The sequence below is a fragment of the Lemur catta genome, chromosome X (genome assembly GCF_020740605.2).
Source record: "Lemur catta isolate mLemCat1 chromosome X, mLemCat1.pri, whole genome shotgun sequence".
Lineage (NCBI taxonomy): Eukaryota > Metazoa > Chordata > Mammalia > Primates > Lemuridae > Lemur > Lemur catta.
The window spans coordinates 60621277-60682224 of record NC_059155.1 but is presented as its reverse complement, the minus strand read 5'-3'; the positions used below and the strand labels follow the sequence as shown (position 1 = coordinate 60682224).

The 60948-nt window shown below is 39.3% G+C and overlaps 2 protein-coding genes, 1 long non-coding RNA gene and 1 pseudogene across 4 annotated transcripts in view; all 4 read right to left on the bottom strand.

The window, feature by feature from the left end:
* Positions 1–1569: 1569 nt before the first annotated feature.
* LOC123628266 (zinc finger protein 674-like) lies at positions 1570–38445 on the bottom strand. The gene is made up of 4 exons (XM_045537886.1): positions 38074–38445; positions 30115–30241; positions 29697–29792; positions 1570–2255 (listed from the first exon to the last, which is right to left on the bottom strand). Exons 1-4 carry the CDS (start codon positions 38086–38088, stop codon positions 1570–1572), a joined length of 924 nt encoding a protein of 307 aa, XP_045393842.1. The 5' UTR covers positions 38089–38445.
* Positions 7055–7547, bottom strand: LOC123628670 (annotated as a pseudogene). The gene has a single exon (XR_006731720.1). The product of XR_006731720.1 is annotated as a 2-iminobutanoate/2-iminopropanoate deaminase-like (transcript).
* Positions 38446–39587: 1142 nt separating the features above from the next.
* Positions 39588–42838, bottom strand: LOC123628671. Its single transcript, XR_006731721.1, has 3 exons — positions 42799–42838; positions 39903–40013; positions 39588–39800 (listed from the first exon to the last, which is right to left on the bottom strand). It is a non-coding gene; the product is annotated as an uncharacterized LOC123628671 (long non-coding RNA).
* A 14458-nt stretch (positions 42839–57296) lies between these two features.
* The window catches only part of LOC123628669 (bone morphogenetic protein 15-like), a 6690-nt gene continuing 3038 nt past the window's right edge, over positions 57297–60948 (bottom strand). Inside the window, exons 2-3 of the mRNA XM_045538555.1 lie at positions 59790–60159; positions 57297–58291 (exon numbers count right to left, since the gene is read on the bottom strand). Coding sequence (XP_045394511.1) covers positions 57408–58291; positions 59790–60114 — 1209 coding nt within the window. The 5' untranslated portion in view covers positions 60115–60159 and the 3' untranslated portion in view covers positions 57297–57407. The remainder of the gene's footprint in view (positions 58292–59789; positions 60160–60948) is intronic.

The following is a 60948-nucleotide window of genomic DNA, read 5'->3' as shown; positions in this document are numbered from 1 at the left end:
AAAAAATGCCACTTCTTTCCAAAGGCTTTCCAGTATTTGCTATATTCATGGTTTTGACCCTGCATAAATTCTTTAATGTACAATGTATTAAAACTCATGGGCACTGGGAACAGTGGCTCACACCAGTAATCCCAGCATTCTGGGAGGCCAAGGTGGTAGGATCACTTGGGGCCATGAGTTTGAGACCAGCCTGGACAACATAGCAAGACCCTGCCTCTACAAAAAATAAAAAAAAAATTAGCCAGGCATAGTGGTAGATGTCCAGTCCCAGCTATTCATACTGTGCAGGCTGAGGAGGGAGGGTTGCTTGAGCCCAGGAGTTTGAGGCTACAATGAGCTATGATCATACCACTGCATTCCAGCCTGGGTGAAAGAGTGAGACCTTATTTCAAAAAAATGTATATAAAAATAAAAACTCATGGGTAAAGAATTTATCACATTTTTTGCATGCTTTGAATATTACAACTTTTGAGTTTTAAATCTAATGAAGGCTAAGTGATATCTGACGGCTTTCTGATGTATATTAAATTTACATGATTACTGTCAATGAATTCTTTGATGCATTGTATAACAATGCACACAATGCCACTTATCCATTGGGAATATGTTCCAAGATCACCAGTGGATGTCTGAAACTGTACATAGTACTGAATCTGACTGCTGTCAGTTGGGACTCGTTTCTATCCATGTCTTCCACCCACAAATTTAATGCCTTTTCCAGTTTAAGCAATTCTCATGTGCTGTAGCCATAACTTTTGCAGTTTGAGGTGTGACAGCAAAACAAGCACAAAATTGCTTTTTCCTTCTTTACAATTTCATGGATACACGATTCATTCTTACCATAGATCTTAGTAAACTCAGCATACAATTTTTCTTTTAAGTCAAGAACTTTCAATTTCACATTTTCACTTTAAGGAGCACTTTATGGCTTCTCTTTCGAATATCCAAATTGCCAGCATTGCTATTCTTATGCTTTGGGGCCATTATAAATAAGATAATGGTGATTTGAATACAAGCACTGTGATTCCATGACAGTTGGTCTGATAACTGAGATGGCTACTAAGTGACTAACAGGCAGGCAGGGCATACAGCATGGATATGCTGGACAAAGGGATGATTCACATCCCAGGCAGAATAGAGCAAGATGAGGTGAGATTTCATCACACTACTCAGAATGGTATGCAATGTAAACCTTATGAATTATTTTCTGGGATTTTCAATTTAATATTTTTGGATCATGGATAACTTGAAACCATGGAAAGGGAAACTCCAGGTAAGGGAGCACTACTGTATAAATAATGGATATAGACAACCAACTTGAAGGTTTATCATAGGCTGTAGGTTTCATCTCCTAAACTTCTATGATGTTTAATGAGAGATCTCTTCCCACTAAAGGCTTTTCCACAGTCTCTGCATTCATAGGATTTCTCTCCTGTATGAGTTCTGTGATGTACAATGAGATGTGATTTCACACCACAAGATTTTCTACATTTATTGCATTCATAAGGTTTCTCCCCTTTATGAATCCTCTGATGTTTTATGAGCGTTACCTTCCTGATGAAGGCCTTCTCAGTCACAGCATTTATAGGGTCTCTCTCCTATATGAATTCTCTGATGTTTAATGAGAAGTGACTTCTGGATAAAGGTTTTCCCACATTCACTGCACTCATAGGGCTTCTCCCCCGTATGAGTTCTTTGGTGTGCTATGAGGGTTGACTTCTGGCTGAAGGCTTTTGCACATTCACAGCATTCATAAGGCTTCTCTCCAGTGTGAGTTCGCTGATGTACAGCAAGGTTTGCTTTCTGGATAAACACTTTTCCACATTCAGTACATTCATAGAGTTTCTCCCCACTCTGAATTCTCTGACTTTTATCAAGGGCTCGCTTATGGTGGAGGGCTTTTCCTCGTTGATTAGGGTCAAAACTTTTCTCTGCAGGCTGAGCTTTATCAAGATTAGAATGGAGGCATAATTTCCAATATGCCCTATGTCCATCCTCTTTCTTTCTTACATGGCTTCTATTTTGACTAAGAAAGTTTAAATTATGTTTTGAACACCTTCCCCATGAGTAATGTTTAGGGAGTCTTTGTCTTATAGAAACAAAGTCTGTGCTCAGAAAAATGATTTTTCTACATGTTCTACATTCTTGAACACTTTCATCTTTCAGTGTTTCCTTGTCTATGAATGCAGCTTGCCACAGAGGTTTGTCTTGACTTTCCTTGTAGTGATCTGTCTGCTCATCAACTTGCCAGACTTCTAGAAAAAAAATGCAATGAATCATCAAACTTATTGTAAGTCTTTCCACTGTAATATTCTAGGATAACATTAAACCCCAGATGCCCTAGGATAAACTCCTATCAACATGACTTGAGCGGATGTGGATGAACCCTCCCCATGCCCCAAGCTCAAAAATAAGAAAATAAATGTATTAGGTATCAAAAATGGAAAGGGAATTTAAAGTGAGGAGGTAAACAGAAACTGAAGCTTGAGGTGCTGCAGGGAAATAAGACTACAGGGCACAAATGTTCAGGAATTCAGGAAATTCAGAGTATAATTTCTGCTTAAAGCTAGAATTAAAAGGGGCTTCTATGCTTGTTAAGCAGGAACCAGAAAGACTCCTCACTAAGCAAAGAAATTGGCAAGAAGTATGTTATATATAAGAAAACAAAAGCCTATTTCTGTAACTCAGTCCACATGATTACAAGTGTAATACAGAGTCCATACCTGAAAAAGTAACATAAAAATTGGTCCTGTTATTAGTAGGTTCATAGCAGTGGAAAACTTTCAAAAACACACATTCTCATGATTTTATAGCTTAGTATTCACAGGACTTCTATGGAAAACCAACTCTCACTGAGGAGAAATTCATAATAAAAAATTTAAAGCCTTACAAGGAACTAAGTCATCATTAGAATTCACAGATACATTTTAAAATATTCCCATTCTAGAACTGTAGATAACAGAACAATTTGTGCTTTAAAACAAGTATATCACAAATATACAGAGAGATAAGGTAAGAATTAGACTCTGAGGGAAAATTTGAAAAAGGAAATATGAATATAAGAAATATATGGGCATTATTTAAAAATAAAACCTCTAAATAGAGAAATATCACACACATGGTGCTGCATTTTTGATGCTGGGGGAAGAGTATGCTCTGTGTGATCCTTCATGGGAGGAAGACAAGATGAAGAAGGCTGCACATGGATGCCTCCAGTCTATGCTTGTGCTGTCTTCCCTTATAATCTGGTTGTATACACTTATGACATCACTTAAATAAACTACAACTATATGCCAAGTCCCTGAGTTTTTCTAGAGAATCTCTGAATACAGGAGTGGTCTTGGGGACCCCTCACCTAGGCAACATTTGAAGAGACAATGATTCTTTTATAGGATCAAAGAAAGGTGTACATCCTACCACTGAATGTCCAAAGTCCTGAGTAGGATAAATAAAAGCAAATCTGCACCTAAACAAAGTTCAGTGCAACCATAAGACTTCAAAGTCAGAAAGAAAATATTGAAAGCTGCCATGGAGAAATAAAAAAATAATCTCCTGTAAATAAACAATTATATCAACATCAGACTTTATCAGCAAAAAATAAGCCAGAAGATTAAAGAACATCTTCAAAGTCTGAGACAGGCTGTCATCTTAGAACTTTATCCCTTGATAAATTATCATAAAAAATAAAGACATTTTTGGATAAGAAAAAACATAGAATTTGCCAGACACAATATCTGGCTAAGAATAATACTTGGTATTTCAATTATTTGGAAGGATGATGATGAAAGGGGGGAAAGGAAGGGGGCAAGGAAAATCCAGCAATGGCAGAGAAAAAGAGGCAATGAAAAAGCAGGCTATATAGAAAAAATAATAAAAGAAGAAATATAAATATGATAATTTACAATAAATACATATTAACACAATTAATTAAATGCCAGCCACTTTAAACTGTATTTTAAAATTCAGTTCTATGTTTTCAAAAGACAATTAGAGGAAAATGAGAGAAAAATGTTGAAAGTAAAATTATGGGAAAAACTATACCTGGCATTTAATAACCAAAAGAAAATTGGTAAGACAATGCTTATATTATACAAAACAGAATGACCTTGATGCCAAAAGCAAAGAAAGACAGAATATGAGAATATTATAAAGCAATTTCACTTACATAGATGCAAAACTCCTAAATATGTATGGCAAATTGATTCTATTTGTGAAGTACAAAAGGTAATACATTCAGTAATGTTGAAAATATACATACCTTACTACCTATTCCACTTCTAGTTACACCATAGAGAAATTCTGGAAAATTTGAACATGGACAAGAATGGCAAAAAAATATTGGAAACCACCAAATGTCCACAAATAGAAGTATGGATAAATGAACTGTGATACTCATACGTTAGAATGCTATACAGGAATTAAAATGAATGAACTAAATTTAATTTATCCTCATAGATAAAGCTCAGAAGGTAATACTGAATACAGAAAGCAAGTTGCAAAGACCCCTATAGTTTGAGAGCACTAATCTGGTAATTTTACAAAAGGAATTCTATATTGATTACAGATACAAATGTATGTAACAAAAGTATATAAATATGAGTTAGAAAGATACTCACCAAATTCATGGTATTGTTTACCTGAGGAGGAGATAAAGGCAACAGGACTCAGGAAGAGAAAAAAGGTACATCAGCTTTATTCACAAACCTCTATTTCTTTTATTTTAAAAGACCAAAATGATAAAATGCTTTCATTTGCTCACTATGGGAGGGAAGTACAAGGGTGTTTGTTATGATCATGATTTTCTGAACTTTTCTGTAGTTTTAAAAGAAATGCTTTAGAGTTGGACTTCTGGGGTGGTGAAATGAGGACCTCAGTAAATTCTCTCCCCAACAAAAGCAATGAAAATACTGACAAAATTATCAAAATTGGCCATTTCAGTCAGGACTTTGGAAATTAACCAAAGGCAAACAACCAATTAAAAGGCATTTATTCCCCGCACTTTGGGAGGATCACTTGAGGCAAGGAGTTCAAGACCAGCCAGGGCAACACAGTACCCACCCCCATCTCTACAAAAAATAGAAAAAATAGCCAGGCATGGTAGCATGCACCTGTAGTCCCAGCTACTTGAAAGGCTGAGGCAGGAGGATTGTGTGAGGTTGCTCTGAGCTATGATGATGCCACTACACTCTAGCCTGGGCAACAGAGATCCTGTCTCGAAAAACAAAAAAACAAAAATATTTATTCAAGAAAACTAGTAAATCTTTCTAAGAACTGCCAGGTCTGTGGTGGTTGACTCAGCATTATTCTTGCCCTCACCCACCTAATAGCTCCTCAACTCCATGAAAACTGGCAGCCTCATAGCTACCCAAGGGGGCTGGCCTGTTTTGAAGCCTTATCCCCAGAATGCTGTTGCTATTGGACCTAACTTGGAGCTCAGATCCAAGAAAAAAAAACACTTTATAACTCAAATCTACATGAATAAACAATATCAATACAGGTAACATGTAAGAAAGTGTTATAACAGCAGACCTGATCTTTAGAAGGGCCTGTTCACAGGGTAGGCTCCCGGCTAACATCTGGGAACGTGGCTTGTGGAATGTTCCCTATGTTGATATGACTATTTTGCCTGCCTAGGGCACTGAACACCTGCTTTTCTAGGGTTCCGGATACCTGAACACTAGAAGGTGATGATTTTTCTGGCATGATGTGCCTATTTTTAGTGGGTCGATTTGAAATCTCCCATAGACAAAGTGAAAGGGCTTAAAAAAAAGGCTTGCTTGTCCCACTTGAACTTGAAATGCAGCTGTCTAGCCCTGCACTATCTTGGCTTTGCATGAGAAAGGAACAACCATCACTGCAGGGATTTCTCTCCTACCAGGTACCCAGCAGTACTGGTGACAATGATTCCATATCTGGGCATACAGGGAAATGTCAGAACATGTAAGATAAGGGGGTGAGGGAATCTTACAAGTTGACATGGAGAAAACAATTGATACCAAGTACCAAGAATCAGAATATCCTTAGAATTCTCAAAAGAAATACTGAGAATTAGAAGACAATGGAGCAATGACTTCAAAACTCTGAGGGAGAGACATTTCCATCCTAGAACTCTACCCCAAGTCAAATTCTCCATCTATGATGAGTCCAACACTTTTAGACATCTAAAAATCTCAAAAAATATATCTCCCATGGACCTACATGCTTTCTTCTTTTTTTAAGAGGTAGATCTGTATGTATTTACATGGAAAGATCTTCAACATAATTTATGAAGAAAAGTTCCATTGATGTAAACACACAAAACCAAACCAGGTAATCTAGTATGTAATGAATAGAAAGCTATCTGCCAGCTACACACAAAACTCTGTAGTGGTGTGTTCTCTTTGGGGAGGTAAGCAGAATGGAGAATGAGCAAAGGGAACTGTTTTTAATCTACATAAATCTGTGCTGGAATGTATTCTACAAAAAGGAGGTTTTCATGCAGTTGTTGCCTAAAAATGTTAAAAGACTTTGTAAAAATGTACAAAGTCAGCTTTGAGAAATGAAATAGTTGGAAATTTAACTTTACACCCTCTCTCCTTTATTAGGTAATATGTTTTAACATATAAATTAAATAGTTAAAAAAATAAGTGAACCAAATCACACCAAGGGAAATATGCATGTCTATTTTATTTCCATTAGAAAAATATTATCTATATAAAATTTTGGTCCACTTCCTTCTCCTAGACCTCTACCATTCATATTTAAATACTTCAATTTTACTTAACTAAAAGAATCACAAATCTGACATGAGAACTAAATATTTCACATCATTAGTTTGATTAGTTGTGCTTTTGATTATTTCTCAGAAAAAATAACTCATCTTTCCTACCTGTTATTTCCCTTTATTTTTATTTATTTGAGTAACTATGTAATGAGTATCTCTTTCCTACATTCAGTCATTTGGGTATACATAAGTGTAATTTATATACCAGCAACTGGATGCATTATCTAATCTTCAATTCATGTTCAACTACCCCTATTATATGCTATTTCCATAACTTCAGATATTTTAGTCAAGCTTATGCTTTCATCAATTTTAAAAATTAAGAGATTAATTAAGATGTTAAAAATTCCAGACTGAACACTGGCCCCACTTATAGTAATGCTGCTGTGAAAGGTCCTTGGACAGCTACTGCTTCAATTTCAATTCTGCCTCCTTTAGGCAAAGCAGCAACCTGGTGAGCAGCTCTTGCAGGAAAATTATTCTTGAAATACTGTTCGTAGATGTCATTGACAGTATCGAAGTCATTTATGTCAGCCAGCAAAACAGTTGTTTTTACCACATTAGTGAAGTCACAGCCTGCAGCTTTCAGAATTTCACCCATGTTTTTAAGAGCTTGCTTAGCTGCTTCTTCTATTCCTCCTGGCACAAGCTGTCCACTTGATGGGTCCATGCCTACCTGTCCTGAAATGTAAATGGTCCTGTCGACTAATACAGCTTGACTGTAGGGGCCAGTGGCACCCGGGGCTTTCACAGTGCTGATCACTCTTCTGATCAAGGACTACATGCCTAATCCTCCCCTCTTGTGGCCCCTTGGGGAGAACAAGCCACGGCTGCAAACCCGCTCGAGTTTCAGCTGACTGACCACCCCACCACGTCTCTATCCCCCTACATGCTTTCTTAGGAAAATATTTGAAGAATATGCTCCAACGAAATAAAGAAGGTGGCATGGCATAAAGAGAACATAGAACCCAACAATGCAGAAAGTGAAGGGAATCCCTATAATGACAGGGAAGTGTGATGTCAGGATGGCAGCTGTGCAAGAAGGAATGAGGTTAAGCCACTCAGATGGGAGATGGTTAGAGGGCTCCAGACAAACTCGGGGATATGACATGGATGGAACCCTTGATAGCTCTAGAAGTACTCAGAGTCACTCTAGAGTCTAGACAACTGGTGATAAGTACATGGAGAAAGAAGCAAATGAAAGAAACAAAACTATTATTAACCAAATGAGACATGAAGTTTTCAGGAAAGATAATTTAACTGCAGATTACTACGTGGCTCAGCTGTGTATAGCATTTATGCAGTTGGCCCTCTGTATCTACCAGTTTCCCATCTGCGGATTCAATCAACCATGGATGGAAACCTGTAGATACAGAGGGCCAACTATACTATGCCACTTTATATAAGGAACTTGAGCACCTTGAGATTTTGGTATCCACAGGGGTCCTGGAACCAATCCCCTGCAGATGCAGAGGGCCAACTATATTGTAAACAATATCACATTGTCATATTGTAAACAATAGTACTGATGGAAACCAAATTTATGGTATAATCATCTTGGAACTACAGGGGAACAAGAAGTCTGTGTGCACACATGTGCCTTTCAGTGGGTGGCAGGAGCAGTGAGATGATCTCAATCTTAATCTTCCATAGCAAGACACTATAAATAACTTTTGTAAAATGGATGCAAGTTACAAAGAATAGTAATACCAAAAATACCTATATATCCACCACCCATTAAAAACAAATTACAGTTATCTTTGAAGTTCTCCCTGTGTCCATTTCATTTTCATTAAAATAATCACTATGCTGAATTTTATGTTTATCATGCCCTTCACTTTCTGTATAGTTTTACCACATTTATTGTAGTTTTTAAACCTCAGGTATGACCTACTTTAATAAAAATGGGACTCAAAAGAGAATATTACCTTAGGTTGGTAAATCTGAAATCTCAGATGAAATAATTGTCTTAAAAAATAACCAGAACTGCATAGGGGGTGGAACAAGAGGGCCAAACAGAAACTTAGTAGTCGTTCCTCTGCACAAACACCAAATTCAACAACTACTACACAAGGAAGAACCTTGAGAAGAACCAAAAATCAGGTGAGCAATCACAGTACCTGGTTTTGACACTGTATTAAGGAGAGAGGCACCGAAGAGGGCAGAAAAGACAGTCTTGCATTGCCAACGCCACCCCTCCCCCATCCTCCAGCAGTGCTGCACCAGCACGCCAAGTAGAGAGAGGATATGTGTGCTGAGGGAGAAAGAGCGAAGTAATTGTGGGACTTTGCATAGGAACTCAGGGACACACTATCACAAGGGAACACACCACAGGGCAGAATTCTGTCAGCACCCAGGGAGGGAGCATTTGGACCAGCCAGGCAAGAGGAAAATCCTCTGCTCTGAAACCGAAGTTCCAGCTAGCCCCACCACCAACTGATAAAAAGTGGCCAGAGGCCTGGAATAAATTCATAAAGCAGTTAGGCCACAGAGACTGCAGTCCCTGGGCAATTCCTGTGGCTATCCTGGCTCGGAGCCACTGGACTTCGGGTGCATGTGACCCAGTGAGACACCAACAGCTGTGGACAATCCAGTGCCTATGTCACCCTACCCCCAATTCCTGGTAGTGCAGCTCAGGGAGAGGCTTCTCCCACTTGGGGAAAGGAAAGCAAAGAGTCCAGAGGACTTTGTTTTGCAACTTGGTTCCAGCTCAGCCACAGTAAAATAAACTCACAAGCAGACTCCTGAAGCCCCTGATCCCAGGCCTTAGTTCCTGGATGGCATTTCTAGACCCACCCTGGGCCAGAAGGAAACATATTGCCCTGAAGGGAAGTACGCAGTTCTGGCAGGATTCGCCACCTGCTGAGTACAGGGCCCTTGAGCTTTGAATAAACATCAGAGAGGTAGCCAGACAGCAGTCACCACAGGCTTTACATGAGACTGGGCTGGCTTCAGGTGTGACCTGGCACTGGTGACCATGAGGGAGTGCCCATATCATTCCTCACCCAACTCCAGCAGCCCAGCAGAGAGAGCAAGGGAAGAGAGTGAAACTTTGCCTGGTAAGCCAGGGAATTCTCCCATATCTTACCCAAGTCCACCAGGAGTGTGCAAGAGTCAAGGCATTACTGGGCTTGGGGTACCCCCAGTGCTGATACAGTTGTAGTGACCAAAGATGTAGATCACAACACTCAATTCCCTTTGAATATCTGGAAAGCCTTCTCAAGAAGCATGGGTTCAAATAAGCCCAGACTACAAAGAGTAAAATAAATATCTAATTCTTCAATTTCCAGATATCAACGAACATCCACAAGCATCAGCAACATCCAGGAAAACATGACCTCACCAAAGAACTAAATAAGGCACCAGTGACCAATCCCAGAATGATGGAGATATGTGACCTTTTAGACAAAGAGTTCAAAATAGCTGTCCTGAAGAAGCTCAATGAACTTCAAGACAATATAGAGAAGGAATTCAGAAGTCTGTCAGAGAAATTTAACAAACAGATTGAAATAATAATAGAAAAATCAAGCAGAAATTTTGGAGCTAAAAAATTCAACTAACAAACTAAAAAAAAGCATCAGTCTCTCAACAGCAGAACTGATCAAGCAGAAGAAAGAATCAGTGAGCTTGAAGACGGGCTACTTGAAAATATGCAGTCAGAAGAGAAAAAAGAAAATAAGTAGAGAGATTGGGGTTGAAAGTATATTCAAAGAAAAAATAACAGAACTTTCCAAACCTACAGAAAGATATCAATATTCAGGTACAAAAGATCATGGAACACCAAGAAGATTTAACCTAAACAAGGCCACCTCAAAGCATTTAATCATCAAGCTCCCAAAGGTCATGGATAAAGAAAAGGTCCTGAGGGAAGCAAGAAAGAAGAAAAATATATACAGAGGAGCTCCAACACACCTGGAAACAGAGTTCTCACTAGAAACCTTACAGACCAGGAGAGAGTGGCATGAAATATTCAAAGTGCTGAAGGAAAAATCCCTTAATGCTAAAATACTACATCCTGCAAAAATATCATTCAAACGTGAAGGAAAAATAAAGACTTTCCCAGACGAACAAAAGCTGAGGTATTTCATCAACACCAGACCTGGCTGACAAGAAACGGAAAAGGAGTTCTTCAACATGAAAGAAGAGGGTATTAATGAACACTGAGAAATCATCTGAAGGTATAAAACTCACTGGTAACAGTAAGTATACAAATAGAGAATACTCTATTGCCGTAACTGTGGTATATAAACCGATTATACTTTGAGTAGGAACACTAAAAGATAAACCTATCAAAAATAACTGTAAAAACTTTTTGACAGATAGTGTAAAAAGATATAGACAGAAACAACAAAAAGTTAAAAAGCAGTAGGAGGTGGAGCTAAAGTATAGAATTTCTTTTAGATTTTGCTTCACCTGTTTATTTGTTTGGAAGCAGAGTTATCATATGTTTAAAATAATTGATTATAAAATGTTTTTGCAAGCCTCACGGTAAACTCAAATCAAAAAACCAACAACAGATACAGAAAAAAATAAAAAGCAAGAAATTAAAACACACTATCAGAGAAAATCATAACAAAGGAAGACAGGAAGAAAGTAAGAAAGAAATAGAGAACCCAAAAACAACCCGAAATGAAGTAACAACATGGCAGTAGTAAGTCCTTAACTATCAACACTAACAATGAATGTGAATGGACCAAACTCTCCAATCAAAAGACACAGAGTGGCTGAATGGATAAAGAAAATAAGAGCCAACCATACGTTGTCTGCAAGAAACCCACTTCACCTATAAAGACACACATAGACTGAAAATAAAGGGATGGAAAAAAGATATTCCAGTCCAATGGAAACCATAAAAAAGCAGGAGTAGCTATACTTCTATCAAATAAAATAGATTTCGAGACAAAAACTGTGCAAAGAGGCAAAGAAGGTCATTATATAAAGATAAAGGGGTCAATTCAGCAGGAAGATGTTAACAATTTTAAATGTATATGCACCCAACACTGGAACACCCAGTTATATAAAGCAAATATTATCAGAACCAAAGAGAGACACAACCCCAATACAATAATAATTGGAGATGTCAACACTCCACTTTCAGCATTGGCAGATGATCCAGCCAAAAAGCAAAAATGAAACATTGGACTTAATCCGCACTCTAGACCAAATGGACCTCATAGATATTTACTGAATGTTTCATACAACAGCTAAAGAATATACATTCTTCTTCTCAGCTCATGGATCATTCTCAAGGACAGACAATATGTTAAGCCACAAAACAAGTCTTAAAAATTAAAAAAAAAATTGAAATCATACCAGGTATTTTCACTGACAATGGAACAAAACTGAAAGTGAATAACAAGAAGAACACTGGCAAATATACAAACACATGTAAGTTAAACAATATGCTCCTGAATGACCAGTGGGTCAATGAAGAGATTAATGAGGAAATGAAAAAAATTTCCTGAAACAAATGAAAATGAAAACACAACATATCAAAACCTATGGGATACAGTAAAAGCAGTATCAAGAGGAAAGTTTGTGGCAATAAGTGCTTACATCAAAAAAGTAAAACATCTTCAGATAAACAACCTACCAATGCAGCTCAAAGAACTAGAAAAACAAGAGCAAACCAAACCCAAAATTAGTAGAAGAAAAGAAAGAATAAAGATCAGAGCAAAAATAAATGAAACTGAAACCAAAATAATACAAAAGATCAATGGAATCAAAACTTGGTTTTCTGAAAAATGAACAAACTTGACACACCTTTTAGCCAGACTAAGAAAAAAAAGAGAGAAGACCCAAATAAACAAAATCAGACAAGATCGTACACATGCAGGGTGGAATGGCCGCAGACAGAATTAATATTGTTAAAATATCCATACTACCTAAAGTGATCTAGATAATTAATACAATCCCTATCAAAGTACCATCATTGTTCTTTACAGATCTAGAAAAAATAATTCTATGCTTTGTATGGAACCAGACAAGACCTCTTATAGTGAAAGCAATCTTAAGCAAAAAACAAATTGGACCTTCAAGCATGACCATTCCCCAGACGGTGCGCAACGCACTCATCATGTAGGCAATACAACCTGAGCTTTTGTACCCCCATGAAGAGCTGAAATTAAAAAAATAAAAAAAAGAATTCATTTCATAAAAAAAAAAAAACTGGGAGGTATCAGTCTACCAGACTTCAAGCTGTATTACAAGACTATAGTAACAAAAACAGCATGGTACTGGCACAAGAACAGAGATATAGACCTTTGGAACAGGACTAAGAACCCAGTTATGAAACCATCCATATATTGTCATCTAATCTTTGACAAAGCAGACAAAAACATACACTGTAGAAAAGAATCTCTTTTCAATAAATTGTGCTGGGAAAACTGGATAACTACATGTAGAAGATTGAAACTGGATCCCCACCTCTCACCTCATACAAAAATTAACTCACAATGGATAACAGACTTAAACCTAAGGCCTGAAACCTTAAGAATCCTAGAAGAAAATGTAGGGAAGACTCTTAGACATTGGCCTAGGCAAAGAATTTATGAAGAGGACCTCCAAAGCAATCACAGCAGCAACAAAAATAAATAAATGGGACCTGATCACATTAAAAAGCTTCTCTACAGCCAAGGAAACTATCAGTAGAGCGAACAGACAACCTACAGAATGGGAGAAAATATTTGATTTCTATACATCTGATAAAGGGCTGATAACAAGAATCTATCTAGAACTCAAAAAAATCAACAAGAAAAAATCAAACAACCCCATCAAAAAATGGGCAAAGGACATGAACAGAAACTTTTCAAAAGAAGACAGAATAATGGCCAGCAAATATATAAAAAAAAATGCTGAACATCTCTAATCATTAGGGAAACGCAAATCAAAACCACAATAAGATATCACCTAATTCCACCTAATTCCCTTATCAAAAATTTCCAAAACAACAAATGCTGGCGAGGATATGGAGAGATAGGAACACTCTTACAGTGTTGGTGGGACTGCAAATTAGTACAACCCCTGTGGAAAATAATTTGGAGATACCTCAAAGAGCTAAAAATAGAAATACCATTTGATCCAGCAATCCCACTACTAGGCATCTACCCAAAGGAACAAAAGACATTCTATAATAAAGACATCTGCACTCGAATGTTTATGGCAGCACAATTCACTATTGCAAGGATGTGGAAACAACCCAAGTGCCCTTCAATCCATGAGTAGACTAATAAAATATGATTATATGTATATTATGGAATACTACTCAATTACAAAAAACAATGGTGATCTAGCACTTCTTATATTATCCTAGATAGAGCTTGAGCCCATCCTTTGAAGCGAGGTATCACAAGAATGGAACAATAAGCACCACATGTACTCATCCATCAAATTGGTACTAATTGATGAACACTAAGGTGCTCACATGGTAGTAATATTCACTGGGTGTTGGGGGGTGGGGGTGGGTAAACTCACAACTAATGGATGCGCTGTGCATTGTATGGGGGAAGAGCATGCCTCTAGCCCTGGCTTGGGTAAGGCAAAGTCATTACTTAAAACCAAAATGTTTGCATTCCCATAATATCCTGAAATAAAAAAAAATCAGAGATGAAAAAGGAGACATTACAACTAATACTGCAGAAATCCAAGTGATTATTAGAGACTATAATGAGCAACTATATACCAATAAATTGGAAAACCTAGAATAAATGGACAAATTCCTAGACACATACAACCTACCAAGATTGAACCAGGAAGAAGTCCAAAACCTGAATAAACCAACAACAAGTAACAAGACAGAAGTAAGAGAAAGTCTCCCAACAAAGAAAAGCCCAGAACCCAATGGCTTCACTGGTGAATTCTACCAAGCAAGCATTCAACGAACAACTAATACCAATCCTACTTAAACTATTCCAAAAAATCAAGGAGGAGGGAATACTCCCAAACTCATTCTAGGAGGCCTGTATCACCCTATTACCAAAACCAGACAAAAACATAATAAAAAGAGAAAACTATAGGCCAATATCTCTGATAATCATAGATGTAAAAATCATCAACAAATACTAGCAAACCAAATTCAACAACACATTAAAAAGATTATTGATCATGATCAAGTGGGATTCATTCCAGGAATGTGAGGATGGTTCAACATATGCAAATAAATCAATGTGATATATCAACAGAATGAAGGACAAAAATCATATGATCATTTTAATTGATGCTGAAAAAGCATTCAATAAAATTCAACATTTCTTCATGCTAAAAAACTCTTTAAAAAGTGGGTATAGAAAAAACTTACCTCAACATGATAAAAGCCATATATGACAGACCCAAGGCTAGTTAGTATCATACGGAATGGGGGAAAACTGAAAGCCTTCCCTCTAAGATCTGGAGGAACACAAGGATGCCCACTTTCTCCAGTTATTCAACATAGTACTGGAAGTTCTAGCTAGAGCAATCAGACAAGAGAAAGAAATAAAGTGCATCCAAATTGGAAAGGAAGAAGTCAAATTATCATTATTTGCAGATGATATGATCTTATATCTACAGAAAACTAAAGGCTCCACATAAAACTACTAGAACTGATGAACAAATTCAGAAAAGTTGCAGGATACATAATCAACATACAAAAATCAGGGACATTTCTATATGCCAACAGTAAATCTGAAAAAGAAAAGAAACTGAGAAAGTAATCCCATTTATAATGGCAACAAATAAAATATCTAGGAATAAACTTAACCAAAGAAGTGAAAGATCTTTATAACAAAAACTATAAAACATTGAGGAAGGAAATTGAAGAGGACAAAAAAAAGTAAAAAGATATTCCATGCTCATGGATTAGAAAAATCAATATTGTTAAAATTTCCATACTACCCAGGGCAATTAATAGATTCAACATAATGTCCATCAAAATACAAATAACATTCTTCACAGAAACAGAAAAAATAATCCTAAAATTTATATGGAACCACAAAAAATCCAGAATAGCCAAAGCCATCCTGAGCAAAAAGAACAAAACTGGAAGAATCACATTACTTGACTTCAAATTATACTACACAGCTGTAGTAACCAAAACAGCATGATACTGGCATAAAAACAGACACATAGACCAATTGAACAGAACAGAGAACCCAGAAACAAATCCACATATCTATAGTGGATTTATCTTCAGCAAAGGTGCCAAGAACATACAGTGGGGAATGGACAGTCTCATCAATAAGTGGTGCTGGGAAAACTAGATATTCACATGCAGAAGAAGGAAAGTAGACCCTTATCTCTTGCCATATGTAAAAATCAAATCAAAATGAATTAAATACTTAAATTGAAGACCTGACACTATGAAACTTCTAAAAGAAAACATTGGGGAAATGCTTCAGGACATGGGTCTGGGCAAGGTCTTCTTGAGTAATACTCTCAAAGCATAGGCAACCAAAGCAAAATTAGACAAATGTGATCACATCAAGTTAAAAAGCTTCTGCACCGCAATGGAAACAATCAACAAAGGGAAGCCACAACCCACAGAATGGGAGAAAATACTTGAAAACTACCCTTCTGACAAAGGACTAATAACTAGAACATATAAGGAGCTCCAACAACTCAATAAGAAAAAAAATCAAATAATCTGATTAAAAAATGGGCAAAGGATCTGAATAGACAACTCTCAAAAGAAGAAAAATGACCAACAGGTGTATGAGAAAATGCTCAACATCATTAGTCATCAGAGAAATGCAAATTGAAACTACAATGAGATATCGTTTCATCCCAGTTAAAATGGCTTTCATCAAAAAGACAGGCAATAAGGAATGCTGGCAAGGATGTAAAGAAAGGGGAACCCTTGTACACTATTGATGGGAATGTAAATTAGTATAACCACTATGGAGAACAGTATGGAAGTTCCTCATAAAAACTGAAAATAGAACTACCATATAACTCCACAATCCCACTGCTGGGTATATATCCAAAAGAAGGGAATTCAGTATGTGGGAAAGATATGTGCACTCCCATGTTTATTGAAGCAGTATTCACAATAGCCAAGATTACAAATCAACCTAAATGTCCATCAATGGATGAATAATTAAAGAAACTGTGGTACAAAGAAACAGTGGAATATTATATAGCCACAAAAAGGATGAAATCCTGCCATTTGCAACAACACAGATGGAACTGGAGAACCTTATGTTAAGTGAAATTGGCCAAGCACAGAGAGACAAATCTCACATGTTCTCACTCATATGTGGGAGCTAAATATTAAAACAATTGATCTCATGGAGACAGAGAGTAGAATGATGGTTACCAAAGGCTGGGAAGGGTAGTGGCGAGGGAAAGATAAACTGGGGATGGTTAATGGGCACAAAAATATAGTTAGATAGAATGAATAATATTTGACAGCACAACAAAGTGACTATAATCAATAATAAGTTAGGCTATACTTTAAAATAACTAAAAAAGTAGAATTGGAATGTTCCTAACATAAAGAAAAGATAAATACTTGAGGTGATGGGTAACCCAATTACCCTGATTTGATTAATTCACATTGTATGTCAGTACCAAAACATCACATGTACCCTATAAATATGTATATAACTATTATGTATCCATAATAATTAAAAAGAAAATTTTAAAAGACTATAATTGACAGAAAATAAAGCATGAATAAATCAATAATCATGTTAAAAATTATAAAAATTGACTCCATAGCCAAAAGTTTTGTCCTAAAAAAGTACATCATATCCAGATGTTTTAGTAGATGATTGCTATCAAACTCTCAAGAAACCAAATTTCAATGAATACAGTTTCAGAAATTACAAGAAGGAAAAGTACCCAGTCTATTCTATGCAGCTAGTATAATCTTGGATACCAGAATAAGAAAACAGTACAGAAACAAAAGTTTAAGATCTTTCACTTCTGAACATTAATATAAAACTCTTGAATTAGATAGTAATAAATCGAATTCTTTAAAATGCTTCACAACTTCACAACTAAAGATTAGCAAAGAAAGACAAGAACAGTTCAATATCAGAAATCTATTCATATAATATACCACATTAATAGATTAATGGAGGAAAAATCATCTTGACAGATACAGAAAAGCATTCCAGAAAATACAACAATTATTCTTTTCTTTAATTTCAAAAAATTTAGGGGGTACAAGTGTTTTTGTTACATAGATGAATTGTATCATGCTGAAGTCAGGGCTTTCAGTGTACCTGTTACCAGAATAGTGTATGTTAAGAAAATGTGGTGTGTATATATATCATTCATGATTTTTTTAAAAGTCTTATTAGCACACTAAGACTAATAAAAGGGGGTTTTGATGAAAGGTATTTTTCAAAATACTACAGCAAGTATCCTACTTAATGGTGAAAGTTGTAGAAGTTATATCATTTCTCTGTGCCTCAGTTTTTTCATCTATAAAATGGGGACAAAAACTAGCCTACTTTACAGGGTTGTTGGGAGGATTCAACTATTTAATATGTGCAAAGCATACAGAACATTGCATTTGTGGCACATAGCAGACATTCAAATAATCCCGATCATTATGTTACAATCATTTTCCTCATGACTGTTTCCATTAATACCAGAAACAAACAAGGAATTCCCTACTGCTGCATCTATTAAACATTGTACTACAGGTCCTGACTAATTCAATAAGAGAAGAAAAAGAACTAAAATGTGTAATTGAAAAGAAAAAAACAGTGTCTTTATAAAGGTAATTGTTTACATAGAAGACCCAAGAGAATAAAAAAATGACTAGTATTAATGAACGCATTCAGAAAGGTTTCTGGACACATGAGTATATGAGTATCACTAGCATTCTCATATCCTAATAGTAACCAATTAGGAGATATGATAGGATCTCTCCGTTGCTACGACAATGGGTCTGGTTGTCATCTGTGGTGTATGTATCTTGCTCTGAAACCCTATATCTTGCTTTTGCTCTATAATCCTATCTTTCTATTTTCAATAAACCTCATTTTCATGCTAAAAAAGATATAATAGGAAAAAAGACCCCAATCACAATTGCAACAATGACTAAGAGGCATCTAGGAAGACACTTAACAAAAAATGCACAAGTTCTTTCTGAAGACAAGTATAAGACATTACTAAATAACATAAAAGGAAAGCTGAATAAGAGTTCACTGGCAGGAAAATTCAATAGTGTAAAGATGCCCATCCCCAACCCACTCCCAACTCATCTCCAAACACAGTATAATTGCAATTGGAATCCCAAACAAGGGTTTCCTTGGAACTTGACTTAATCCTAAAAATTCCTATGAAGACCAAAGGTCAAAAGAGATAAGAGGAATACGTCTTACCAGTTCTTAACAACATCAATCAATAAGAATGGTGCAACAGTTCACATTTATATAGTATTCACTAAGCATCACTGTCTTAAGTACCTTACATATTTTAACTCATTAGAAAAAGATATAAAAACATGGTAAAAGCAAAGGGACAAGCAGACCAATGGAACAAAACAGAGAACCTAGGGACAGAACCCCAAATATAAGGAAACTTGGCATATAGTTGAAATGGCCTTACACATGACTGTGCAAAGTATTCAATATGTGGCACCAGTACACATAAATATCCATAGAAGAAAGAAGGCAAATCCCTTCCTCATAAGTTATATTAAAAAATCCAGGCATATTTTAAGAAAATAAAATATGAAAACATCTTTATGAGTTCAGCCAGAAAATTACTTAAAATTATACAAAAAGCACAAACTAAATTGATAAATTTGAATACGATTAAAAGTTCTACCCAAAAAAAAACCACTATAAACAACCTAGACAAGGAAAAGACATTAATTACTCACAAAATCAAAATCCTGAATATACAAAGAACCCATATAAAGCAATAAGAAAAGACAAACAACCCAACAAAAACATGAATAAAGGATATGAACAGGTAAGCCACCAAAGAGGAAATCTAGTCAATAGCGTATGAAATGATAAATACTTTCACTAGAAATCAGGGAAGTGAAAGTTACAATAAGGTACCAAAATTTAAAGTTTACAATTACACAATTACATGTGTGTGTGTGTGTGTGTGTGTGTGTGTGTGTCTATGTATGTAGGGGGGGGCACAGAGAGAGAAAAAACTGCCATCATTGCAAAAAGTTCTACTGTATAGCACTGTTCTAAATCACACACTGTACCATTACTTTTGCCACATAAGGTTATAGGAGCTTTGCATTTTAACATTGGTGATTGCTGTTCAAAAGCTGAGGTTTCATACATTTCAGGAAGCTATATCTGTCCACCTGGTTGCAATCCATGCTCTTGAGAGACTGATTTAACATGGTGCTAAAACCCACTCTTTTTAATCTCAAAGGCTGTACTCGCCATCAAATTGGTACTAACTGACCAACACTAAGGTGTTCACATGGTAGTAATACTCATTGGGTTCCAGTTGGGGGTTGGGGGAGGTATACCCACAACTAATGGAAGCGGAATGCACTGTATAAGGGACGGACACACTTGTCGCCCTGGCTTGGGTGGGGCAAACGTATTACATGTAACCAAAATGTTTGTACCCCCATAATATCCTGAATATAAAAAAAAGGGGAGGTAAAAAATACTACCAAGTACTTTCTCAGTCCAGAGGCCTTTGCAGGACTTAAAAGAAGTATGTCAAAACACTTAATGTCCCTGGGCTATAACACACTCCTTAAAAGTATTAGAGTGTTAAGGTTGAAGAAGCTTAGGAAGAAAATTTCTTTGGATAGAGCCATTGGGAAGCTATGGCATTTTCTTTCTCCAACAACAGGGGAGGGAGGAATATGTTTGCCCCACCCGAATCTTGTGAGAAAGACTTTAAGGAGGTGACTCGTTTGATATATGTCCACTAGAGTTTTGGAGACACAGAGAATTTAACACCTAACTTCCACATAGGAAAACTCTATAAGGGGCTAGGCACAGTGGCTCATGCCTGTAATCCCAGTGCTTTGGGAGTCCAAGGCAGGAGGATCGCTTGAGTCTTGCAATTGAGACCAGCCTGGGCTTGAGACCTGCCTGGGCAACACAGCAAGACCCCATATGTACAAAAAGAAAAAATCTCTACAGGTAATAGGTTAAGGCAGTCTGCGGCAGCAGAGAAGATGTTGCATGAGGACAAACTGTAGGTCCCATCCCCACAACATACACACTCCACAAGGCAGATGTGGACCCTCTGGATATGAACAGGGATTGGTTACTTTGAAAACAGGGCTTTCTGCGAGCACCAAGGTGACCTTAGCATGTGGAGACAGAAAGTGTACCATAGGGCCAGGGCATATGTTAAAAAACTGGTTGGAAAAGAGGCCCTGTCTGGATTGAAGATATTGCAGTCAGGGGGTCCCAGCTGGGACTTCTCCAAGGAAACAATAAGGTACCAAGTTCAGGAAGAATCGGTCTTTGGAATCTGCCACATACAGAGGGTACCAGTACCAGCTTACATTTTTATCAGTTAGGTCACACTTTTTTTGCCCTCTGTATCTCCTTCTATTCTTACCCATTTTGCTCAGGGAGCCAGAAATGGCTTAGTTGTTGAGTGGAGGAATTAAGGAAAGTGAGAAGAGCTAGATGGAAGAATAAAGAAAGAAAACATTGAGCTTGCTCCTTTTGCCACTAAAAACTTTCAGCCTGAAGCACTGAAGCAGGCATTTGCTGGGGGAGAGAATATTTCCCTTTAAGTGAAGTTCATAGTTTTCACTACTACATGTGATTAGGCTTTTTTAAAACTAAAATGAGACTACCACTGACCCTCAGAAATTAAAAGGATGATAAAGGAATATTATGAACAACTTTATGCTAATAAATCTGACAACTTATATGAAACCAACAAACTCTTTGAAAGATACAAATTATTACCAAAGCTCATTCAAGAAGAACTATATCATCTGAATAACCCAATATCTATTAAAGAAATTGAAATTGTAGTTTAAAACATTCCCACAAATAAAACTCCAAGCTCAAATGGCTTCACTGGAGAATTCTATCAAATACGTAAAGAAGAAATAACACCAATTCTACACAAATTCTTCCACAGAACTGAAGAGAGGAAGGAGTACTTCCCAACTTATTCTATGATTTCATTATCTTGATAGTGGCAATGGAATCATGGGTGTATACATGTCAAAACTTAAACTGTTCACTTTAAATATGTGTTATTTCTTGTATGCCAATTAAACCACAATAAAGGGTTTAAAGCAGCTAAATCAATGCGTAGGGATAGTCATGGCATTCATAATGCTTATATTAGGGAAAAAAGGTCTCAAATCGATGATCTAATAAGCTTCCACCTTATGAAACTAGGAAAAGAGCAAATTAAATTGAAACTAGCAGGACAGAAATAATAAAGATAAGAGCAAGAATGAATAAAATTGAGGCTTCCATTTCTGGCTACTATGGAGTAAGTCTACTATAGCCTCTCCTACTGACTATTGCAACTAAAAATTCTGCACAAAATACATAAAGCAACTACCTGAGGACTCTGATAAGTAAACAAAACCAGGCAGACTATGAACATAAGTAAAAAAGTGGAAAAGCAACCCATATATATCAGTGAGTTCCCCTTTTGTCCTTCCTCTGTTCTCTTAAGACTTTGACCCATGTGCAGGTCCCAGTGACATATGAGCCCCTACAAGTCCTGAGCTCATCCTGGGGCTCTGCATGCAAGACAAAGCAAAACTGCATACTAAGCTTTGAGAACTGAACTAAGATTTAAGCCACGGCTTTAGTCTGAGACTAACACCAGAGTGACAAATGTATGAGACAGATCCAAAGCAGGACTGCAAAGGCTTTGAAAATTGTGTTAAAGACTTAACCTACCACTCAAGTCTTAAACTAATCCCTGAATGGCACATGCACAAGACAGATCCAAAGGAGCACAGCAAAGCCTCTGAAATCTGAACTGATTAGAACTGACAGCCACAGAAGGTCAGAAAGAATTAGTAGTTTGAACTCAAATGGTTTATTACCTGATAAACAAAAACAATAACGGGTCAACACTATCTAGGATAGAATCCAAAATTATTCAATATAACAAACCACGAGCAAGATGTGATCAATTCTCAAGGGAAAAAGACAATCAATAGATGCCAATCCTGAGATAACCCAGGTGCTGGAAATATCAAAGACATTTAAGCAGCTATTACACCTAAGCTCCATGAGGTAACAGCAAACACATTTGAAATAAATGGATAAATATAAGTTCTCAGCAAAGAAACATAACCTGGAAGAAATTTTGAAATTTTAAAACTGAAAAACACGGTATCTGAAATTAAAAGTCAAAACTCATGGGATAGACTTAACAGCAGAATGACTGATGCAAAGTCAAGAACTTGGAGTTAGATTAACTGAAATGATCAAACTTGTCAACCTGAAGAATAGAGAGAAAAACAATTGGAAAAAAAGAAAAACGGGGCTTCCAGGGACCTGTGGACCAATATCTAAAGGTTCAACATTCGTGTCATTTTTCTTCTCAAAGGAGAAGAAAAAAAGACTAGCTATCGTAGAAAGAAGGTTTGAATACATCGTAACCAAAAATTTCCCAAATTTGGACAAAGACATAAATTTATAAATTCAAGAAGCACAGCATACCAGAATCAATATAAACTCAAAGAAACACCATAATTAAATGGTTGGAAAGCCAACTTAAAGAAAACATATCCAGAGAAAAAAGGCATACTATATATGAGGAAACAATGATTCAAAGTTCTCATCAGAAACAATGGAGGCCAGAAGATAATGGAATGTCTTAAAAATACTAAAGGAAAAGGAAAGTCAACACACAATTCTACATCTAGCAAAAATATCCTTTAAGGAAGACAAATTTTTTAAATTCTCAGGTGAAGGAAAACTAAGAGACTTTGTCATCCAAAGACTTGTTTAAGAGTAATGCTGCAAATTCTTCTTCAGGGTGAAGGGAGATGACATCAGAGGGAAACATGGAACTTTAGGAATAAGTAAAGAGCAACAGAAATGGTAAAATATCTGTGTAAATATAATAGACTGTTTTTCTCCTTTTGAATTCTTTAAGATACATATGATAGTTGAAAGCAAAAATTATAACATTGTCTGGAGGGTTTAAAATGTTATGTAAATATAATATCTTTGAAAACCATAACATAAAGAGGAGAAAGTAAATAGACCTATACTGTTGTAAATCTTCTACATATTGCTTAAAGTATTAAAACATAACTCTAAGTAGAATGTGAAAAGTTGTATACATATCTTAATGCCTAGAGCAGCCACTGAACTTTTAAAAAATAACTAAACAAGCAGATAGTGACAAAAGTTAGGTATGTTTAAAATGGAATGATTAAATTGCAATTGCACCCCCAGAAATTCATCCCAGAGAAATGAAAACTTATGTTCACATAAAAACCTATACACAAATGTTTATAGCAAGTTTATGTGTAACAGCCAAACAACAGACACAATCTCAATGTCCTTCAGCAATGGTTAAGTAAACTGCAGTACATGCATGCAGTGGAATACTACTCAGCAATAAAAACAAACAAACTATTGATACATACAACAACCTGGATGAATCTCCAGAGAATTATGCTGACTGAAAAAGAACCAATCTCATAAGTTACATACTGTATGATTTCATTTATATAACATTCTTCAAATGACAAAATTATAGAAACAGAAAACAGATTAGTGGTTGCCAGGGGTTAAGGAGGGGGTGGGATGGAAGGAAATGGGCATGGCTGTAAAAGGACAACATGCAGGATCCTTGCAGTAAGGGAAATGTATTTTAACTGTACATATGTCAACATCCTGGTTGTGATACTGTGCTATAGTTTTGCAAGATGTTACCATTGGCGGGAAATTGGGTAAAGGGCACACAAGATCTCTCTGTATTATTTCTTACATATGAATCTATAATGACCTCAATATACAAAGCTGAATTAAGAAAATATTCAAATATTCCAAAGAATAGAGGAATGGGAGAGCAGAACAACAACCAGAAAAAGTGGGACAAAGAGAAAAGAAATAATAAAGTGGTAGACCTACATCCAACAATATCAATAATTATATCACATGTAAATGGTCTAAACAATCATACCAATTAAAAGGCAGATTGTCAGATAAGATTAAAAACACAAGCCCCAACTATATCATGTCTACAAGAAACCCAATTTAATATAAAGAATCTCTGTTCAACAAGAGACACAAGAAAGATAGTGAAAAGACAATCTAACAAATTGGGACAGTATATGTGCAATAAAGCATTAATAAATACAGTATTAAAAACAGTGTGACAAGTAAGAGGAAGGCACATATCATAAGGAAAAAATGGGTAGAAGACTTACACAGGCACTTCAGAAAACAAATCACTCAAATTCTCTATAAAGATATGAAATGATGATCAACTTCATTAATAATCAAGGAAATGAAAGTTTCAATCACAAGAAGATACTAATAAACACCTATCAGAATGGCAACAAACATAAGTGTGACAAGACCAAATGATGGGGAGAGGGCAATAGAAGCCTCTTCCACTATTGACGGGACTGTAAATTGGTACAAACGCTTTACAAATCAACTTTAAAATCAACATTTGGCCTTAACTATAAAGTTAAATATTCATACGTCCAAAATCCAGCCACAATAACCCAGGTATATACACTAGAAAAAACCTCGCAGGACATCTGACTAGTAAAATAATGGTTAGTATTATCACTGGCTATAATAGTCTTAAACTGGAAACAACCCAAACTCCATCACGAGAAAAGATACTATTAATTGTGGAATACCCAAGCTAGAACACTATCCTGCAATGAAAATGAACAAATTACATTTATACACTTCATCATGGCTAAATTCACAATTGTAAGAGTGAGTAAAATAAACAAGTCACAAAAGAACTCATATAGAATGATTCCATTTTTATAAAGCTCAAAAAAGAAAAGTTCAAACTAAACAATATATGGCCTAGGGATACAGATATAGATAGCAGAAGCCATAACCCAAATACTGAAAATAATTATCCCCAAATTCAGGAGAGAGGTTACATCTAAGAGAGAGGTAGAAGGATGCAATCGGGAGGGGCAGTCCTAGTTCTCATCCTCAGTGGTGATTACACAGGTGCTAGCTGTATATTTCTCCTGAAAAGTGGTCATGTGTCCTAAATGCTCTTCTGTATGCATGATATGGTAACCAATAAGGATTACAAATAATGAAAAATACAACAAAATGTAAAAAAAATAGAAAATTTTCAAAAACAAAAATCAATGTGATTAAAAGCTGGTTCTGTGAAAAGGTCAATAAAATTGATAAACCTCAAGTCAGATTGATTAAAAAGAGAAGATATACGTTATCAATATCAGGAGAACACCACCACAGATCCTACGAACAGTAAAAAAATAATAAGGAAATCTTATGAAAAAACTTTATTGTCAAAGATTTGATAGTTCAGATGAGATAAAGTCCTTGAAGCCCACAAACCACCAAAGTTCACTAAAGAGGAAAAGGGTCATCTGAATATCCTTATAATTATCAAAATTGAATTAGTAGTTCAAAACCTACCCTCAAAAAAAAAGCTCTAGGCCCAGATGCCTTCTCTGATGAAGTCTACAAAACATTTAAGACAGAAACAATGCTAATCCTATGTAAAAATTTTCAAAAAATAAAAGAGGAAGAAATATTTCCCAACTCATTTTATGAGGCCAGCATAACCCTGATGTCAAAACCAGACCCAAACAGTATGAGTGAAGAAAACTACAGATAATTATGACATATACACAGAGGTAAAATACTCAACAAAATATGAGTAAAAATAATTAGCAATATATAAAAGGAATAATAGGTCATGATCAAGTGGGGTTTACACTGGGAATGAAAGGCTAGTTCAATATTTGCAAATCAATGTAATCTACCAAATTAACAGTCTCAAGGAGAAAAATCACTGTCACATCAATTGATGCAGAAAAAGCATTTGCAACATTTAACATTTATTCATGATAAAAACTCAGAAAACCAAGATTAAAAGGAAAAAACCTGAACCATTATTATCAGTCCATCTATGAAGAATCCTACAAATAAAAAATTATACCTAATGATGAGAAAGTGAATGTTTCTGTCTTAAGATCAGGAAAAAGGCAAGAATGTCATTCTCACTACTACTATTCAACATTATACCAAAGATACTAGCCAGTACAAAGAGGCAAAGGAAAAAAAAAGTAAAAGACATCAAGATTAGAAAGCAAGAAATAAAACTGTCTTTATTTAATAATTACATGAGTGTTTACACAGAACATGCCAAGCTATCTATAAAAGAGCTACGAGTATTAATATGTAAGCTGAGGAAGGTCCTGGGATATAGGATCAATATAAAAAATCAATTATATTTATATAAAATAGCATTGAGCAATGGGAAAATGAAATACAAAAAAAATACCATTTACAATATAATAACATAAAACACTTAGGGATGAATTAAACAATGTGCAAGACCTGTGTATTATAAACTATAAAATATTACTAAGACAATTTTTTTTTTTTTGGAGACAGAGTCTCACTCTTTTGCCCTGGCTAGAGTGCCATGGCATCAGCCTAGCTCACAGCAACCTCTAACTCCTGGGCTCAAGCAATCCTTCTGCCTCAGCCTCCCGAGTCACTGGGACTACAGGCATGCACCACCATGCCTGGCTAAATTTTTCTACATATTTTCAGTCGTCCACATAATTTCTTTCTATTTTTAGTAGAGACGGGGTCTTGCTCTTGCTCAGACTGGTCTCGAATTCCTGACCTTGAGTGATCCTCCTGCCTCGGCCTCCCAGAGTGCTAGGATTACAGGCATGAGCCACCTCACCTGGCCTTACTAAGACAAATTTTAAAAGACATAAGTACATAGAGATACACTATGTTCATGAATTAGAAGACTCAATATTGTCAGTATATAAATGATGAACAGATTCAATGCAATCCCATGCAAAATTCCATACAAATTCCCAAGCTGCTTCTACATGAGTGGTTAATAAAATGTGGTATATGTATACCATGGAGTTCTCAGTCAAAAAAACAATGGTGATCTAGCGCCTCTTGTATTATCCTGGATAGAGCTGGAACTCATTCTACTAAGTGAAGTATCAAAAGAACGGAAAAACAAGCACCGCATGTACTTACCATCAAATTGGTTTTAACTAATCAACACTTAAATGCACATATAGTAATAACATTCATTGGGCAGATGGGAGGGGGGAGGAAGGGCTGCGTATATATACAACTAATGGGTGCGGTGCGCACCATCTGGGGGATGGACACACTTGAAGCTCTGACTCCGGTGGGGCAAAGGCAATATATGTAACCTAAACATTTGTACCTCCATAATATGCTGAAATAAAAAAAATTAAAATTAAAAAAAAGAAAAGAAAGAACAAAATTGGAAGATTCACACTACCTGATTTGAACACTTAATATAAGGTTGCAGAAATTAAACAGTGTGTTATTGGCATATAGACTGACACATGTGTGTTCAGTTGTTTTTGACAAGAGTGCCAAGGTAAGCCATGGAGAAACAACAATCTTTTCAAAAATGCTGCTGGAACAATTGGATATGGATGTGCAAAAAAAACTGACACACACTGGATTAAAAAACTTAACTCATTTTTTGTCATAGGCCTAAACATAAGGAGCTAAAATTATAAATCTTCTGAAAGAAAACATATGAGAAAATTTTTGTTACCCTGGATTAGAGATTTGTTAAATAGGACATAAAAAGCATGAACCACAAAAGAACTTGATAAATTGAACTTTATCAAAATTAAAAACATCTATTCTTCAAAGCAAACTGTTAAGAAAAAAAAAAAGTCATGGCCTGGGAGTAGACACTTGGAAAACACATAGCTGACAAAGGACTTGCATCAAGAATATATAAAGAACTCTTATAATTTAATAACAAACAAAATGGCAAAAGATTACAACAGTTCACCAAAGAATATATACAGATGGCAAATAAGAACATGAAAAGATGCTCAACAACAGTCAACATTAGAGAAATGCAAATTAAAATCACAATGAGATTCCTTTACTTACCTACTAGAAAGAAAGACTCACACTTACCATACCAAGTACTGGCATGGATGAGAAACACCTAGAACTCTTACACATTACTGACAGGAAAACAAAATAGTTCAGCCATGCTGGAAAACAGTTTGATAGTGTCATATGAAGTATTCTACACTGGGAGTAAAGTCCTTTCAAGTTTATTTATTTTCTGAATAAAGAGATAATACAAAAAACAAGAGTTGAGTAGGAGGGAAGTATTGATAAGAAGAGGAATCTGATAACAGGCAGTGTATCAAGTCAGATTTGTAACAGTCTGAGAAGACATAAGAAGAGGAAAGAGAAAATGGTGTGAAGGTTTACAGTGTTCACCACAAAGTGAGGGCAGACGAGAACATGGTGGGTACCTGGCCAGGTAGAGTTAAAGGTCACTAGCAAAGCTTTGTCGTCTGTACCGACTCCAACAAACCAGGTAGGATAATTTCCCTGAGGCTAAAAAAAAAAAGACTCCAAATTTCAGACTGAAAGGGCCCACAGTATGCCCAATAAAGAGGAAACACCAACACTTACCTCTATTCTGGTGAAAATACAAAAGCCCAAGAGGGGGAAGAAAAAGTCCTAAAAGCTTCCAGAAAGGAGGGAGGAAAGAAATGAGAAGGGGCTTGGCACTTCTTGCTAGCAAGCCAGGAGGCTGGAAGGTAGAAATGGGATCTAAGAACAAGAGTGGCCACACTGTCTGAATGCCAAGCAAAGTGCATGGTGACTGGAAAACGCTGCCAGGGGGAGGCCTCATTTGGATGTGAGAACAGCACATGGCATCAGACCCCAGGCACATCCACAAGTCTGGGGGCTCTGAGAAGGGCTCCTGGGCGCCTCCCAGAGGCCAAGCTCTCACTGGCCAAGCTGGTTCCCCTTTCCCTGGCCTGACTCACCTGGACAGCTCCGCATTGGGGTCCCTCCGTCCGCCACCCAGGACTCTTCTCCGGGTCCCAACCCGAAGATCACATCTGGTTTGGCAACTAGATACCCTGTTCAGGGGAAATGACATAGAACTTTGTTATGAATGCTGAAGGCATTCCAGAACCGAGGCCCTTCCCTGCAGGCTGAAGATGGCATGGTCTTGGTGACTGCCCCATGCACAGTTAGCTATTTGCCCCTCAGTACAGAACATTCACGTAGCAGGCCAAGACACTAACATCCTGTCCAGCACCCAAATGGGACCGTTAATACTTGACAGTGGGCCTTAAGCCCAAACTCACTGAGGGTTTCCAATATCCCTGAGCTTGCAGCGGCAGCTCAGAAAGACACTACTGGGTGCATTCTACATCCCACTGTGGAGCAGTCCCTCACCCACAGACACCAAATGGCTGTAGTTCTCAAGCATGACATCCCTGTAGAGGTTCTTCTGAGCAGAGTCCAGTTGCTGCCACTCCTCCAGGGTGAAGTCCACAAACACGTCCTTGAAGGTCAATGATTCCTGTAACAGCACATTCCTCTTTAGCAAAAAGGGATCCGCCTGGGGGACTGGGACAGGACACTTCACGCACATGGAGGGTTTACTCTGTGCCTATTCTAAGTCCTTTACGCGTGCTGAAGATTTCGATCCTCACCACCACCCTAGGAGAAACTCGACAGGTGAGGAACGTGAGGCGCACACAGTCTCTACTAACCAGCCCAGGTCACACAGCTAGGAGTGAGGGATTTAAATCCACACGGTCTAGCTTTGGCACCCATATCTGCCTTTCTCTGTGTAATTGTTCTTATGCTATTCACTTGTCACAATTTGGCAGAGTATACCACATAGAGTATTTATACAACTAAAGTTATTTGAAACTTTATAGGAGAAACAGATAAGCTATTAGAAATATTCATTCAACACGTATTTATTGAACAGAGACCAAGCTGGTAAGTCCTGCAGATATAAAAAATACAAAAAAAAATACCTCTTGAACTCAAGGAGCTCCAGTTTGGTAGAGGAAGAAAAACAACACTTACAGACTCATAGATGAAAGGGAGGGAGGGAGGGGGCCTGCCTTACAGGGGCAATGACAGATGACAGATGTAGGACAGGATCCAGAGAGGAGGAAGTCAATTCTGCTCAGGGCTGACAGAGCTAAAACAAACTATTCTAAACATAGCTTATCAATCATGACAAACACTTCTAACCTTAGCTCATCAATCATGAGACAAGAACAGGAAACCAGAAGGTCTGCGGGCTGGGCAGATGACTGAGGCAAAAGGGGAAAGGTCTGTGTTTTCCTTGTCACCACCAAATAAGAACTCACTTCTAGAAGTGCCCTAATTCCTACCAAAGAGCAGTAAGCCACTTGTTTATGCTCTAGATCTCATCCTCTCATGTCCACGCTTGGTGGTCTTAAGTTCAAAGAGACATGTTGCACCCACAAGGCTGAAATCAGCCACATCGCACACCAGTTTACTCAGCTATGCAGGATAGGGGACAGGAAAGTCAGTGTGCCAGAGGGTGGTGACAGGCAGGTTTCTCCAGCAGAAGGGATTCTCTGAGCAACCCAACAGCTCTTAACCCAAACTGCCCCTCCCACGTGAATGCTCAGTGTCAAGGAACAAAACTACACAGCTGAGCACATGAATCATCTGGTTTAGAAGCCCTAACCTGCTCCATATACCAGTATCTCTTGTAATAGTTCCATTGCCATGGCTTCCAGGGTCCCAGCAAACAACATGCCTGTTTATAAGAGTGACAATATACTCAGGAAACCCAAATATCTGGCTTCCTACTAGCTATTTGTATTATAGTTTATTTACAGTCCTCCCAGTCCAGATGCAGTTGGTTTACCAATAAAGAGTCATTTTTATCAGAAGTTATGTCATCAGGTGTGATGCTATGAAACACATATTTGGTCTTTGTTCTGTCTGCTGACAAAAAGCTCCAAAAACCCTTGAGATTTCCTCTGGAGTAATAATAATGTCTTTTGTATGCTGCTGACTGATGGCTGGCAGTCCCTAGACTCTAGATAGGCCCTAGATGGCTTCAGTATGGGGGCTGGTCACTGGAAAACCAAGGCAGGATTAGAGGGTTCGGACATTCAGCCCCCGACAAACTCCCAGGACGGGAGAGGGGCTGAAGGTTGAGTTGATCACCAACGGCCAATGTTTTAATCAATCATGGCTACATAATGAAGCCGCCATAAAATCCAAAATAGGGTTTGGAGAGCTTCCGGATGGCTGAACACTTAAATGTTCCTGGATGGTGGTGAGTCCAGACAGGGAATGAGAGTTCTGTGTGCCTTCCCACATACCTTGCTCTATGCATCTATTCCACCTAGCTGTTCATTGGTATCCTTTGTAATATCTTTTATAATAAATCGGTAAACATAAGTAAAGTGTTTCCTGAGTTCTGTGACCCGAATTAATTGAACCCGAGGAGAGGGTCATGGGAACTTCTGATTTACAATCTACTACATGCAACTGGCGTCTGAAGGAGGGGCAGTCTTGTGGGACTGATCCCTCAACCTGTGGGATCTAACACTATCTCCAGGTATACAGTGCCAGAATTGAACTGAATTAGAGGACACCCAGCTGGTGTCCACTAAAGAATTGCTTGGTAAGTGGGGAAACAACCCCCATACATCTGGTGTCAGCAATGTTGTGTTGTGTGGTATGTGACAGTGGGAAAAACACTTTGATTTTTATTCCTATCTCTCAGACCTGGTAACATAGCTACCAATCCATTATCAGGTTTCCAGTAACAGAAAGCTAAAAATGATGATGAAGATGATGATGACAAAAGTTAAAAACCACCAACAGATCCCACATGTACAGTGTCAGAATTTAGTTCATAATAAAAGTACCTTTAATCGCTGCAGAAAAGATGTCATTAGGAAAATCTGGCTAGGCATTTATGAAGGGAAAAAAAACTCTGTAAAACTGAATTACTTATCTCACTCTGAACCCCAAAATAAATTACAGATGGATTGGGGATTTAAATATCTACAAGATAATCATAAAATTCATAAATAAGTTAAAAGTTTTTATAATTTTGGAGTGGTTGAAAGCCTTTTTAAGCAATTCCCAAATTCAGAAGACATACAGTCACACACCGATTAACCAGACTACCTAGACATCAGAAAATTCTAAATAGCAGAACAAATTTTTTTTAAATTATGAAACATCAATAACAAAGTGAGAAAATATTTGTAATATACATAATAATGAGCTAATTTCCTTCATATACTAAAATTCTAACAAATCATAAAGAAAAAGACCACAACCTGGCCGGGCACGGTGGCTCACGCCTGTAATCCTAGCACTCTGGGAGGCTGAGGTGGGCGGATCGTTTGAGCTCAGGAGTTGGAGACCAGCCTGAGCAAGAGCGAGACCTCATCTCTACTAAAAAAATAGAAAGAAATTAGCTGGACAACTAAAAATATATGGAAAAAGTTAGCCAGGCATGGTGGCACATGCCTGTAGTCCCAGCTACTCGGGAGGCTGAGGCAGAAGGATTGCTTGAGCCCAGGAGTTTGAGGTTGCTGTGAGCTAGGCTGACGCCACGGCACTCACTCTAGTCCAGGCAACAGAGTGAGACTCTGTCTCAAAAAAAAAAAAAAAAAAAAAAAAGAAAGAAAGAAAAAAGGAAAAGACCACAACCCAATATATAACTGAAAGAATGTGAAATAAATGTATAATAGTATACCACATATGACCCTTCATACTCTTTGTTTTTAATCTACACTCATCATTTTATTTATTTGGGGGGAGGAGATAGGATTTTGCTTTTTTGCCCGGGCATGAATGCAGTGGCATCGTCATAGCTTACTGCAACCTCAAATTCCTGGGCTCAAATGATCCTACTGCCTCAGCCTCTGGAGTAGCTGGGACCACAGGCACGTGCCACCACATCTGGCTAATTTTTTTCTATTTTTTGTAGAGATGGGGTCTCGGTCTTACTCAAGCTGGTCTTGAACTCCTGACCTCAAGCAATCCTCCCGCCCTGGCCTCCCAGAGTGCTAGGATTACAGGCGTGAGCCTGTATCGCTCATGCTCAGCATGAAATATTGATATGTACACAAGGATGTCCAAGGCAGTATTATTTGTATTAGCAAAAAGTAGAAGAAAGCCTTAGATGTTCCGTGTTCCTGGGAACGCATAATGGTAGAACAACAGCTGCACTATCAGGTGACATTGCTTACGATAAAAATGATCCCTGAAAAAAAAAAAAGAAAAACTGCGTCTCGACTGGGAGAACTAGGGTAGTTAAATAAATTGCTAATTCTATACTCTAGAACTGCCATGAAAACAACAGACTGACATGTAAGGATGTGTGGGATACTTTTGTCTAAATGAAAAATCATATTTCAGAATATGCATAGTAGGAACATATTTTCATTAAAAACCCAGGCAAAATTTTGTAGGTTTTCTACATATATACAAAAAACAAAAAATTGACTGGAAGGCAAACAATTAGTACAAGGGCTGAGACTAGTTTCATTTGTTAGAACACAACAGAAAAGGAGGAATGAAAACGAGCCGTGATTTCCTGGCTTGAAAACTGAGGAAGGTAAACATCTTTCATACAGCATTACACCTTTTTTCTTATAAATTGTCCTATCTTTTTGACTATTTCTCTACCACTTTTTTGTCTCTTTTAATCATCATTTTGCATTTTCCATGTATAAATCCTCTGTGTATCATATGTACTGCACGTATTTTTCTCTCAGTCTCAAATATGTCTTTTGACTGTATAGGTTTTAACATTTTAATGCAGTCTAATCTGACAATCTTTCTCTTTATGGTTTCTGGGTTTCCTATCTTCATCAAAAGGCAAGGTTATACAAATATCCTCTTGAATTTTTATCTAATTTTTCAAATATATATTTAGTTCTCTAATCAATCTGGAATTTACTTTTACAGGATATAGAAGAGTCTAACTTTGTTTCCATCCAGATGGAGACTCAATTGTGCCACCATCATTCATTAACCACATTTCCCACACAACTGAAATGCCGTTTTTATAATATTGGCTCACACAAGCCTATTTAAGAATATAAGAAATCTAGAAGCCACAAAAGATTGTGAAATTAGACATTAAAAAAATTTAAGCATCTACTGCCTGAGATGTATGATAAGCCAAGTCAAAACAAATGACAAACTATGAAAAAATATTTATAACATATGACAGAGACCTTATTTACTTAAGTTAACATAAAGAGCTGGCATCCAGCACTCAAACTAATTCCATAGCCAAGAGAAAAAGGGACAAATGACTATAGTAAATATTTTAAAGAAAAAAGTACAAATGGCATTTAAAAATATGAAAAGACATTCAATTCAAGAAATAAAAACTAGGCCGGGTGCGGTGGCTCACACCTGTAATCCCAGCACTCTGGGAGGCCGGGGCGGGTGGATCGCTCGAGGTCAGGAGTTTGAGACCAGCCTGAGCAAGAGCGAGACCCCGTCTCTACTAAAAATGGAAAGAAATTATCTGGCCAACTAAAATATATATAGAAAAAATTAGCCGGGCAAGCTACTCGGGAGGCTGAGGCAGTAGGATCGCTTAAGCCCAGGAGTTTGAGGTTGCTGTGAGCTAGGCTGACGCCACAGCACTCACTCTAGCCAGGGCAACAAAGCGACACTCTGTCTCAAAAAAAAAAAAAAAAAAAAGAAATATAAACTAAAATGCACCCCTCTTTTCTCCCTCACAATGGCAAAAATCAAACCATTGGATACTACACCATAGTATTTATGCAAAAAAGCATTATACTCTTGCTAGGAGTGCAAATCAGTACATCCTATTTGGAGGGAAATTTGACAGTTCTGAATCAAACTTCAAAGATGCACATAACTTTGAACTAGAAATCTCACTTCTAGAAAGTTATCCTATGGATGCATTCACATGCATACAATGGGAAAGTACTGTACACTGCTATCTTGTCCGTGGTAGCAAAAGACTGGAAATATCCTAAATGTCTATCACTAGGGAAAAAGTAAATAAATAATGGTATTTCCATCCAATGGACTGTCAAGCAGCCATTTTTGTAAACGGGGTAGACCACTTGTTTTAAACATTGGATAATTTTGTCCCCCAGGGGATATTTGGCAATGTCTGGAGACATTTTGGTTGTGAAACTGGAGGAGGAGGTTCTACTGGCATGTATTAGATAGAGGCCAGGGATGCTGCTACACATATGATGCACAGGAAAGCGGTCTCCAACAAATAATGATCTGAACCCAAATGTCCATAGTGCTGCACTGAGAAACCCCGGCGTAGACTAAACAAAAGCAAAATGGAATGATCATTAAGAAAACGGCCAGGTCGGGCGAGGTGGCTCACGCCTGTAATCCTAGGATTCTGGGAGGCCGAGGCAGGAGGATCACTCAAGGTCAGGAGTTTGAGATCAGCCTGAGCAAGAGCGAGACCCCGTCTGTACTAAAACTAGAAAGAAATTATCTGGACAGCTAAAAATATATATGGAAAAAAATTAGCCGGGCATGGTGGCGCATGCCTGTAGTCCCATCTCCTCGGGAGGCTGAGGCAGGAGGATCACTTAAGCCCAGGAGTTTGAGGCTGCTGTGAGCTAGGATGAAGCCACGACACACTAGCCCGGCCAACAGAGCAAGACTGTGTCTCAAAAAACAAAAAAATAAAAGAAAAGAAAAGGGCTAGAAGGACCAGAATGTACCCTAATTTGTTAAAGGGAGGGGGAAGGAAGACGAGAAAGAAATTCATATATCAAGACAGATATGCATACATGATCTCTGGAAGAATGTACAAAAAAATAAAGAAGTCTTAGGGATGGGAAAATTATTTTTCACCTTTTGTTTGAATTTTTACCATGTGCATGCACTACTTTTAGAAATGTTCAATTCATTAACATTCTATTAAGAATATTTTTAGAATTTTGGCATCCATATTCTTAAGTGAAGCTGCTCTATAGTTTTCTTTTTTGTAGCATCTTCATTAAATTTAAAGTTAATTGGCTTCAAAGATGAATTGGTACCTTTTTCATCTTTAATAGCCTGGGAAATTGGAACACTGAAATTATCTGATCTTCAAATTTGGTGAAAGGAGTAATTAAGGAGGATTTGGGAGTGCAAGTTTAAAGTTTGAATACCTTTTAGTCAAAGACTCCAACTTCCAACAATAACCTTCATAAATACTTGTACTACTGAGCAGATACATAGAAAGTTGTTCACGAGGCACTGTTTACAATAGCAAAAAGGAAAAATTAAAAACCTAATGATATGGTTCGGATGTTTGGCCCCTCCAAATCTCATGTTGAAATTTGATCCCCAGTGTTGAATGTGGGGCCTGGTGTGAGGTGTTTGGGTCATGGGGGCGGATCCTTCATGAAGAGCTTGGTGCCCTCCCCATAATAATGAGTGAGTTCTCACTTTATTAGTTCTCAGAGAACTGGTCCTTTAAAAGAGCCTGGCACCGTCTCCTCCCTCTCTTGTTCCTGCTCTCGCCATGTGACACTCCTGCCCCCCCTTCACCTTCTGCCTTGATTGGAAGCTCCCTGAAGCCCTCATCTGAAGCAGATATTGGCATCATGCTCCTTGTACAGTCTGTAGGACCATGAGTCAAATAAACCTCTTTCCTTTATAAATTACCAAGCCTCAGGTATTTCTTTTATAACAATGCAAAAGGGATTAACACACCAAAATATCCATGAATAGAGAAAGAGTTAAATGATACATCCACACTATGAAATAGGAATTGAAATAATCTTTATATATTGACAAGAAACACCACCCAGAATATAACCAGGTGGAAAAAGCAAGGTGGGTATGGAAGTATGATGCCATTTGTGTAAAAACATATAAAACAATACATCTGTATATACTTTTAGTTCATTAAATTGACATAAATGCATCTACACTACAGCTTCACCAAATTGTTAACAGTGGGCATCTCTGAGGAGAAACATGGTACTGGGGGAAGAAGAAAGAGAAGCTTTTTGACTACTAATTTTTGTATGCAAATTAAAACATTATGCATGAATTTATTATCTTACACCTAATAAAGGACAAGAAGTGAAAAGGGGAGAAAAAATCAAGATCAGTTGGTGTATTTAAAAAATCTTCTCTAAAAAGGAAAAGAAGAAAAGATGAGATGCAGTTGCCAGAGGAACAAGTAGAGAAGTATCTCTGTTGTTGTTTTTATTCTCTCCTGGTGAGGGAATGGATGAGAGAAACCAGATGTGGGTAACAGGTTGAACAGAAAACAGCTAGAGAAGAGGTGATAATTGGGTTTTTTGATTTTACTATACAGATTCCTAAAAGTTGCTTCAATTTCACTGGAAACAGAGTAGGGGTAAATTAGAAACTCACCTGGGACATGGCCATCTTGTTCTGGTCTGGACGAAAAATACAGATCTACAAAGGCAGAATTAGGAGAGTACGTGAGGTAGGTATAGTCAGTACATCATCATCAACACCTTATAATAATCACCCTTGCACACTAGGGGGAATGATCTAGAAACATGGCCTGGTAGCTCCTGCTTGTTCCCATGGGACTCTACTGAGCTGATGTGAGTTTTGCACATCAAATTTTCTTTCCCTTACGGGACAGCTATATGTATGGCTTGCGTTTAAAGGCACCTCCTTCAAAAATCATTAAAAACTTGACAGCTCCTCTATCTCCAGCATTCTATTCCTGGAAATTTAACATAATGAAACAATCATAAATGTACACAAAGCTGCACAGACATTAACAGTAGTCATTCTCACCATTGAAAAATTTGGAACCAACTAAATGTCCAGGAACGGGGACTCAAAAAAATATGATGCATGCAAAAACAGGCATAATACACAGTCTTAAAAACTGCTCTGGAAATCTGTTTTCAGTTCTTAATATTTTTAAAAGCAGGTTACAAAAAGTGCAGTGTGATCTCTTTAAAGTAACATGTCCATATATAAAGTCTCAAAGAACACTTATTGAAATGCTAACACTGGTTACCTTTGAGTGGTGCTTTTATTTTTCTTCTTTTGTTTATCTGCATTTTCTCATAAAGAAGATTAAGCACTAGTGAAATGAAAGTTAAAAATTATTAAAAACTACCTATTATGAAACTCAGCTCTAGTGGTGAAAACACCCTCAGTGAAGTGTCTATTAGAATAATCTCTTGATGTAGTTTGGTGGAAGGAGACCTTAGAGAGCTGCAGAGAAGGAGGAATGAGGATGGGTGGGTAACAGCCCAGCACTGTGAGTTCTATGCAGAGCTTAAAATCACTGTGCCTGCGCCGGCCCCCCCCCATGTCCTTTACTCTTACTGGCCACTTACCCTGCCCCCCCACTCATCACTTCCTCCTTTCTCACAATTCACATTTTGAATGCCATGCTATCCCTTGTTTGGCAGTTCTTCAAAAGAGAGTTTCAGCAAGGAGCTTCTGGGCAGAGTAACCATCACATGCTGCAGCAATCACTGCGACAGCATCAGGACAACAGGGTTCAGATCTGTGTAGCTTAACAAGTCATGTTCTCAGGCCCAGCTTCATTAAGCATCAAAATGAGGCAGCAAAACTGGATGAGAGCATACCTGTAGACTACTCTGAAATTCTATAAACTAAAAATATATTTTCTGCACCTTGGTCAGGAGGGAGATTCAGCATTTCCCCTTGAGCAGGTGCAAGGTTGATGCCATGGCACTGACTCAAATCCAACAATAGCCAGTGACAAGAGAAGGAGCACTAAGTTGCATAAGTGGGTGTGTTAGGAGAGGATGAAGACCTCTGTGGCTGGTCATGATCCTTCCCAGCCTCATCCTGCCTACAGCAGGGGACCAGCCCTAACGGGGAAATCCATACCTTGATCCACCTGTGACTTTCATCTCTCTCTCCTCCAACAGGGATCCAACTGCCCACTGTCACATGGTCCTTGATGACACCTGGAAGTTGAGCCAGCATTGCCCTCTCTCAGCTGACCATGAAAGACAAAGGCCACTGCAGGTCCAGCTCTCCTAGGACCACTGTCCTGTGAGCCTCTTCCCTCTGCCCTGAGGATGTGGGTCTGGGCTCTGTGCTGAGGGTTCTCCTCCAACTTGCCTCAGAGCACCTCTCTTGTTCCCAAGGAGACAGGACCAAGAAATTCAGACACAAACACACGTCAGCTGGGACCTCACTGCAGCACCAGATGTCTGCCTGTGACCCGGGGAACTCACCTCTTCCTGGGGCCTTAGAATGGGTCTTCTCAGACTAAGTGAGGAAGCCTGGGCGCAGATAAGCTGGAGTCTGCAGTTGGCGAGCAGTGGTCTCGGTTACACACTCTGACCCTGGACACACAATGACCACAGGAGAGTCCATTAGCAACCCCTTTGCTACCTTCCATGGAGTGAAGTTCGGCAAAATCCAAAGGTTTTCACTCAACAGAAGGGGGTACAATGCCTCATTCTACTTTAAGAGTTAACATTCATACAGAGTTCAATCACTGTCTTACAACTGATAGCCTGCTGTGCCACTTTAATTCATTTAAGAAATGCGTGCCTTCTATGGCCTTCTTCTCCGTGTTACAGATGTATCTGATAACAAAATCTCAGAGTTCCCCGCTCCTGTGGAGCTTATATTCTAGCAGGGAAGACAGACGAGAAACAATAACATGATAAATATAGGAAAAGATAAAAGGATCCCTCGGGTTTGCTATCTACGGGATTTCGGACACGCTGCCGAGCCACGCTGTGCTGTTTTCTCTTTCAAATGAATATAATCACAGTACCACCTCACACGGCTCCTGAAAGACGAATGTGAAACACTTGCAACGGTGCTTGGCATTTATTGAGCACTCAGGACACGGTCCCTGAATAACTCAATCAATGCATCACTGGCTGGCCCCGAACCGCGCCCCCAACGCTCACGCCCACGGCCCGTGTCACTCAACCTGCACAAGGGCGCTCACCCACAACCCTGCCAACAACCCCAGCCCATCAAACCCATCACCATCTCCGCCTCCCCCTTACTTCACCGCCAAGAGCCCGAAATTTCAGGGGTGGATGACAACCGCCAGCATGAGCTACAAGCCGCGCAGGTCAGCCGCGCACTTGCTTCCGCTTCCCGTCACCCCCGGGGAACGCGAGGTCGCGGCACTGCGCACGCGCATGGGAGGACGGGGGTCGGGGGGCACCGTCGCCGATGGCCAACATGGCGCCTTTCAGGGAGTGTGGTTGTGACGGTGCTCGCTCAAAGGCAAGAGGGACGGACAAGAGCGTGCGACCATTTCCCCTGGGGGCTCATACGAAAGCCCCGCGGAGGCGTCCCTGGGTGGCGAGAGGCCAGCGGGCAATGCCCTGATGATGTTCTATTCTTTGGACTTTGTGAGTGCCCGTAGGGAAGGGAAGGCCGGTTGGAAGCGCTCATCTCCTGGCTGCATGATGGCACTGCTCTCTTTGTGGCTGCCCCTGTGCATTTCCACAGGCAGGAGAGCATGAGTTGAGTAGGCCTCATGTTGTCAGAAATGAAGTCCATTTGCTCATTCTGTGCCGTTCTCCTCAGTCCTTTTTGCCCTGGTAGTAGTCTTCTATTGAAGTCACTGACTCATGTGATTTTAACAGTTGTTTTTACCAGATATCTTTTCACAAGGTAACTTTTGGCATAATACTGGTTAATGTAAAGAAATATTGCCCGTATCCAAATATATATAAGATATATATGTGTATATCTTAGAGACAGGGTCTTACTGTGTTGCCCAGGCTGGAGTGCAGTGACTCTTCACAGTTGCGATTATAGCACACTGTAGCCTCAAACTCCTGGGCTCAAGCGATCCTCCTGCCTCAGCCTTCCAAGTAGCTGGGACTACAGATATGTGCCACCACACCCAGCTTAGCCAAATATGTTTTTACACTTCTTCCTGCTTCAATTATCTCTATATGAATTTCCTGTTCATTAATAATGTGTGAACCACAGAACAAAATTCTCAATGTTTGTCTCCAATGTGAATTATCACATGCTAAGCTAGGGATGATGTATGAATTCCAATTATTTAAACTTTATTGTCTATAATTTATCTGAAGGTGAGTGTGGTTCAAAGAACATACATTGGATTCAAATTATTTCTCTTTGATAAGAATTCACTGATGTTGAGTAAGAAACGAACACATTCCTCTCTATTCATATCCACTACATTCAGAGGGGTTTTCTCCAGTATGAAGTATCTCTTACTTGACAATAGTGCACCCATATCTAAAGGATTTCCCAAATTTAAGACATTTTTCAGATTCTCTCCAGCATGAATTATACTGGCAAGGTGGATTCATGTCTAAAGGCCTTTCCTTGTTCATTTTATGTATAGGGTTTCACTTCAATGTGAATACTATGATGTTGAATAAGATATGAGAATTAGCTAATTCAACATGTGTTCCTTACTTTCATAAGATTTACATTCAATATGAATTTTCTAATGCTGAATAAGTTCTGATCCAGAACTAAATATACTGGCAAACTGGTTTAAATTGTAGGTGTTCTCTGCACTGTGTATTCTCTGATGTTGAGTGAAGTGACCATTAACTAAAACTTTTTGCCTTTTCTTAAATTTGCAGGATTTTCCTCAAAATAAAATCTCTGTTCTTGAGCACAATAGTAAAATTCTTTGCATATTCATTATATTTCAAGGGTTTTTATTGTTCATAAGCAACTTTGTTTTATTATGACTAAATTTATTTGGGAATTTTTATCATATATATAATTCCTTCTGTGAAAATGCTCTTGTTTAAAAACCACTATGTTCAAATGGACTCATTCAACCAGGTTTGTTATATTTACCTCCTCTCTTTCCAGTGTTTTTCTTTTTTTACACATGTGTCTTTATTTTTTATATGTAAAACAATGGATTTTTAAGCTTTCATATATGTATAAATTGTGAAATGATTATGACAAATTAAGTAACACATCCATCACCACTAATGCTGCACCTTAGATCTCTAGAACTTGTTCATCTCAGAACCTTTGTGCCTGTTGACCACCATTTCCCCATTTCCCCCACCCCCAGTCCCTGGTAACCACTGTTCTACTCTCTGCTTCTATGAGTTCAAATTTTTAGAGTCCACATATAAGCAGGATTTGTCTTACCGTGTCTGGCTTATTTCACTTAGCATGATGTCCTCTGGTTCCCTTTTTCCTTCTATATCTCGAGTCAACGTTTGCATTTTCACTTTTTTTCTGAAATGGAAATGGTATTGTGGTTAGTACGCATGCATATACTAGCTAGATAGCAACTATGGACTTTATAGGATCTGGCTTGGCTGTAATGTACATGTCAATGATAACTGGTAAAATATATATAGTAGGAAAAATGGTGTACTTCAAAAAGCAGGAATACAACTATAAATAAACCCAAGAAGGTGGCACATTATCTATACAAAGGAAAATAAATACACTGTATCCCTTAATGCAGACTCAATACTATAAAACTCAATATTTCCCTAGACCCAATCCATGAATTTAAGGCAATTTTGTTATTTTATTCTATTATTTTATTTTTTTAATTTTATTATTTTATTTTAATTTTATTTTTAGAGACAAGGTCTCACTCTGTTGCCCAGCCCGAAGTGCAAGGGTGTGATCATAGCTCACTGCAACTTCTAACTCCTAGGCTCAAGCAATCCTCCTGCCTCAGCCTTGAGTAGCTGAGACTACAGGCACGTACCACCACACCCAGCTAATTTTTTTATTAATATGTTTTGTAGAGATGACATCTCACCATTTTGCCCAGGCTGGTCTCGAACTCCTGGCCTCAAGCAATCCTCCTACCTCGGCCTCCCAAAGTGCTGGGATTACAGGCATGGGCCAGCATGCAAGGCCAATTTAAGTCAATTTTTTTTTTTTTTGAGACAGAGTCTCGCTTTGTTGCCCGGGCTAGAGTGAGTGCCGTGGCGTCAGCCTAGCTCACAGCAACCTCAAACTCCTGGGCTTAAGCAATCCTCCTGCCTCAGCCTCCCGAGTAGCTGGGACTACAGGCATGCGCCACAATGCCCGGCTAATTTTTTCTATATAGATTTTTACTGTCCAAATCATTTCTTTCTATTTTTGGTAGAGACGGGGTCTCGCTCTTGCTCAGGCTGGTCTCGAACTCCTGACCTCGAGCGATCCACCCGCCTCAGCCTCCCAGAGTGCTAGGATTACAGGCGCGAGCCACCGTGCCCAGCCAATTTAAGTCAATTTTAATCAATATATTAAATGGGATCAGGGGCCTATAGTACAATTATTCTTCAATTTAGTTGGCAGAACAACCAATAGTATTTGGAGAATAGAGGTAACATGGGAAGACTGTTCTTACAAGATAATACAGTGCATTATAAACTACTGCAAATAAAACAGTGTGGTATAAAGAGATCATTGAAACAATAAGAAATCCAGAATTAGAATCAAGTACATGGAAAACTAAATGAAGTTTAGATAAGAAAAGTATGAGAAAATAAGAAATTTAAAGGGGAACTGGACTTACTATATATAAAATTATTATAAATCTACTTAATGCTAGGTTAAAATGGTTAACAAAAATGTCAGTAGAAAGCAGAGTTGCGATGTATATCTATGTGTATATGGAAAATATTACAATACATGACAAAGGTGTTTGAAGTTTGTGGAAACTGATAGGGCTGATATGATGTTAATCTATGTGTAAGGAAAAAAAAACCTGGACGCCTACATCATATCATATACAATGACAAACTCTAGATGGATTAAAATTAAGTATGAAAAATAAAATATAAGAGAATATTGCCCGGGCACGGTGGCTCACGCCTGTAATCCTAGCACTCTGGGAGGCTGAGGCGGGTGGATCGCTCGAGGTCAGGAGTTCGAGACCAGCCTGAGCAAGAGTGAGACCCCGTCTCTACCAAAAATAGAAAGAAATGATTTGGACAGCTAAAAATCTATATAGAAAAAATTAGCCGGGCATCGTGGCGCATGCCTGTAGTCCCAGCTACTCGGGAGGCTGAGGCAGGAGGATCGCTTAAGCCCAGGAGTTTGAGGTTGCTGTGAGCTAGGCTGACGCCACGGCACTCACTCTAGCCCGGGCAACAAAGCGAGACTCTGTCTCAAAAAAAAAAAAAAAAAAAAAAAAAAAAAGAAAAATGCCATAGCTACTTTTGTCCTATTGGAGTAAAAGGTGAATAATAAAATCATCCTACAGGATTCTGAGGAAACAACCTAATTTGAAAATTTTTGAGTATTATATTAAACGTGTAAGCTGTGGATTTCCTTATTCAGAAACTGGCTGTGACTATGCCCATAAGGGTCCAGCTCATACCTCTTTCCATATTACTAATATAATAATGCTTCTATTCCTCTTCCTGGCAATAAGTATGCCCCCAGCAGAGGCATATTGCATAGGCACGGTGTGATGTGGAAGTGAAGGAATAGAGGAGAAAATGGCACCTGTGCTGAGAGGAGATAGTTAGCACCTGGCAAGTGGGAAGTAGACTTGCCATGTGGGTGGGGCCCGTCTGGACCACTCCTGCCCCCACACACCAGCGCAATCTCCTGGTTCTGCTAGAGTGCCTCGTGATTCATTCAAGTCCTCTTTCAAAACTCTGAGTAGATGTTTTATCATTTTCTACTACAAAGTCCTAATCATATGTTGTCAGATCATACATATGGTGTATGTATCCAAGGAGGCTGCAGAGTTTGGATGCCATTTGCTTTAGGATCATCTGGCTCGGTAGCTACTGTTTTTATAGGTGCATAATATATGAAAAGCTGAGGTTTCCAGTTGGTAATTGAAGCAGATATTCTATTTTTTGCCACACTGGAGTCACTGGTAAACTGTCTTTTTGATTATTGGTCTGGGAGGTTGTATTAGAGTTCTCCAGAGAGACAGAATCAATAGGATTTATATAGAGAAAGATATATGAGAGGGGATTTACTGGGGAGATTGGCTCATAAGGTTATGGAGGCTGAGAGGCCCATGGCAGATATTTCACAAGCTTGAGACCCTGGGATAATGGTAGCATGGTTCAGTCTAACTGTGAAGCCTTCAGAAGCAGGGAAGCTGATGGTGTAACTGTTGGTCCAAAAACATGTGAGTTCTTTTTGTGTGTGTGTGTGGGGAAGGGGGACTGATGGTTTAAGTCCTGGAGTCCAAAGGCTGGGGAGTGTGAAGTGTTCTCCAAGGACAGGAGAGGAAGAATGTATCCCAGCTGCAGCAGAGAAATGGACACATTCTCCTTTCCTGTTTTTGTGCTCTCTAGACCTCGAGAGGATTGAACAGTGCCCACCCACATTGAGAGCGGATCTTCCCCACCTAGTCCACTCAGACTCATATGCTAATCTCCTCTGGAAATACTCTCACAGCACTTCCAAAATAATGCTTTTCCAGGTTCATAGGGATTCCTTAATCCAGCCAAGTTGATACCTAAAATTAAACATTCCACAAACATCACTAAGAGATGTCCAACCCTGGCCCCAGCCAATTTCTTCCTAGCTCTTGTGGCAAGGGGGTGAGGGTGGAAGCTGAGGAAATTCTGCAGAAATTTAAAACCCCCTGAAGCACTGATGAATGTAAGAAGACATAGACGATCAACAAAACGAACCAATAGTGTAATTATGAGTCCTCTGCAAGGTGTACTTCCAAGAAATCTTATTGGGATAGTTCAAAGCCATTTGCTTGCCAGTTCAATGATATCTGGCTTTATGTACTTCCCAAGTTTCCTGTAATGGTTATCTTAGAATTAAGAAAAATGGGGTATTCAATTAAAAGTCTCTCCTTGGATAGAACGAACACCTATACAATTCATACTCTTGTTTTCCTGAAATAAGAATTACAGCTTATGCAGTTGTGGGATTGTTCCATTTAAGCACATCATAGACAAGGGGTTTGGTGCTGGAGTGAGAAGGGCTTTCTACTTCAAGGCTCTGGTAATCAAAGGAAAAAGTTAGCCAACTATTCCTGCTTGGCTGAGGACATGAAAGGGTGCTTTCCTCTGGATATTCATATAAATGGAGTGTTATAAGTAGACAAATATTAGATATGAGTTTGTTTTACAAAGATAAGATTGATTTAAAGAATGAAAGTTAGCCAAGCATGGTGGCTCATGCCTATAAAGCCAGGGACTCTGGAGGTTGAGGAGGAAGGATCACTTGAGCCCAGGAGTTTGAGGCTGCAGTGAGCTATTACTGTGCCACTGCACTCCAGCCTGGGCTACAGAGCATGACCCCATTAAAAAAAAAAGGGTGGTGGGAAGGGGTAATGAAGAGGTGCTGGTTAATGGGTAATACTGTTAAATAGAAGGAAAAAGTTCTAGTGTTCAATAGTGTAATAGGGCAACTATAGTTAACAATAATTTATCATGTTTCAAAATAGCTGGAAGTTTTAAAATGTTCCCAACATAAAGCAATGATAAGTGTTTCAGGTGAATCATGTCCCAGTTACCCTGATCTGATCATTATATGTTATATGCTTGTATCAAAATATAACATGTACTCCATGAATATGTACAATTATTATCAATAAAAAAATTAAAAAATAAAAAACATAAAAAGAAAAAAGAAAGATAATGACAAAATAGACGTTTATAAATGTGATTTATAAGGAAATAAAAAGAAAGATAAGAGTAATTAAATATTAGCTAAGGAGTATGCTCCAAAGATAGAGGCAAACGTGAGTAAATTTACATAATAGTGCAAAGCAAAAAAAAAAGATTAATTTCTTAGTCCATTTATTGCTGCTGTAACAGAATGCCTGAGATGGAGTAATTTATAAAGAACAGAAATTTATTGACTCACAATTCTGGTGGCAGGGAAGCCGAAGGTCAAAGTGGCAGCAGGTTCAGTGTCTGGTGAGGCCATTCTCTTCTTTCAAGGTGGAACACTGTATGTTGCACCCAGTGGAGAGAGGCTACCCTGGGATCCTCACAGGGCATGAGGCAGAAGGGCCAAGAGAGAGAGCTCACTCCCTGAAGCTCTTTTTATAGTGCCATCAATCCATTCATGGGTGCAGAACCCTCAAGGCCTAATCACCTCTTAAAGGACCCGCTTCCCAATACATTCCATTGGCAGTTAAATTTAAACTTGAGCTTTGGAGGGGCAAAAACATTCAAGCCATACCAACTAATAAAGAGAAACAGTAGTTATAAAATCCAAAGCTTAACTTGTTCTCGACCAGCCTGAGTCCCTTTTCCTGTCTGCGTACTTTGGGGTGAGGAACCTGAAGATCACCGCCAGGTGCCCTTGGGCTTACCGAGAGGATCCCCGGGGAATTTTCAATCTTGAACAAAGATACCCTTAGTGACCCCAGACAGCTGAAATCTTTCTACTTGCATGCAAACTGTGACTGTCTTACTGTCAGTAAGTACGGCTTGCTCCTTCTGAGGCTGCCCTTGAAATGGGGCATCCTAGCAAAAGAGGAAAACCCTCTTACAGGCTGCCTTGAGCCCTACAGCTGGCAACAAGTGCTCTATAATCTGTTGAGGGGGAAAGAGAAATCCAGTTTTCTTTGTTAAACTTTCTGACTTATATAGGTTTCTTTAAGGTTCCTAGGGAACTACATTTTGATATTAGGATGGTGGTGGATGATGTTTCCTATGGGAAGACCTGGAACCCCTGTCTCAAACACTGACTGTCCAAAAAAATGACACCTCTTTTTTCAAAAGAGAAGGGAGAAAACTGTCAGACAAAACAAGTACACTGGCACCTAAGACAACCTCTCCATTTCCAAGTAAATCCGACTCGACACGCCATAGGTGGAGAAACGGAAAAGGAAATCATAACTGCTTCCCATCTATGAGCTCCCCCTGTTTGCCAGAATCTATGCTAGGCTCCTTATGTGTATTATCTGCCAAGTGAGGTTGGGTACTATTATCATTCGCATTTTACAGATGAGGAATCTGAGCCTCAGAAAAGTTAAGTTACTTGCCCCATGTAACATAGCCAATAAAACACAACTAGAAGTTGAAATGAGGTCTGACTTCAACACTGATGTATTTTCCATTACACCACAGCAATGCCATTATCTTTACTTGATGAAACTTCCCACAAATTCCCACATCACATGACAGCAATGCCATTATCTTTACTTGATGAAGACTGAAAGTCCATTGCAATTGGTGCGTAGGTTCATAGGGCTGTAAAATCTTTCTTACTTATACTGGCTTTGGCATCACACTACCTGCTTTACTCCTCTAACTGCATGTCTAACAAAATGGATTTAATAAAAGGAAATCACAATCAGAGAGATTTTAATCTAAAGCAAATAGACAGTAGTTGAGGACAAATCATAGCCAAGTCTCTGTTCAAATGGAGCTGGGGGAATAGTTTTCAGCTTTGACAAACATTGTACCTTTGACAAACATTTTTTTACCTTCATTATCCTGTTGAGTGAATGATAAGATGGCAGGCAAAATGGAGAAAAGAGTTGCCTGGCATAGTTCCAAGGTTGAATGGTTGAGGACGGTATTTGCAAGAAGGGAAGGAAACAATATTGACTATACTATGTCATCATTTTCTTTTAGAGATCAAGTCAAGGAGTAAAAGGGAAAAAAGCAGACTCTACTGTCGAAGAGAATGCATGAGAAATGAAGAGGCAAAGCCCCTTTAGGTCACATACTTAGGCACTAAGTAGGGCCTCAGTTTCCACATCTGTAAACTGAGGTAGCTAGAATAGGTCTTTCACAGCTTTAACACGCTCTGCTCCTGGGAGCATTTTTCCCCAACCAACCACTTGCCAAGCCCAGGGAGTGCTGAACAACACACAAGAACAACTGCTACAGCAACACAGTGGTTATGTGCATAAGTTCAAAAGCCAAACTATGTGCTACTTACTAGCTGTAGGTCTTAGGGAAAGTTATTTAATCTCTCTGTGCCTCGGTTTCTTTGTCTGTAAAGTAAGGATAATAGGAACAAATGGCTTGTAACAAAGAAATGATAACTTATACAGTATGCTTTGGACAGGACTTGGCATATAGTAAAAGACCCAGTAAAAGTTAGCTATTGCAAGAGACCTTGGAGGAGGAGCTCTAGCATTGACTGAGTCTATCACTGTAAATATTCCTCAAGCCCTGGCTTTAGAACCTTCCTCCTTTCAGAACAGTAGTGGTTCTCAAAGTGGTGTTGCTGGAACTTCCGCATCAGAAGCCCTGTTATTACCTAAAAATGCATGTTTCTGAGCTGTCACTTCCAGACCTACTCAATCAGAATCTCTGAGTGTACTGCCTATGAATCTGCGTTTTAAGCACGCCCTCTGAAATTTGAGAACCACTGGCATTTGAGTAGTCTAATATAGGATCCTTCTAATATAAATGGTGTCACATCATTTCCTGCTAACACTTAACCTCAAAAACACTACCGAGGACATTCCTTATGAAGCAATCAGTCCTTTTACTATCCATATGTGGTTGAGGACACCTGAATTGGGTTGGATTGGCCCTAATAGCTTCCTTAGGATGGGCACTTAACTAATAGCCAACAGATGGTAGCACCAAAAAGTCCCGTAGTGTTGTTTACACTGCCAAATAGGTCATAGTGAGGACCATCATGTTAAGCATCTTTCTTTGCAAAAGTTTTCAAGGTATCCTTAGGAGAACTCTCCCTATGGAAGCACACTCATGATTTCATAATGGAAGTCAATGGGTGTCATGGAATTCACTGTAAACACTCTTTAACATTTGAATCTTCCATGTGGGAACTTGTGGGAATTAATCTATCCCACAAAGCAAAGCATAAGTACTTCATGCCATCAGGCTTTTTGAGAGCAAACAAATACTACTGATTCCATGACCAACCAATTCACTCCTGCCAGCAGAGAAATCAGATTGCTACAGGTTTATCTTTAACTCATGCGAACTTGATTTTAGTCAGCCTATCTCCCTGACAAACGGTTGTGTGTTTTATACCATGTTTCTTATTTTATTGCCAGTTTTATGCAAGACCAAATCCAAAGCTTGATAAAGTGAAGATTTAGTCTATCCAACATTTACTCACTATAGAGTCAGAGTCAATGTTCCCGTCAGCCATTTGTTTCTGGATGAACCCCATAGACTTGGATTAAAATCAAACTTTGGGATTTTATTGTGACAAAAATTACTGAAAAATGTCCCTTGGTGTTTGCATAAGAGACAGAGTTCAGTACTTTTAGTCTCAAAAATTGACCCCAGTTCTGATGCCCTTTTCAGTTGTCCCAAGGACGTCAAGGAAAGCAAGTTAATTCTGTGATCCTCTAGTTAGGTCTTGAACCCCGAGATGATTTCAAGAATGCTTGAATCTCTGGGGGTATTTGTTTAGAACAGGCTTAACTTCTCCAGGCTTACTTCTAACCAGGCCAGGTATCTGAACCCCAGGGCATCTCTGGTATAAGCACGTTTCTGACTCAGTCTCAAGGCACCTGCACAATTCAGTTTGATGGACCTCTCACATGTCAACGTTCTTGGAGACTTTTGTGATTTTGTAACATCTTCTCTTCTACATAGTTGCAAATTGAAGAATGTTTTGGTTCCAATAACTTTCCAGCATTTTTACTGTGATTGCCTTTAACATTGGCTACATATAGAACTTCTCTGACCATGTGCACTGCAGCAGTGTAACAGATACAGTCCTGGTTTCCAGAATTTAGACTTTTAGGAATTACATTTACCTGCTTAACCCCCAGCCCTCCAGAACTCTTCTGCAGGGGCCTTTCTGTTTCATTCTTTTCAATTTGTTATCAGAACTTGGGATTTGAGATATGATTCACAATACCATACAAATTATCCATCTGCAGTGTACAATTTCAATGTTTTTAGTAGATTCACAGAGTTTTACAACCATCAGCGCAACAAATTTTAGAACACTTTCATTACCCCACAAAGAAATCCCACACCCATTAGCAGTCAATCTCCATTTCCCTGGCCTGCCAGCCACTGGCAGTGACTTTCTGTCTCTATAGATTGACCTATTCTGGACATTTTGTGTGAATAGTATCATGCATGTAGTCCTTTGTGCCTGGCTCCTTTCATGTAGGACAATGTTTTCAAGGTTCATCCATGTTGTAGCATGTGTCAGCACTTTTTCCCTTTTTATAGCCAAAGACATTTCATTGTGTGGTTACACTACATTTTATTTATTCATTCATTGGTTAACATTTGGATTGTTTCTTCTACCTTTAGGTATTACGTATCATGCTGCTATAAACATTAGAGAACAAGTTTTTGTGTGGACATATGCTTTTATTTTTCTTGGATATATACCTAGGACTGGATTGGTAGGCCATATGATAATTCTAGGTTTAACTGTTTGAGGAACTGCCAGACTGTTTTCCAACGTGGCTATACCGTTTTACATTCCCACTAGCATAGGGTTCAAATTTCTCTACATCATAACCAGTGCCTGTTACGATCCATCTTTTCTATTATAGTCATCTCACTCAGTGTGAAGTTGTATCTCACCGTGGTTTTGATTTGTATTTCCCTGATGACTAATAATTTTGAGTAACTTTTCCTGTGCCTACTCACCATTTGTGTATCTTCTTTGGAGAACTGTTGATTCAGACCTTTTGTCCATTTTTGTCTTTTTATTATTGAGTCACAAGTACTTCATATATTCTGGATGCTACACCATTACCCAGTATATGATTTGTAAGCTTCTCCCGTTTTGTGATAAGTGTCCTTTAAAGAACAAAAAGTGCCCTTTCCTGATAAGTGCCCTTTAAAGTCCAAAATTCACAATTTTGATACAGTTCATTTATTTTTTCCTTTGTTGCTTGTGCTTTCGGTATTATATCTAAGAAACCATTGACAAATCTAAAGTTACAAGGATTTGCCCCTATGTTTTCTTCTAAGAGTTTTATAGTTTTAGCTATTACATTTAGGTCTTTGGTCCATTTTGCATCCATTATTACATATGATATGAGGTAGAGTCTGTCTTAATTCTTTTGTATACGTATATCCAGTCGTCTCAACACTATTTGTTGAAAAGGCCATTCTTTCCCCATTGAATTGCTTTGGCACCCTTGTCAAAAATCAACTGATTATAAATGTGAAGGTTAACTTCTGTACTCTCAATTTTATTCCAGTTATCCTTACATCAGGCCTTAGTAATAAGTCTTCTGATCTGTGAACATGGGTGTTTCCCCATTTATTTAGATCTTCTTTATATTTTTTAACAACATGTTGTAATTTTCAGTGTATAAATCATGCACTTCCCTGGTGAAATATATTCTTAAATATTTTATCCTTTTTCATACTATTGTAAATGGAATTATTTACCTAACTTCATTTTAAATGTGTTAATTGCAAGCATACAGAAATCCAATTGATTTTTGTACATTGGTTGTATATCTCAGAGGATTTAGGGAGTCCGGTTTGCAAAGCTAAAATTATATATACCATGTAAGACAAACTGGATGTATGTGTGTTGTTTGTTTAGAAAAGTTAAGATAAAGGGGGGAAGATGGCTGACTAGAGACATCGCTTGCTGGACTGTCTCAGAGGGAAGGAAGGATTGCAGATAATGGGGAGGAGAGAGGGGACACAAGTCAGGCATAGGTCAGAGAGACAACTGCGAGACCCTACTGGGGACCTCCCAGAGGAAAATTGCAAAGCAGGGAAGGAAGAGGATAAAGGAAAAAAGGATATCGGCAAGGATCAAACCCAGAGAAACTTGGAGCCCAGTGAAGGGGTAAGGGGGGGATCCCTTTCTCCCTCCGGCACTCCTTCGGTGATGAGTGGACTACCAAGTTACTTGGGAGCATTTCTGCCCCCATGAGCCCAGGCACCGTGGTGACCAAGGAATTGGGGGGAGAACTTGCATAATCCCAGAGCTTGGACGTTCTGTGCAGAGTTGCCCTCCAAGGAGACTGACCTGAGAGGACGGAGAGCCAGCTTTCTTCCATTCAGATTGTTGTCTTTCCCTGCCCCTCCCCAACCCACTTCAAGCAGGAGAGCAGTTTGAGCCAAGAATTGGCAAGTGGGCACCTCTCTCCAGTGGGTGGGTCCTCCGGTCTGAGGTTTCCACAGAGAGTGGGGCCCACACCTTTCCCCTTGAGGACCTGCAGTGGACCCGGGGTGCCCGATCTGGGAGCTCCCTGCACACTGGGGTTTTTTGGAGATGCACGCTAGTGGGTCAGACGTGTAGGCCTGATCCTGTGCCTCTTGGACTCAAGTGAGTCCCTGGGGGACACAGGGGGGAGGTTTGGGAGTTGGACGTGGCAAGGGAGGCAAGGGAGGACATGTGGGGGGAACTAATGGGAGAATACTGTGGGGGTCTGAGACGTGGAGATCTGGGGAAGCACGTATCTCCCCCAAAGGAAAGCCACACCTTCAGACTAGGGTGGGTCCTCCGGCAGGGAATATCCCAGCCTGCGGTGCCATAGCAACCAAGTGTGGCAGGTTTGCAACCTGACACCTTTGTGACCAGACACTGGAGGGAAAGGGCAACATAAGAGGGGCAGAGTTCACCCCTGACAGCCAGTTGGGGAATTGCGGCCCTTCCCTCACCAGCAGACTTCCTGGTCTGGAAAGCCTGCCTTGACACTCCTCCACTGGCTTTCCACTGACTCTGGAAAAATGAACTTGGAGCCTTACTGAAGCTCAAAGCCGCGCTGTCAGACTAAGGTGGGTCCCCCAGTGGGGAAGATGTCAACCTGCAGTGCCCTAGAAACCAAGTGGGTTCAGGCACCCCCATGTGCAAACAGACACCAGAGGGCAGGGGTGAGGCAAGCAGGGAGGAGCTCCCTCCCAACATCCAGTTGCAGCCCATTCTTCATGAGCAGTCATCCTGGTTTGGAGAGTGTGCCTCCACCCTCCTCCCAGCACCTCCCCCCTAGCCTCTGGGAAAATGATCTCTGAGCCCTTCTGGGCTCAGCCAACCTAAACATGCCCAGTCTCCATCCCCCACCCACCACTACTGTGGTGGAGATCAAGCAACCCCCCTGGGGGCTTCAGGGCTCCTCCCAAAGCCTGGGGCATTCAAGTGCTCCACCTCAGGGACTAGAGCTTATCACAGGCACAAAAGAACATCTCTGCAGTTGGCTCATTCCTGCAAGGATCCACCACTGACAGGAAGAACAACTCTCTAGCTCACTAGCTGGCTCATCCAAAGAAGATGTGCCAGTTGCCAATAAACAAATGAAAAGACGTTGAGCTTCATTAGTCATTAGGGAAATATACATCAAAACCACAATGAGATTCCACCTCACCTCCAACAGTATGGCTAGAATATAAAAGAAACGATGAGTGTTGGTGAGGCTGTGGAGAAACTGGAACCTTCGTACATTGCTAGACTGTAAAATGGTACAGCCCCTTTGGAAAACAGTTTGCTAGTTCCCCAAAATGTTTAATATAGAGTTACCATACGATCCAGCATTTCTGCTTTGAAGCATATACACGAGAGGATTGAAAACATATGTCCACACCAAAACTTCCACATGAACATTCGTGGCAGCACTAATCATAAGAGCCAAAATGCAGAAACAGCTTGAATTCCCAAACTGATGAATATTTAAGCAAAAGCTGGTATATCCTACAATAGAATATTATTCACCAATAACAAGAAATGAAGTACTGATCCATGCTACAACACATCTGGCTACAACAAATCCAAAAATTTTATGATTTGATTTAGGTAAATATCGATAATCCAGAGAAAAAGCAGACTAATGGTTGTCAGGGGCTAGTGGTAAGGGGTGGTAGAATGGAAATTGACTTCTAATGGGCACGGGGTTTCTTTTTATGGAGAAATTAGATTGTGGTGATGTTTGCACAGGTCTGTGAATATACTAAAAAACACTGCATTTACACCTGAAATGGTGGCTTTTATGGTATATGAATTATGCTTCAATGAAGCAGGGTTTTTTTTAATGGGACTAATACCTCCCACTTCATATGCTATTGGGAGAATTAACTGAAGACATGAACTATTCTTTTCCAAGATTAGACACCCAAATATTTTGTGGAACTGAAGATAAATTTTGTCTGCGTCCCAACTTTGCCCAGAATTAGTTGTAATATACCACCAAGGTACATGTAAAAGAGCTCCAGGCTCAGAAGCAAGTTTCAATGCCTGCTCCTTTTGCACCCACGCATTGAATGAAGTTCTGGCCTATTCCCTGGGATTGTTGGGACAAGAGGAACTTTGCTTTTTACTTTCCCTTTCCAGACCAAATAAAATTTCTCCCCACCCACCTGGGCAGATACAACCCCCCTCCTCATCCATATACCCCCTCCACTAGCAACCATGTCTTCTTCCTCTCAGAAGGTAGTTTGAAGTACAGAGCTCTTATTTTGGATTTGAGAAAAAGTGTTGAGCTGAAGCAATGTTTAAAAAGAAAAGAGAATCTGTAATATCAGCCACAACTAACCCCATCCTGCCAGTATTTTTCTTGGGTATTCTGACAATTCAAGGCTTACTGGATAACAAGGCCAATTAATCCTGAGATCTCCATAAATAGATTGTTTCCGATGCACTCACGACTCCAGGCTAGGAGATCGTAACTTTCAGAAAATCCCTAAGAACCCTTGCTGAAAATTCCTAAGAACCAAGATGCTAAATTCTTGATCTGATCCTATAATGAAGGTCCATCTTCAGGCCTGCTAGGTATCGGTGCCTCGTCCAGGTAGGCTGGGGAAACGGCTAGACTGGAAGCCCATAGTTCGTCTCCCACGTCAAATTGCAGCATATATAATGATTACACCAACTGTCTTACTCAAGAATATGGCTGTCATTTTCCATTACAATTTAAATTATGATTTTGAAATAACGAGGCACAAAAATGAATCATCTTAACTTTATGTACAACGTATATCTTGTATTACATGTGTTGCAATGAAAAACTACTGAAATGTGAACACTGAAATATTCCATGTTGGGAAAAATATATCACAAAAATGTCACTTTGTGTGTTTGTAGTCATCAAGGACCTACTGGGTGGCAGGCTCTTGTAATATATAGAAGGGTAGGACAACTGAAACCCCTCAGGAGGAGCTCCATCTTTTTGCAAGAAAGATAATTACAATAGGCCGTATTAAAGCAAATAGTGCTATGTGAACACAGAGGAGGGACACCTGCCTGAGTCTGGGGTGTCATGGGGGTACTGAGGAGATGGCAATGTCTGAGCTGAATCCTAAAGATGAAGAAAGTAGATGGGGAAAAAGGATGTTAAGAAACAGCTCCCCAGGCTAAAAATAATACAATTTGTGTATTTATAGGTTTGCAAAATATTCAGTCTAGCTGAAACCGACTGTTGAGAAGGGATTGGTAAAATGAGTTAAATTACAATGGTCAGGTAAGAAAGAGATCGGGATTTACATTTGGCAGACACATGAACTCAACCTAAATTAGTCCCGTCCCAATGAGAATGGCCAGAACACTGGGCAGGAACTGTTAGGCAGGGAAAAGAGTTACTGGGCTTCCTCGAGGGAAGTACCCGAGGGCAGACTCCCTTACAGTAGTTCCGGGTATAGTGATGGCTAGCAATGTGCCTTAAAGGAGCAGAACTTCTGAGGATCCAGCTCTGCCCCTCAGGGATTAGGGTTGAATTCCTGGCCATAGTTAAAAGAAAAAAGTGCCTTCCTTCCACCCGCTGTCTCCCAATCCCAAGAACAGTCAAGATTCTCTTCAACTGCAACAAAAGAATTTATTTATTTGCAAAACAGCCCAGTGCCATCACTTAAATACACAATCACAGTGCAGAGATTATGGAGAGCTTTCATGTGTTTATATTAAACTTTAGCCAAAAGGTTATGGAATTCTGAAAGCTATTATCTTCGCTTTTACCTGCAGGTACAAGAATGAACAATCATATCCTCATACTCCTTGTACAAGATGTTCCCATTTGGGCCAATAAGGAGGACACTAAGGGGGACAAACTTATAAGGGACACACGAGGGCCAAGGGACACTCTGGTCCACAAACTCATTTACCAGGCTCCGAATAATGGCGTGATTCGGGGAATTGAGACCATAGAGAAGTACCCGAGGGCAGACTCCCTTACAGTAGTTCGGGGTATAGTGACGGGGAGCAATGATCCAGCGATCCCAGCCCAGCTGGCGAAAGCTGACTTGGAAACGGTGGAGGGAACACAGGTCATTTCCACGACCATTACGTTCCCGGGAAGAGCCAGGAAGCTGAGATGTAACGCTGCTTTCTCGAGGGGTTCTCTCCAAGAGAAGAGGACATTCCCCTTCTTCAGACTCATCCAGGATCCTGGAAGAAGACTGAGCATTTTGAACACTTTTATATGTCTTATTGATGTATAATAGCAAAAATCCAAGGTCCAATGACAAAGTCTCAGTCCATGGTTGTTCAATACCTCTACTCCCATTTTCCTGGTGACATAGAAAATGGAGACGTAGGACCCTGGGCCCCGTGTGATTCCAGAAACTTTGCCCCATGTGATTCCAAAACCCTTGCCAAACCTCTTCTGTGATATCCCTCTCTGTCCAAGATTCAGACAGCACGGAAGGCCTTGAGCAACCTCCTCCTGAAGGAGGAAAGTGGTTGGTTGGGCTTTTCCTGAACCCAGGCTCCACATGGCAGGAGAAGTGGAAGTGACCGACGTAGACTTGTTGGAGGTAAATAACAGTGGCTCTCACAAGCCTGTGTGCTGCCTGGTTTCCTGTGAAACGAAAGTCCAGGGTCCGTAAATGCCAGGGGCCTGCACAGGTAAGAGGAAACAAGAACAGAGGATTAGCTTCTTACCTCCTAGCCTGAATCTTCCCCACAAACCTGCTCAATATAGACCGATGGCTGCAATCACCCCTAAAATTAACTCAAGATAATAGCTATAATTTATCGAGCAGTTACTAATGTACGCGATGCTTTACATGCATTAGCTCTTTACTCTTCCATAGCCTTACAAGATAGTCATCATCCCCATTGTACAGACAAGAAAACTGAGGCTCACAGAAGCTACGTCACAAAAAAAAAAAAAAAAAAGCCCACAGCCATTGTTTTGGTAGAGTTAAGGTTTGAACAAAGTCTGTTTCTCTAAAGTGAAACTGTCTCTTTTAGATCACTTACAACACTAGGCTCAGGGAAAAATCTCAAATGTAGAACTATTTTGTGTGTATATTGTGCATATGGGAGAAGATCAATCATATCACTAGTTGACTATTAAAGGTAACCAATTAGATTTGTTGAGACATATGTGGATTAACAAAAGTCCTCATCTCACATCACTATACAGATGTGGCTTTGGGGCCACAATACAATATTGGGTGCTGTGACCTGCCATCATTTCAAATCTAGGATCACAGGCACTACAAAATAATTTGTTGATCCACTCCTAGCAGGACAGCTATTCTGCCATGTCTGCATTTCTGCCTACCGCCAACTTCAAGTGTTGCCTCTTGAGCATCGTTTCCTCCTTTGGTCATTTCCCTATTAGCCCTCAATTTCTCTTATCCTTTCTTGCTGGAAATGGTTCTCCATTTACCCTATTCATCTTACCACTATTCCCCTAAATACGATTTTCAACAAGGCCTTGACCACATAAATATTTTTTTGCTGAGAAATCTACTGGAAGTTTCAGGTCCCTTCCTGACTGAGAGCTTGAATCCAAACTGTAGCACTGACACCCAGTGGCCAAAGGGTTGGAAGGTTGAGCCCATAGTGCTCTGAACTTCAGCACCCACTTCCTGGCAAGTGTCAAGAGCAAAGATTACAAAAACCTGGCCTCTTACAAGAAACCCTTCTCTCATCCTCAAGCATATTTCCATGTTAATTTCTGTATCATTCACCTAACCGTTCTTCTCCACTGAATCTGCAAGCCTGGAATGCACTGGTATTCCTGGCACATAGATAGCCCTCCACGAGAATGTAGTTGGGTATTTCTCAATCACAGTTTTCAGAGCTCTGTCAAGCAGTAAGACGTTTTGTCAGAAGAAAGAGGCTGACACGTCACTCAGTTGTCCTGGGTCCGGGGAAAGTTCTACAGTAGGCACCAAGGCAATCTGTGCTGAAGTTGAAGCCCCAAAGGGAAGTGGACTTGGAACCAGCTTCTCCCAAGCTTGCTATCCTTTGAAAACTAAGCCTGAGAGAACCACCCACCCACCAGACAACGAGGCCCGGCAGTAAACCCACAGCTTCCCTTTTCTCTACACTCTCCTCCACTTCTCTCCCCTCCAGAGCAGCATGAGGACATGATAACTCACCTCTGAGAGGCTCTGCTGCGTTGGCCGAGGGCCTCACCAGCGCCACCATGGTGGCCCCAATGGTGCGGTTCTCCCTAGGGTTCCCAAGTGAGTCAGCTGAGCTCTGGTACAACTTCAGCATGTATTGCAGTTGGGGTCCTTGGAGCTGTGGCTTCCTCTGCTGCTTGCCGGGAGCCTCTTCTAGCAGCTCCCGAACCAGGGGCCAGCTAGGGTCCTCAGCCAGGATGGCAACGTCAGGCTGCCCTACCTTTGCCAACGCGGCCCTGTGGTCGATGAAAAGCACCAGTTCCCAAAGAACAAGGATGCTAAGAATACTGAGGACCATCTTGAAAGGCCTGGTGTTCAGCAACAGGCTCCACCAAGGATGAGTCTAGGAAAAAAAAAAAAAGTAAGGCTGTATGTTGTTTCCCCTGGGAGGATCTCCTAAGCCAAAGGAGGTCTCCAATCTTGGTCCCTTATGAATCAAAACAAACATAAAGTGAGACAAGGCAGCATGAGAACAAGGGCTGAGAAGAAGATACTGCTTATTAAGAGGCTGAGGTAAATTAAAAGGAGAGGTCCATTCCAGGACCTAGTCTCTTACCTTCTCCGTTAGGCTGAAGGAAAGCAGCATTATGCTACGATACTCCTCAGGCTTATAAGCAGTCCCTTAATAGGTCCTTAAAGGGCCAGAATCCTCCTGCTCCCATCCAACTTCCATGCCTCTAATAAAGCATTTCCCAAAATATGGTCTCCTAGTAATTTGCAATGAAACTATCTGGGACGATGGATAAGAATGTAGACTCCTGGTCTGGACCCAAACACAGACTCTCTGGGAGTGGTGTCCAGAAATCTGGAACTTAACAAGTTCTCCAAAGAAATATGGAAATTACTGAGTGAACATGGCTGCTGGAGCTTGAAGATGCCTTAACAACGTTTCTCAATCTTGACTGTACATTGGAATCACCTGGGGAGCATTAACTATTATGGATGCCATAATTCTGTACCCTCCCTAGAGACTCTGATGTAATGGGTCTGAGGTGTTACCAGAGTATCAGGAATTTTTGAAGTTTACAGGTGATTTTATTTTTCTTTTGTTTAACATAATACATGTTCATTTTATTCACTCAAACTATGAAAAACTATACAGAGAGAATGAGAACACTTATTCCAAATAAAA

Excerpts from the sequence above, each read along its gene's own strand:
- LOC123628266 (XM_045537886.1), bottom strand. Across the intron at positions 29,793-30,114 it reads CAGCCATTTGGTGTCTGTGG|GGTATCTAGTTGCCAAACCA; the intron begins GTGAGGGACTGC and ends TCCCCTGAACAG. Across the intron at positions 2,256-29,696 it reads CCCAATGCGGAGCTGTCCAG|AAGTCTGGCAAGTTGATGAG; the intron begins GTGAGTCAGGCC and ends TTTTTTTTCTAG.